General features: G+C 41.4%; 1 protein-coding gene across 3 annotated transcripts; it reads left to right on the top strand.

The window, feature by feature from the left end:
* The first annotated feature begins 15,321 nt into the window (after window positions 1-15,321).
* Window positions 15,322-69,257, top strand: LOC129771809 (dmX-like protein 2). Of its 3 annotated transcripts, XM_055775855.1 has the most exons (19): window positions 15,322-15,576; window positions 33,574-33,791; window positions 33,852-33,997; window positions 34,056-34,256; window positions 34,318-38,456; window positions 38,883-38,969; window positions 46,666-46,791; window positions 46,853-50,144; window positions 50,195-50,464; window positions 50,523-50,639; window positions 50,697-51,252; window positions 51,307-51,406; window positions 57,073-57,156; window positions 57,398-57,667; window positions 57,730-57,799; window positions 67,388-67,462; window positions 67,533-67,666; window positions 67,810-67,893; window positions 67,956-69,257. In XM_055775855.1, exons 1-19 carry the CDS (start codon window positions 15,490-15,492, stop codon window positions 68,154-68,156), a joined length of 10,257 nt encoding a protein of 3,418 aa, XP_055631830.1. In that variant the 5' UTR covers window positions 15,322-15,489; the 3' UTR covers window positions 68,157-69,257. The 3 variants fall into 3 exon arrangements, with proteins under 3 accessions (XP_055631830.1, XP_055631832.1, XP_055631831.1); XM_055775857.1 differs by lacking the exon at window positions 38,883-38,969; XM_055775856.1 differs by lacking the exon at window positions 57,073-57,156.
* Window positions 69,258-72,089: the final 2,832 nt, after the last annotated feature.

Raw genomic sequence — 72,089 nt, 5'->3', positions numbered from 1 at the left:
TTTCTCGATATCAAAGGGGCATTTGATTCAGTTTCCATGGAAATTCTCTCAGAGAAGCTTCATAATCGTGGACTTTCACCAATTCTGAATAATTTCCTGTACAATTTACTGTCAGAAAAGCACATGTTTTTCAATCATGGCAGCTTGAAATCTTCTCGATACAGTTTTATGGGCCTACCGCAAGGCTCCTACCTAAGCCCCCTCTTGTACAGTTTTTACGTCAATGATATGGATGATTGTCTCACTAGAGACTGCACGCTGAGACAACTTGCAGACGATGGAGTTATTTCCATCATGGGTACTAATCCCGTCGCTCTGCAAAAGTCGTTGCAAGATACCCTGAACAATCTGTTCACGTGGGCCCTCAAGCTGGGTATCGAATTCTCTACGGAGAAAACTGAAATGGTCGTTTTTTCTAGGAAGCACGAACCCGCCCAATTCCAGCTTTACCTATCCGGCAAAACGATCCAACACTCTATGTTTTTCAAATATATGTATATTTTGATTCTAAATGTACCTGGGGGAGACACATTGCGTATTTGAAACAGAAATGCCAGCAAAGAATCAATTTTCTCCAAACAATAACCGGAACATGGTGGGGCGCCCATCCAGGAGACCTCATTCGGTTGTACAAAACAACGATATTGTCAGTGTTAGAATATGGCAGTTTTTGCTTCCGATCAGCTGCCAGGATTCATATTCTCAAGCTGGAGAGGATACAATATCGTTGCTTGCGTATAGCCATGGGGTGTTTGCATTCGACACATACGATGAGTCTCGAAGCTTTGGCAGGAGTACCCCCGCTTACTCTTCGGTTCACAGAATTATCCTACAGATTTCTCATCCGTTGCAAGATCATGAATCCATTGGTGATTGATAACTTCGAAAATCTACTCCAACTGACTCCTCAGTCAAGTTTTATGTCTTTATACCATGAGTACCTTACCCACGACGTGCACCCTTCACCAGGCATCTCCAACCAAGTTTGCTTTCCATACTTTTGCAATTCCTCTGTCATTTTTGATCTGTCCATGTGACAAAAAATCCATGGAATACCAGATCACCTACGCTCCAATGTTATTCCGTCGATATTTTCGGCAGAATATGGGAAAGTTGGATCTGATAAAATGTTCTTTACTGACGGTTCATACATAAACGGGTCCACTGGCTTCGGCATCTTCAATGAAAATTCCAGTGCCTCTTTCAAACTCAAAGATCCTTGTTCCGTGTATGTCGCTGAAATGGGTGCGATATACTATGCTCTAGGGATCATTGAAACACTGCCCATCGACCATTATTTTATTTTTTCGGACAGTCTCAGCTCAATAGAGGCAATCCGCTCAATGAAGGTTGATAAACGCTCATCTTATTTCCTAACAAGAATAAGACATCTATTGAGTGTTTTGGTCGAAAAATTATTCAAGATTACCTTAGCATGGGTTCCCTCTCATTGCTCGATTCCGGGGAATGAGAAAGCGGACTCGCTAGCTAAGGTGGGCGCTTCAGAAGGCACACTTTTTGAAAGGCAAATTGCCTATAATGAATTTTTTCACATTCCTCGTCAGGACACACTCGTTAGTTGGCAGCGCATGTGGAGTGAAGATGAGTTCGGTCGTTAGTTACACACGATTATCCCTAAGGTCTCGACGAGTGCATGGTTCAAGGGATTGAATGTAGGTCGTGATTTCATTCGCGTGATATCTCGGCTTATGTCCAATCACTACAACCTAAACGCGCATCTCTATCGCATTGGGCTCGCAGCAAACAATCTTTGTGATTGTGGCGATGGCTACCACGACATCGAGCATGTTGTCTGGTCGTGTATCCGGTTCCATGCTGCTCGCTCTCAGCTCTCTAGAGCACTGAGAGCACAAGGCAGAAAATCGGATATCCCCGTCCGGGATATCTTAGGTAGCCGGGATCCTGATCTTCTGCTTCATCTATACCTGTTCCTCAGAAACGCCGATGTCAACGTTTAATGATGTTTCCTTCGTTGTGTCCCCGTTTCATATCCCTCCTATCCGATCGATAAACTTTTACATAGTCGCGGCAATACATACACACACTCTTTACAGATGCACGGGCCGAAGGTTGTGCAGTCCACTGATCATTCAACAAGAGCCAAAGGTTGTACCGCTCATGACAACTCTACACGAACTGATGATTGCGCCGGCTAGTAACCATTCTATCCTGGATTCCTCGAGTCGAGAAAGACGCACCACGCTAGATATGGGGTACAGACTAGGGAGCGTTGCTGATTAATGGTCAGCTGCATCCCAATAGGAAGTAGCCCGTGTCGGGCACACGTATAGAGCATCGAAGACTGCAACATACCAATTATGAGAACACTTGTAATACTAACCTCGAGCCAACCGCGAGTAATCGGTTACATATTACTAACATAGTTGTAAGACAAAAATTGTCAAAATATTGGACTCCCGGCCCCGTCAGGCTAACGCCACATGTGCCTTAATAAAAAATATATTTTGGAAAAAAAAAAAACCGGATCTTCAGGAAAATCCATGTTTACCCAACCATACAGGATAACAAGAAAATATACCTTACAAACAGGCTATTTCTAGCACACTCCAGTGGGAATTACATTACGAAGAATCTGAATCAAACAATTTTCGACAGAAATGAAATCAAAAGAGATGTATCTGAATGTGTACCAAAACTACTAAACGGTGATCAAGCCAAATGCAATTTTACATCCTACATTCCTAAACAAGAGGTTCTACATCTGGATAATAAACATATTTTGATGAACTCAATAGATAACATCCATGTGGAAACCACGTGTGGAATAACTAACAAAACCCTGAACGGATCATTCTTGATCACGTTCCACAATTGCACCGCCATACTCAATAATGTAACCTACAACGCAAACAGGATAAACCTAGGTGGAAACCCGACTTTTCTACCATTAGACAGTATCGTTGTCGAACAACAACACGAAATAGTCAACATCAGTTTGGAACATTTACATAATCTGCATTTAGAAACAAGGCAAATATTGGACCATAAACAGTTGGAGAATAAAGGCTTACACTGGAAAACAACTTCAATTCTGGGTTCATTCCCTATTGTAGTTTTTGGTATCATTATTCTGTTCTTCCGTTTTCACAGATCTGAAGTTAAAATCACAACCCAAACAAATCAACCCACAATTACTGAGAACAGCAGATACAGGGAGCCGACCATTGAAGATGTGATGGATACGGAGCATCATCACTAAGGAGGGAGGAGTTAACGATCGAGCATCGCATGGAATTTGCAGACCAGGCGAATATTATGCTGCTTGGCTGATAAACAAAACATCGGATCCGCTAGCGAAGGAATTGGAAGCGTGATCATAAAATAAACATCATCCGAGGCCCGCCCGCATGGAGCTGAGTTGTCATATTTAGGGTTTAGCTGATAAACGATCATGTTAGCATTAAGAGAAGAATAAAGTTAGTCTTAGTTTGACCGTCAAATGGAATACATCATTTTTTAAAAAGTAATCCCGTACCCGTTTATTTTAAGTCGCGTAATCAGGAATGTAGGAACTGTAAAATGCGAGGTAATTTTGAGACAGTGTGTCGTAAAGGAAAGAAACGTATTCCATTTGTTCAGAAAGATAATAAGCCATTGAAGAAAGTACGGCTTGATGAATCCACTGAAACGAAATCTCATACAGAAGTTGAAAATATTGAGCCTGATAAGACCTATTATACTTTTTACTCCGGAAACAAGTCTAATTTGATTTCGTGCTGCATTGGTGGCGTGGACCTGGACATGTTGGTGGATTCCGGAGCCGATTGCAATTTGATTACACCGGAGGCTTGGAACCTGTTGAAGGCTGCTGGTATCAAAGTTTATTCGTCAACAAAAGCTTGTGATCGGAAATTGAAAGCTTATGGAAGTGAAAATTTGTTGGGTATTTCCGGAACTTTCGTTACTGACATTTGTGTGAAACGTAAATGTGTGAAGGCAGAATTTTTCGTTGTGACTGGTGGTCAGCAATGTTTAGTAGGTGATGAAACATCGAAGCAATTAGGCATACTTAAAATTGGATTAGATGTCAATAAGATCACGGAAGATGTGAAGCCATTCTCAAAGATTTCTGGTGTACAGGTCAAAATATACACAGATCCCGACATCAAACCAGTTTTTCAACTGTTGAGGAGGGTTCCTATACCATTGGAGTCTGCTGTGAAAGCAAAGTTGGAAAAATTACTTTCAAGAGATATTATTGAGCCCAAGACAGGACCAACGAGCTGGGTATCACCGATGATGGTTGTAGGAAAACAACCGAATGGGGACGTAAGACTTTGTTTGGATTTGCGCCGAGTGAACGAAGCAATATTGAGAGAACGCCATCCAATGCCAGTGGTAGACGAGTATTTGGCTCGTCTTGGGCAAAATATGATACGGAGCAAGTTAGATGTTCGTGAAGCATTTTTGCAAGTAGAGCTGGAACCTGAATCAAGAGACATCACGACTTTCATAACAAATCTTGGACTGTTCCGTTTCAAACGGTTGCCTTTTGGTTTGGTTACTGCGCCTGAGACGTTTCAACGAACAATGGATGAAATACTGACTGGTTGTGAAGGAACATATTGGTATTTAGATGATATCATTATTGAGGGATCAACTGAAGAAGAACATGATAGACGTGTAAACGAAGTAGTTTAATTTATCAAAGTATTATTATATTGATAATAAAATAAATAAATCTGAGTTACATATGTTTTTTTAATATTTAGGTTGAAGAAACGCAATGTAGAGTTGAACTGGGAAAAATGCACGTTCAGGGTCAAAGAGCTAGAGTTTCTAGGACACATCATCACTATGGATGGTATACATCCTTCGAAAACAAAATCTAATGCTATTCTCTCATTTCGTGAGCCGAAAAATGGAGCTGAAGTACGAAGTTTTCTGGGTCTTGCTAATTACATGAATAAGTACATTCGTAATTTAGCCACCATTGATGCACCACTTTGAAAATTAACACAAAAGGGGATCTTTTTTGAGTGGAAATCGCTACATTCAAAAGCTTTTGAAGAAATTAAGAAAATAATGAGTGAAGTTGGACGACTAGGATATTACAATGTTAATGATCGCACAGCAGTAACAGTAGATGGAAGCCCGGTTGGACTGGGGGCTATTCTTGCTCAATATGATAGTCAAGGACAAGTGCGCATTATCAGTTATTCTTCAAAATCGTTAACTGATACAGAGTCGAGATACTGTCAGACAGAGAAAGAAGCTCTTGCTTTAGTCTGGGCAGTAGAAAGGTTCCAAGTGTATTTGTTGGGAAGATCGTTTGATTTAATTACAGATTGCAAAGCATTGCAATTTTTGTTTGCACCTCGATCCAAGCCATGTGCCCGAGTAGAAAGATGGATGTTACGTTTACAAGCTTTCAAGTACAATGTGGTGCATATCCCTGATGATAGCAACGCAGCTGATGCACTGTCCAGATTAGCAGTTTTGGATCCTGAGCCTTTTGACAACAGTGAAGAATTAATAATATCCTTGCAATGATTATCTCTCTTGATGTCTAATTTAAATAGAGAGGTCGGAGATATCACTGTTTTACAGTGGAATTGTCGTAGTCTTATGCCTAAATTGGATACATTCAAATTTCTAATTCATAAACTCAATTGTGATGTTTTTGCTCTATCCGAAACCTGGCTCTCTTCTCAAAATGATCTCTCTTTCCACGATTTTTATATAATACGCTTGGACCGCGATGACAGATACGGAGGGGTACTATTGGGGATCAATAAGTGTCACTCATTTTTTAGAATTGACCTTCCACCTATTGGAGGGATCGAAGCTGTTGCTTGTCATGCAAACATCAGAGGCAAAGACCTCTGTATAGTCAGCTTGTATTGGCCTCCAAGAGCTGCGGTTAGCCGCAAGCAACTTGTTGACATGTGCTCACTCCTTCCTGAGCCACGATTAATCTTGGGAGACTTCAACTCTCACGGAACTGCCTGGGGGGAACAGTACGACGACAATCGTTCATCGTTGATATATGACCTTTATAACAGCTTCAATATGACCGTTTTGAACACTGGAGAAACAACACGTGTACCTAAACCTCCTGCTAACCCAAGTGCTCTTGACCTCTCGCTTTGCTCGAATTCACTATCGTTAGATTGCAAGTGGAATGTAATCCAGGATCCCAACGGTAGTGACCACTTGCCAATCAAAATTTCTATCACCAATGGGTTGAATTCTTCTGAATCAATAAACATGGCATACGACCTCACAAGACACATTGACTGGAAAAAATATGCGGACGCGATTGCTCTAGCCATCAATTCCAGAGATGGTTTGCCTCCATTGGAGGAGTATAACTTCATTTCTCGTTTGATCTATGACAGCGCGGTTCGCGCTCAAACGAAACCCATCCCAGGTTCCACTATTCGTCGAAGGCCTCCCAATCCATTGTGGGATGGCCAGTGTTCCAAGCTTTATGGAGATAAATCGAATGCATTTAAAGCTTTTCGGAAACGTGGAACCCCTGAAAATTTTCAGACGTATTTGGACCTTGAAAATCAATTTAAAAACTTGATCAAAGGGAAAAAACGTGCTTATTGGCGAAATTTCGTGGGAGGTTTATCACGAGAAACGTCAATGAAAAAATTATGGAAAGTGGCTCGAAACATGAGAAATCGCTCTTCATCCAGTGAAAGCGAGGAATATTCACATCGATGGATTTTTAATTTTGCACGAAAGGTTTGTCCCGATTCCGCTCCAGTGCAAATAATTATTCGAGATATACCACAAGATAGGTGCGATCTTGATTCCGAGTTTTCGATGGTAGAATTCTCTCTTGCTCTCCTTTCATGTAACAATTCTGCTCCGGGATCGGATAGAATTAAGTTCAACTTGCTGAAAAATCTCCCTGATGTGGCGAAACATCGCTTGTTGAACTTATTCAATCGGTTTCTGGAGCATAATATTGTTCCAGATGATTGGAGACAAGTACGAGTTATAGCTATTCAAAAACCCGGAAAACCCGCGTCCGACTTCAATTCGTACCGCCCAATAGCAATGCTGTCTTGTATACGGAAATTGTTGGAGAAAATGATCTTGTTTCGCCTTGATCGATGGGTTGAAACGAATGGCCTACTCTCAAATACACAATATGGGTTCCGCAGGGGCAAGGGGACGAATGATTGTCTTGCGTTGCTTTCTTCAGAAATTCAAATGGCTTACGCCGAAAAAAAACAAATGGCTTCAGTATTCTTGGACATAAAGGGGGCCTTTGATTCTGTTTCAATAGAGGTTTTGTCAGACAAATTACAATCTCGGGGTCTGCCGCCTCTATTGAATAATATGTTATGTAACTTGCTTTGTGAGAAACATTTGAACTTTTCTCACGGAGATTCGGCAGTAAGTCGGGTCTCTTACATGGGACTCCCCCAGGGCTCATGTTTAAGCCCCCTTTTGTACAACTTATACGTAAGCGACATTGATAATTGTCGCTTACGTCGTAGGATCAAACGAATCCGACCTGCAAGAATCCTTACAAGATACTTTGAACAATTTTTCAACCTGGGCCATTAGGCTAGGGATCGAATTCTCCACGGAGAAAACAGAGATGGTGGTTTTTTCTAGGAAGCATAAACCAGCAAAACCAAAGCTTCAACTTTTGGGTAAACCGATCACTCATGCTATGTCATTCAAGTATCTTGGGGTCTGGTTCGACTCTAAATGTACTTGGGGGGCCCATATTAGGTATCTGAGTAAAAAATGTCAACAAAGAATAAACTTTCTCCGTACAATTACCGGCACCTGGTGGGGAGCCCATCCCGAAGATCTTATAATGTTGTATCGAACAACTATTCTCTCAGTGATGGAGTATGGCAGTTTCTGTTTTCAATCAGCTGCCAAAACACACCTCATTAAACTCGAGCGAATTCAGTATCTTTGTCTCCGTATCGCGTTGGGATGTATGCCCTCAACGCATACCATGAGTCTCGAGGTTTTGGCAGGCCTACTCCCACTAAAAGATCGCTTCAATTTATTATCTCTTCGGTTCCTCATCCGGTGTAAGGTTATGAACCCATTGGTGATCGGAAATTTTGAGCAGCTGATCGAGCTAAATTTTCATTCTGGATTCATGAGCTCATATCATGAATTCGTCTCCATGCAGGTTGATCCTTCTTCGTATATTCCCAACCGTGTTTGTTTTCCTGACTACATCAATTCCTCTGTGCATTTTGATCTGTCCATGAAGCAGGATATCCATGGAACATCAGATTATCTTCGATCGAGGATCGTTCCAACGATCTTCGATCGAGGATCGTTCCAACGATCTTCGATGCAAAGTATGGGGATATCAATTGTGATAATATGTACTTTACTGATGGGTCCTCTATGAATGAGTCCACAGGATTTGGAGTGTTCAACGAATTTTTTAGCACCTCACACAGTCTTCAGAATCCTTGCTCAGTGTATATTGCTGAATTGGCAGCGATACACTGGGCGCTGGACAGCGTCGCCTCACGACCTGTTGAACACTATTACATTGTAACGGATAGTCTGAGCTCTGTCGAAGCTATCCGTTCAGTGAGGCCGGAAGAGCACTCGCCGTACTTCCTTGAGAGAATACGAGAAATTTTGAGTGCTTTATCCAGACGCTGTTATGTCATTACCTTTGTCTGGGTCCCTTCACATTGCTCAATTCTGGGTAATGAGAGGGCTGACTCATTAGCAAAGGTAGGTGCAATTGAAGGCGATATTTATCAGCGTCAAATCGCCTTCAATGAATTTTATTCTTTAGTCCGCAAAAATACCATAGTTAACTGGCAACGCAAATGGAACGAAGATGAATTGGGCCGGTGGCTCCACTCGATTATCCCTAAGGTTAGCCTCAAACCATGGTTCAAAAGTCTGGACTTGAGTCGGGACTTTATTCGCACCTTCTCCCGACTCATGTCCAATCACTGTTCGTTAGATGCGCTACTCTTTCGTATTAATCTTGCCGACAACAATCTTTGTGTTTGTGGCCAAGGTTACCACGACATCGAGCACGTTGTTTGGTCGTGCGAGCTGTATCTTGTCGCCAGATCGAATTTAGTAGTCACCCTTCGGGCCCGAGGAAGGCAGCCCATGGTGCCGGTGAGAGACGTGTTGGCTCGGTTAGACCTTGATTACATGTCCCAAATATATGTATTCCTTAAAGCTATCGATCTTCGTGTGTGATTGTCCTTATACCCATAGTTTTTCCTTTTCCTTTTCCTTTGTGAGAGATCGGATCCCTTCTTAAGAATAAGATGAAATGTAAATACATATTAGATATAAAATAGGTTTAAGAATTGAGTGTGATGAGTGTGATTGAGAGTGTGAGTGTGATCATTGTCAACATATCCACATATCCCCTCCTTTTCCTGAAGAAAATATGTCACCCTTCTAAACTCGAGTTGACCGCGAGTAATCGGTTTCCTATATTATTAACATTAGAATTAAGGAAAAATGTATATATACTAGTAACAATACAGTAAGGAGTTCAGCTCCTTTAAACCTATGTAACTGAGCCTGTAAAAATAAACGATTTAAATAAAAAAAAAAAAGAATTAATAATCCGAGAAATAGTGACATCTGCGGCTAATGCGATGGCATTGAGTTGGGAGGAAATTAAGAAAGCGTCTATGGAGGATGAAGAAATTCAAAATGTACTGGAGTTAATCAAAGTGGATCAACATTTGGAACTTCCATTGACATATAGAATTATTGCCAAAGAACTGTGTCAAGTCGGAGATGTATTACTGCGGACTGATCGTTTAGTAATCCCATTGAAGCTGCGACAGAGAGTACTCACATTGGCGCACGAAGGACATTCAGGTAGCAGAATGATGAAGACTCATTTACGAAGCAATGTATGGTGGCCGAAGCTTGATCAAGATGTCGAAAAATTTGTGAAAGAATGTCGAGGTTGCTGTTTAGTATCTGCACCTGGAACTCCGGAACCAATGGTCAGAAAAGAAATGCCTTCAGCACCATGGGAAGATGTTGCAGTAGATTTCCTTTGCCCTCTACCAGATGGTCAGTATATACTGGTGGTAGTTGACTATTATAGTCGTTATGTTGAAGTTAAGGAGATGTCCACTACTACTGCACCAGCTGTAATTGAAGAGTTAAGCATTATTTTCGGTCGATATGGACTTCCAGTTTCATTAAGAGCAGACAATGGACCACAATTTAGTGAAACTTGTAATGAATTCAAAATATTTTGTGCAGAAAGTGGTATAAAATTAGTGAATACCATTCCATATTGGCCACAACAGAACGGCGAGGTAGAGCGACAAAATAGGACAATTCTGAAAAGATTACGGATTGCACAAGAATTGGGGAAGAATTGGAGAAATGAACTAAGTAAATATTTGCTTGTGTATCATTCAACTAATCATCCCACTACAGGTAAATCGCCATCAGAGTTGATGTTTGGAAGACGTATTCGAAGTAAACTGCCTAAAGTTCCATTATACCTGTTAAATGACGAGGAAGTTCGAGACATGGATCGATTGCAAAAAGAAAAAGGAAAGCAGTATAGTGACACGAAGCGGAAAGCTCATAATCGTAAAATCGGAATAGGGGATATAGTATTAATAAGTAGAATGAAAAAGGGCAATAAGTTGGACACCGATTACATAAACGAAGAATTTGTTGTTACACGGAGAAATGGAGGAGACTGTATTTTGTAATCTATAAAAAACGGAAGAGAATATTAGCGTAACGTTGCACATTTGAAGAAAATAGGGAGCGGAGATGAAGATAAGAACGAACAATTGGATAAAGTTGAGGATGAAGAAATAGATAATAATCCAAACAAGAGAATGTGTAGAGAACCTCATCACTTCAAGGATTATGTGCTACATTAATTTAATTTCAATAAAAACAAGGAGAGATTGTAGAGAAATGTATATAATAGCAGGCCTTGAAATATCTTAGGAACAGATGAATAAAATAGTATTCTTCCTTGGACTCTAACGAAGAACGGTTGTTCGTGTTAACGGTGTGAATATAATATCCGGAAGTAAAAGATTACTGGTTTCTATACCGACCAGAAAATCATCCACGCAAACGATCATGTAGATTTTCTTTCCATTATTGGTTGCCACGAACAAACACGGATCAGCGGAACTTGCTTGAAAATCCAATTCATTCAGAACACCAGTTAACTTCCGGTTCCAACATCGAGCGGACTGTTTCAGTCCATATATGCTCTTACGAAGGCGGCAAACGATCTCATCCTTGCCTTGAACCTCGTAGCCAGGCGGTTGACGCATATGTATCTCCTCATCGATATCTCCATAGAGATATGCAGTGTGGATGTCTAAATGCTTCAACGCCATTCCTTTCTTCTAGCTAGGAACAATAGAACTCCAAGCGTAGCATGCTTGGTTACAGGGGCGAAAACTTCGTCGTAATCGACACCATAGCACTGTGACGAAGTGTTTGAACCCCTGCGCACCGATCCTAGCTTTGTAGCGGATCACCTCGTTCGATTCATTTCGTTTAATTTTGAACACCCAGCGGCTACCTACAACCTTCTTGCCCTTCTGAAGAGGCACCAAGTCCCACATTCCGTTCTGCTTATGCGACTGGATTTCGCTATCCATTGCCGCCTTCCACAAAACTCGATCTGAACTGGACACTGCTTGCTGAAACGTCATCGGATCCTCGGTTTTTTGCGTTACAACACCTACCACATAATCCGACAAACGATTCGGTAACACGCCGCGGGTACGACGACTGTGACGATTGACACTTTGAGATTCTTCACTCACTCCATCTTCTTCGTCTTCCTCGTCTTCATCGAACGGTTCTTCGTCTTCACCTGTTACAGAAAATTCACCTTCTTCTGCTTGCTTTCTCGCAATAACCTCTGGAAGAGGCCACTCAATATCACTGCTAGGTGCTTCTTCATTAGATGTCGCTTGTGAATCCGATCTGCTAGATGATTCGTCGCCCATCTCCAAAAACTTTGCGTCGCGGCTTATTGTGATCTTGTTAGTCAACGTATCAACAAAACGTTAACCCTTATACACGTCAGAGTAACCGATGAACCGCAAATTGCTCGCCTTACGGTCAAAATTTTCTCGTTTAACGTCGGGGATATGAACATAAGCAGGACAACCATAGACTTTCAAATGACTAAGTACTGGTTGCCTCTCATACCACTTTTCATACGAAGTCTTGTCAACCGATCGTGACGGAAGACGGTTCTGCAAATAAGCAGCCGTTACTACGGCTTCACCCCAATATCGCTTGTCCAGGTCTGCACCAAGAAGCATCGTCGTCGCCATTTCCTGTAGCGATCGATTCTTCCGCTCGGCTACACCATTTTGCTGCGGTGTATACGCTGTGGAATATTGTTCCTGAATTCCCTCCTGCGAGAAGAAATCCCGCAACTCTTTGTTGGCGTACACGCCTCCACCGTCCGAGCGAATTATACGTGGCTTTCTATTGAAGACATTTTCTACGTACCGAACATACTCCTTTATCTTCTCCGATGCATCTGACTTCTTCGCGAGCAAATAAACGACTGTGAAGGGACTGAAGTCATCGATCATCGTCATCAAAAATCACTTACCACCAGGCGTCGTCATCCGCATTGGTCCACACAAGTCGGTGTGTACCAGATCCAGTACCTGCTGCTCTGACTTTTCTCTGCTGCCTTTGGAATCGGATTCCGAGTGAGTTTCCCTTCCAGACACGGCTCACAACATTCTCGGATACCACAATCGGTAACATCCATACCGATACCGAGTTTCTCGTCACGAATTCTTCCTATTACTACAGGATCCCTATGCCCGAAACGTCGGTGCCATTGATGCTGGCAATTACGGTTATGTGTCTTACTCTCAGCTTTTCTCGACAACTCCGCTAATCTCAGTTTGTACAGGCAGCCAGACCGTTCACCTACGACCGCCACCGTACCAGCACCGTCACGAATTTCACACCCATCCCCCTTGAAAACGGCAGTAAAACCTTTCGCAGTTAATTTATCCACGGATATAAGACCGCTTGTCAACGACGGCACATGCAGGACGTCAACAAGTTTCACGTCGATCACTTCACCATCTCCGTTAATTCCAAGCACTGTACCTTCACCATATCCAGGAGTTTTCGCCACATTGCCATCGGCCAGAAAAACACTAGGACCGACTTACTTCGTGAGCTTCGAGAAAACAGTTGATGAGTCTGGGCCTAAGGGCACGGACGGGATCTTGACATAGGACTGTGATTGTGTGTAGTAAATGCATTTGAATTGAGTATTTTCATTGTTCAAAATCTGTATTTTTTTCTCTTTTGATACATCAATTGGAAACTCTGAAAAAACCCGTTTCCTATATGATCTTGTATACTTTAAACGGGTGTCAACAATGTACATACAAATACCAGTAAAGCCATTACTACCCTTTTCTTCTGTTTATTCAATGAATCGAGTTTCATATGGCGGGTTTACATTAGGGAGATCTAGTAGAACTGCATCCAACTTTAGTGATTTCTCACCAGTGAGAAATTCACATGCTTTTACATATGCTGAATTTATAAAAGTTATATATATCTCGAATAAGTGTATCATATTTATTCTCATCCGTTTACACCTTTTTTCACGTGAATAAATCCATCTATAGCTATAGTTCTCCCTAATGTAAACCCGCCATTAGGAAAACATATATGGGGAGCAAAATATTAAGATCGCATTATACGCATCAACTCAAATTGTGAGCTAACGCCCTGTTCCTCACATGTATGGATTAACATGTATTTGTTTTGGAGGATGAATAAAAACACGCGGTACTTCACGGAAGAACAGATTATACTTTAATGTGTATCGATACAAAAATGGTTGTTATTTGAATTTATATTTACATATACATAGACATATACAGTGTTGCCTGAAGGGCCATTTGTCATTTGATAAACTTGGTGAGGAGTAATACATTGAATATCCCATCATGTTTCACAATCTTTCGTCATCTTTCACACAGCTTCAATATTCTATCCTCCTAGAACATGTTTGCTTCCTCGTCGAAAACTGCTGCGAGCCATACATGTGAGGAACAGGGTGCTTGGTAGTAGCTTATAATACAGAATCCATTCCAACTCCCACCAGAAACAGAGTATAGCTTCCTTCGGGCAAAGACCGGATATGTAAAAGAATTAATAAGCATAGTATAAATTCTCGCATAAGCTGAAATAGTGTTTCGCCTGATCTTCTGATCGTTTTTTTTTCGAAAACCTACAGCATCACTACAGTCAATTGCAGAGTAATCAATATTCAAATTTTCACTGAATTCATCGTCCATGCTTTGGAATGAATATTTACTCAACAAATGCATATCAGCAGTGGAACACTTGTTGAATTTTTCCTAATTTTTATGATATTTAGTACGGTTATAGATATAGTTACCCATCATTAAAGTTGATATCATTTTGAATCAGACGAACAGATTACATATAAAACCTTCTTATATTGACTGTAGATTCAAAAATTTTCTCTTGAGTAATTTTACAATTTGAAATGTATTCCTACATTAACAGCTCTGGGGACACATCTACATACACATAATCCACAATAAAGCAATGCCCTGTCAGGCTAACGCCACAGAAACTACCACTGAGAAGAAGTGTAGTAGGCTAGAAATATTGTGGCGCGGTATTGTATTCCAAAACAAAAATTAACCAGACAAACGTAACGCCCCGGGCAGACGATGTCGTCATGGTTAAAGGATCGTATCCTATGTTTCAAACTAACCGGGCAATCAGTGGATCCCAGATTTGCGTGCAAGACACCGCCGCTTCCTACGGCGGGTCGAAAGATATTATACGGGATTTTTTTTACGCACACACACAAGCGCAAACATGCGTATGTTAATTGAATAATTGACGCAACGTGACGTGACGGAACGTGAACGTGACGTGGATGTTGCATGTGAATCGCACTTAATTGTGTTTAGCAGCCGAAATTTGGGAACTGGTGGGAATTCTTAGCTAGATGTCCAATTAGAAACGAATCACTGTATTATGATGCAACCTTCCTGATGGCGAGTACAACATTATCTTTTTTATTATTTAAAAAGCTGATGATAAATTATTTACTATTTAAGTAAGATTTTTTGTGCAATTTTATTTGGATAGCTCGATCAAAGAGAAAAAAATCAACCGATGCTTTGTTTTTTGCATTAAATCCAAAGTTGGATGGAATGAATGTAACAAGATTGATAAACGCACCTCGTCAATAAGCATTTGCTAACTCCTGCGTTCAACTCTGGTTTCATTTACTGTCACTGTTGTCAAATTCATGCCCACGAAAGGTGAAAAAAATTAGTAGTAGATTATTCAGTTCATTTTCCGTGCGTGTAGAAAATCAGTTAAAAAGTGCTAATTTGTGCGTAGAAATGCGAAATCGTCTTGAAGCATTCGCATAAGGATCTGCAATTTGTGAAAAACAAAATCTGCATCGAAAACATGGATTGTCATCAGATTCTTAGTGGTGCCTGTAATGCTGGTGATCGTTGTTTTGCAGTCGGATCCGTCGAAGGAGTTCCATTCACTGTACGTCGAGCTGTCTACAGCAACACTTTTGTTTGCTTTTTATATCAACGACAACGAGAAAAAAAGACTTTTGCTTTCCTTAAGTGCTATCAAAATCGTATTATATGCGGATAAAATCTTGGAAGTATCCCAAAAGCTTCTAATATGCCAATAAGAGTGCGCAATCATCTAATCGTTAACCCAGTTTTTTTTATAACTACGATATGTCATGGAATGAGGAAAATACAACCATTGGACGTAATATTATATTGAGCTGCTGATACAAGCGCTGACAAAAACAAAGCATTGCATCTTGATTCTAACAGAGGAATCTAGTTCCATAAAACTGAAGAACATTGTGCGATAGTCACTTGACTGATAATTTTTCACTCGTTTTGATCGTTCACACAGACTAATGCAAGAGCGAAAATAATTTGGCTTCATGCTCACATGAGAGAAATATTTTCAGCAAGGATGGCAATGAATCAGCATTCGCATTAGCACTACTAATATATTTGCCTTGTCGAAAATCTTATAATTTTAATAAAGTCCCCTCCCCCCCAGTGATTCGCTTCTTCAATATTGTGTTACAGTAAATTTGAACTCTGCTGAACACGACACAAATTCTGTGTTCTGAGTTATTAGATAATTCAGATCACTTTTCACAAGTATGTCGTGAACATTCTGCAGTAGGAAGCAGATATTTCTCAATCCACCTATCATTCACAATAGTTAATGATGGTAGACTTCTGTTTTGAAATATGTATTCCATGAGTAAAATCATATCTGTTTACCAATGCATCGCCAATGTTTTTGGCCCAAAGCGCTTCTGAAGAACGTTGAATATCCACAACACCACCAAAGCAGACAACATAAATACTTCGTAATTTGTATAGAAGGACATTTTCAATGTTTATTCATTGTGCTCTTTCAATGTTTATTTCAAAATAAAATTGTTTCTCAATTATAGTGAGATAAAGAATGTAGGAAAGCTAGTTAGTATGCATTCTAGAAAGAACAATTACACAATAGCTATTCAAAATGCGATACCTGCTATTATGACTGTTATTCAATATTTCACGAAATTAGTTCCCCATAATTTCCAATAATGATTTGTTTTTCCATTGGAGTTAGCTAAATGCGTTGTGAAAAAATACAACCATCCTGAAAAATGTTAATGATTGTGCCACTTTGCTCAAGTTGTGGGATTCATCCCTCCTATCGCGATTTCCGAATAATTATGTCGTCAACGATATTGACATGAGTTTGCCAGCTCTCGTATGTACTGTTTATCATCCGAGCAGCGATATAAATGATAATAAAATATACCTGCTTATGTCATCAACGTTTATCTATATACAGCTCTGAATAAAGGTGTTGATTTCCGACACGAATAGGTCGAATACTTTCATCGCATTTCATAACATTCCAAAATAGTGTGCGATTTTTGGTTATTAGGAGGAATTCCACCATTGTTTTCCTAGCTTATTCGCATTGTTTGTATATCACAAACAATGGGCCTGATCACGAACGTTACTTCACGGTGAAAACGAAATAAACTGTATGCAATTTGCATGCATTTTATTTCGTTTTCACCGTGAAGTGACGTTCGTGATCAGGCCCAATATGTACCATTTTGACACATATTCCGAGCACTTCATTTGAAAATGTAAATTTACTGTACTTCAATATTATAAATAATTGAATAATGAAAACTCCGACATTCTTTGAGGTATACACTTTTTTATAATTTATAATTTATATAATTTATAGTAATAAGTATTTGCAATCAGTAGTAAAATGATTGTGTTAGCAGAATCCGTAAAAAAGCATCGTTTTTCAGTACTTGTAGTTGTTTTCACTATTTGATTTGCTGTTTTCAATTTAAGTGTTAGGAATGCTATACATGGATGAACAAGTGATATTTAACCCTTTGCGGTCGGAATTAATTTCCTTTGAAAAAGATTCTCTTATCATTCCACGTTAATAATCTTTTGTTTACACCGAGTACCGTTATCTATTATCCATAGAAACTACAATTAATTCATGATCAAGTTCACTAGACATTAAAATTCGTTTAGAAAAAGTGTAACCGATTACATATGGTTGTATAAAGTATTTAATGTGATTCCTTACTGTGGTGGCTGAGAGCATACATACGACGGCAAAGGGTTAATCAAGGAATCTTCATTAAAATTTGTATTAAAGTAGTGTTCGTAATATGAGTTGAATTTCGATACATGACTCAAATTCCGAACAGTAGATGTTGAATCACACTTTTCAGGCAAATAAAGAAATAGTTCATTAATTGAGCCAAAAGGACTGCCTTGTTCTGAGGCAAGAAAAAAACCTAACACTATTTGTAAACAAATATTTGTTAGCCCTCTTTTCGTCAATCGTGGGCCACACACGCAAATGAACGAGAGAAAATTTGGTTTTTATCAGGGTTTCAGCTTTAAGGGGGGACCCCTGTCAGGAAGGTTGAAAAATAATGAATTTTCGTGGATTTTTCGCCAGCCAAATCGGTCGAGTAGATATGAGATATACCAGTTGAAAAAACATGGTTTCGAGAAAAACGCGTTTTAAAATTCGTACAGCAATACTATATCCCTTGAGGTGACTTCATACTTTTGGCTGTAACTTGCCAACGAAATCAATAAAGAAAAATCATTTTAGGACAACATTTCTGAGGGTAAAAGCTTCCCAAAAATGCAAAAAACAAAAATTCATATTTTTCGATTTTCCAGACCGGGCAACCACTGTTCCAGGTAGAATGTTTTCCTTTCTTTTATTCCACTTTTGTCGTACCTGTAACTCCAAGAGGTATTCTTCAGACCAGCGCTTCCAGAATTCTCGACGCAGATGCTGGACATACTGCCATCTGGAAAGTCTATTCACCGGGATTCCATCATAACTAGGTTCCGGAATGGCAGTCAGAGGACGATCGATCATAAAATGGCCTGGGGTTAACGGCTCGAATTCCGACGGATCATCAGAAGGACCGTATAAAGGCCGAGAATTGAGTTGAGGTTCGATTTGACAGAGCAAGGTCGAAAACTCGGACATCGTCAGGAGGCTTGATTGGTACTTCTTCTTAAAAATGGTCTTGAAGCTCTTCACGCATGCCTCCCAGATCCCGCCCGGTGCATTTGGGGAAATCATTATCCATTCAATCTGCCAGGGTTGACAGAACTCGAATATCTTGAAGTCGGTATCTTGCTGCTTGAAAAGACGATACAGTTCGTTCAGTTCATTCCGCGCACCTACGAAATTTGTCCCATTATCCGAATATATCTGCTCGGGGACACCACGACGAGAAACAAATCGATGTAGGGCAGCTATAACCGCATCGGCTGACAGATCTTCTACTACCTCCAAATGAATGCCTTTATTGACCATGCAAACGAAGACGCATACGTATCCCTTGACAGGTGCTAGCCTTCTTCCAGTCTGCTTGATTAGTATAGGACCCGCGAAATCCACGCCAACCCTTATGAAAGCCGGAGCCTTATCGCACCTTGCCATGGGAAGATCTCCCATGAACTGACCAGCACACGGAGGGTTGAGTCTAAAACACTGCACGCAATTCTTTGTTACCTTGCGAACAGCTGAACGGGCTCCTAAAATCCAGAATTGACGACGAATCTGAGCCAGCAAAGCAGATGGTCCAATGTGAAGGTTCTCACGATGTGCTGTCTGAATCAAGCGTTGAACGATTTCATCCTTATTTGGTAAGATCCGCGGATGCTTAACTCCATAAGGAAGACTTGAATGTCGCAGTCGTCCGCCGACGCGAATCATACCAACGTCCAAAAAAGGATTCAATTTAGAAAACCTTTCACTGTATTCACCGGACATCATCATGGCTATCTCTTTACCAAAGTGCCGCAGCTGAATTACCTTGATTATGACTTTTAAAGACTCTCGCATTTCAAACACACTGGGAAATCGACCAGTGATTCTCCTCTTGACCACCTTCTCCATTGCATTCCGGCAGAAACGCAAGACGTATGTCAGAACTCGTTGCAGCTTTCGAAAAGACTCGAACTTATGGAACACCGGCAAATACTCCAATGACACAATCGTTGAAGCTACAGTGGCTCGCCGCATCTCAGGAACATCTTCATCAGGTAGAAGCTCTGAAACCACCATCTGATATTCCTCGCTGCGCAGGAACAATGGGCCACTCCACCAAAGATCGTTACTCTTAAGAACGTCAGCAGATTGGCCACGCGACACTACATCGGCTGGATTTTCCAGCGTATCCACATACTCCCACTTAAATTGTGAACCGGTAGAGTTTATCTCACTAACCCGATTTCGTACAAACACTTCTAAACGTTCCGGGTTTTTCTTCAGCCAAGCTAACACCACTTGATTGTCCGACCACAAACATATGTCTCGAAAGGGCAGCGTTAATACAGCTAACATTTTCTTCACCAATCTGTGTAACAAAAGCGCTGCTAAAAGCTCCTTTCTTGGAATGGTCAACACTGTTTTAGGAACGATTTTCCGTTTGGCACACAATAACTTGACCACTGCTGCTTCATCAGGTACAATTGACCTGACGTATATACAGGCACCGTAGGCCTCCAAAGTTGCATTAGCAAATCCATGCAGCTCAAATGCAACGGCTCCATTGACCACAACACGACGAGGAATTTGGAGATTACTAACTCCACTTAAAGCACTTAATAATTTATTACACTTTCCCTTCAAATCACCCGTGAGCTCATCGTCCCATCCCAATTCTTCCTTCCATATGGCTTTCATCAGAAGTTTGCCGATAAGAATCACCGGCGCAACAAGACCCAACGGGTCGAACATTCTCGACACGAGCGACAGCACTTGTCGCTTGGTTACACTGTTTTCACACACGGTTGAGACGGAAACGAACTGCATAACATCCAGAGCGGGGTTCCACATTAATCCCAACGTTTAAATCACCTCACTTGAACCATTTTCGTCAATGCTGACAAGTTCATCCTGATCGCCTTCCGGAATCCGTTTCAGCAACTCAGGATGATTAGAAGCCCATTTATGCAGATGAAATCCACCTGCCTTGAGTAAATCTATTAACTGCACTTGAGCTTCACTTGCTTCATTTAAGTAGTCAAACCCGAACAAAGCATTGTCCACGTAGAAATTGTTCTTAACGATGTTTGTAGCCACAGGATACTTAGAGCCTTCGTCGATAGCCAGTTGCAAAAGTGCTCGCGTTGCCAAAAACGGGGCGGAAGCTGTGCCATAGGTTACTGTCGTAAGTTCTAGGACACGCAGCGGATCGGAAGGACTCTTCCTCCAGAATACTCGAGATAGCGGCGTATGTCGTTGATCGACGAGGATTTGTCTGTACATCTTTGCCACGTCGGTAGCTAAAACATTTAGTGGAAAACGAAACCGAAGACATATAGACTGCAAATCACTTTGGTTGTTAGCACAAATCTTCATAACATCGTTTAGCGACCGACCAGATACCTTTGCAGACGCATCGAACACAACGCGGCACTTAGTAGTTGTATTCGAAGGTCGCAGAACCGCATGATGAGGCAAATACCATTCTATGATATCTGTAGGATCCTCACTTACATCCACTTCTTTGCAGTGGCCAAGACTCTCGTACTCATCCATAAAGTCTTGGTATTGCTTCCATACATCTGGATGCTGCGAAAGTTTTCGTTCTAGCGCATAGAATCTTCTTAATGCAAGTGGTCTGGAATCTCCCAACTCGCTTACGGACTCTTTTAAAGGCAGTTGGACGATGTATCGTCCGGAAGCGTCTCTACGATAGGTTGCCTTGAAGTGCTCTTCACATTCCTCTTCTTCGCTACCACCTTCATCAGTTCCAACGACATCCTCTATTTCCCAGAATCGTTGTATGGTATGACTTTATTCATCCTTCGTGACGGTGTGCGAGTAGACTATTCCATCAAATGCCAAACCTTCATCATACACTCCACCGACAACCCAGCCAAATTGCGTCTCAAGAAGTATGGAAAGATTATGAGCCAACGAAAACTCTCCGGGTAGTAACAACTTAAGAAACCATTCGTTACCCAGGAGCATATCCACTTTACTTGGATGGAAAAAGTTCGGATCTGCTAGCTGAAATTCAGCAGGAATTTCCAATGCACTGATGTTGATGATCGATGATGGGAGATCTGATGTCACCTTGTCAGTCACAAGACATTTTACCTTCGCTTGAAAATCCTTGTACCTCGATGAAAGATGTACAACCCCACAATTGGATGATTGAGTCTTCATACTGTTCACCCCGATTACTGTGAAGTTCGATGAATCCAGCTTCAAGCCCAACTTATTCGCTAGAGAACGTGTAATTAAATTCACTTGAGAACCACTGTCTAACAATAATCTACACGAATGCGGCTGGTAGTTTTTATCCAATACATCGACCACCGCTGTAAGCAACAGCACTTGCTGCATGCGGCTAGCCAGGCTTGAACATGTGGCAGTCGCCAGAGTCGATGTGGATGAATCTTCCCTTTCCGCTACTGGCTTCAGGGGTGACTTAATTGGTGGATTCTGTACTTGATTAGGTTTCTCCTCGGCATGAAGAAGACTATGGTGGCGACGTTTACATTTTGACGTAGGACTACGTCTTTCATTTCTATACCGGGGTGTAAAATCAAAGTTTCGAAAACGAAAGCGTTACGCCGGAGACCGAGATTTTGAGCGTTTGTTGTAGACAACAGATCGACTGGCAACTATGCTGATAACCTGTGGCTCGACCTGACAGTTCTAGCTGTGAGCGCTCCGATGTCAACAAGAGGAATAAAAAATAGAAGGGATAATTATTTTTGTTATGATGTTTTATGTAACACTGTTGTTCTTTTTAATCTGTTATTAAATGTAGTTATAATCGTTAGTTTGTGTTTCAATTCATTGTCAAGAAACACACGGCGTAACAGTGGCGACGATAATTTTAAATTGTTGTATTCGTTTCGTGATTTCGTGATATTTTTGTAAACAACATTTCGCCACCCGCGCGGAAGAAACGAAAAAGAATGGAGAACGAGGATAGTATGCGTGACGTCGAGCAGCAGCAGTTCCGTACACAGCAGCAGCAGCAGCAACAGTTCATTTCAGCACCCGCATCAGCATCCGGGCAACTGTTTGCGTCTCCCCCTCGGCCTGTTCAACAACAAGTTCCTCTCACAACAGAAGGATTACTGTTGCAAGTGATGCAGATGTTCCAACAACAGCACTTGCAGCAGCAGCAGATGATGAATCAAATCTTGCAACGGCAACAACAGAGCGAAGAACAACAGCAAGTATTCATGCAGAACGTCGTATCGTCAATCAAGGTGCAAGTACCGCCGAATCCAGAGCACATTCTCGACTCGTTGTCGAATAACATCAAGGATTTTCGCTACGATGTCGAGAACAACATAACATTTGCTGCATGGTACACCCGATACGACGATCTGTTTGAGAAAGATGCTTCACGACTGGATGATGACGCAAAAGTGCGGCTTTTGATGCGGAAGCTTGGTGTTTCAGAACATGATAGGTACGTCAGTTTCATTCTGCCCAAATTACCAAAAGATTTCTCTTTCAGTCAAACGATAGAGAAGTTGAAAATGCTGTTTGGTTGCAAAGAGTCGGTAGTGAGCAGGCGCTACAAATGCTTGCAGATTAGCAAGAATCCGACAGAAGATTTCATCACCTTTGCCTGTCGTGTGAATAAACATTGCGTCGAGTTCGAATTGGGTAAACTGACGGAGGACCAATTCAAGTGCCTTATGTTCGTCTGCGGATTGCGAGCAGAGAGTGATGTTGATATTCGAATGCGTCTTCTGTCTAAAATTGAAGAGCATTCTGACGTCACGCTGGAGATAATTTCTGAGGAATGTCAGCGTCTCCTCAATTTGAAGCATGACAATGCTATGATTGAGTCGCAACCCACACAAGTGAATACGATCAGACACCAGTATCGCAGGAAACAGTTCGCACGTCGAGAGCAATCTATACCGAAGCCAGCGAGTGGGAGTAAAGAGAAACCACAAACTCCTTGTTGGTTTTGCGGCGCGTTTCATTTCGCGCGTGATTGCGGCTTCAAAAGCCACAAATGCTCTGATTGTGGGCAGTTTGGACACCGTGAAGGGTACTGCAACAGCGCGAAGAAGGCACGGGGGAGTATGCGAAGGCGTAAGAAGCTGAATGTGTCAAGCAGGGTGGTGAAGGTGAACGAGTGTTCTGTACAGAAGCGAAGGAGATTCGTTCCCGTTTTACTTGGTGGGGTTCAAGTGCGTCTGCAGCTTGATACTGCCTCCGATATCACCATCATCAGCAAGCAGCTTTGGCGGAAGATTGGTAGTCCTGACCTGGATCCAGCAACGGTAGAGGCGAAGTCTGCTTCTGGCAGTGCATTACCATTTGAAGGTGAATTCAGTTGTGATGTTACGATTGGTGGGAGAACCCACCGACAGCTCATCCGTGTTTCTGAGAAGCAGCTACGACTCCTTGGGTCTGATGTGGTAGACAGTTTCGGACTATGGTCAGTTCCGATGGACGCTTTCTGCAACCATGTTTCGAGTTCGTGTAATTTTGGTTCTTCGTTCGAGTCTGAGTTTCCGAGCGTTTTCAGCGACAAGCTGGGTTTATGTACGAAGACTAAAGTGAAATTGGAACTGAAAGAAAATTGCAAGCCTGTTTTCCGTCCAAAACGTCCGGTCGCATATGCCATGTACGATGCTGTAGATTGTGAACTAGATCGGTTGGAGCAGTTGAAGGTTATAACACCGGTAGATTATTCGGAATGGGCTGCTCCAATCGTCGTCGTCCGTAAAGCGAATGGTACAGTTCGCATTTGTGGTGACTACTCTACGGGACTCAATGCCGCTCTCCAGTCTCACCAGTATCCTCTCCCTTTACCTGAAGACATTTTTTCGAAACTGGCTAACTGTAGAGTCTTCAGTCAAATAGATCTTTCCGATGCATTTTTACAAGTGGAAGTCGACGAAGAATTTCGAAATTTTCTTACCATCAACACACATCGCGGGTTATACCACTACAATCGTCTGCCGCCAGGTGTGAAAGTTGCCCCAGGTGCATTCCAGCAAATTATAGATGCCATGCTAGCTGGACTTGGGGGTTGTTCTGGCTACCTCGATGACGTAGTAGTAGGTGGTCAAAACGAGCAGGAACATAACCGCAATTTGAAAGCTGTTTTGCAGCGAATTCACGAGTTTGGGTTCACTATCAAGGCCGAGAAGTGTTCGTTTGGCCGGAATCAAATCCGGTATCTCGGTCATATCATCGATTCCAGTGGGTTACAACCAGATCCTGCCAAAATCGAAGCTATTGTCAAGCTGAAACCACCCACAGACGTTTCTGGTGTGCGCTCTTTTCTGGGGGCAATAAATTATTATGGGAAGTTTGTCCCGAACATGCGGAAGTTGCGATATCCCCTAGATAATCTGCTTAAGACAGAAACAAAATTTCTCTGGACACCAGAATGTCAAGCTGCATTTGATCAATTCAAAGCTTTCCTTTCATCAAACGTTTTACTCACACACTATGATCCGAGGAAAGAGATAATCGTTTCTGCTGATGCTTCATCCGTTGGTCTAGGAGCCACCATCAGTCACAGGTTCCCCGACGGCTCTATCAAAGCTATTCAACACGCTTCTAGGGCGCTGACTAAAGCAGAGCGCAACTACAGCCAACCAGATCGAGAGGGTCTGGCAATCATCTTCGCAGTAACGAAATTTCATAAGATGATCTTCGGGAGACATTTTCGTCTGCAGACTGACCATGCCCCGTTGCTAAGAATTTTTGGTTCGAAAAAAGGGATTCCGGTTTATACGGCCAACCGGTTTCAACGTTTTGCGCTCACATTACTTCTCTACGATTTTGAGATCGAATACGTTCCAACAGCCAAGTTCGGGAATGCAGATGTTCTCTCTCGATTGATAGACCAACACCACAAATCTGAAGAGGACTACGTCATTGCCAGTGTCATAATTGAGGAAGATGTGAAGTCAGTAGCATTGGATTCAATCAGTGCGTTGCCTCTCAGTTTTAACGTTGTAGCTCAGAGCACTCAAGCAGACGCAACGCTTCGCAAAGTTTGCCGATATTTGACGAACGGTTGGCCAAATGCGAAGCTCGACGATCCCGAACTCAAGCGTTTTCAGGACAGGCAGGATTCGCTCACAGTAGTGGATGGCTGCATTTTTTTTGCGGACAGGCTTGTGATTCCATCGCAACACCGGAAGCGGTGTCTTGCTCAGCTACACCAAGGTCATCCAGGCATGCAGAGGATGAAGGCCATTGCGCGTAGCTACGTCTATTGGCCCACCTTGGATATTGACATAGTTGGATACGTGAAAGCATGTCAACACTGCGCATCCGTAGCCAAATCAGCTCCACATAGTACTCCGGTTCCGTGGCCGAAAACATCAAAACCCTGGCAGCGGATTCACGTAGACTACGCAGGACCAATCGAAGGAGATTACTACCTCCTTGCCATAGATGCATTTTCTAAGTGGCCAGAAATTATAAAAACTGGTCGCATTACTTCTGCTGCAACGATTGGCATTCTCCGGGGCCTTTTTGCTCGCCTTGGAATGCCAGAAACACTGGTTACCGACAACGGAACACAGTTCACAAGTGCCGATTTCTCCAATTTTTGCACAACGAATGGCATCGAACACCTCACGACAGCTCCGTTCCATCCTCAATGAAATGGGCAAGCGGAGAGATTTGTTGACACATTCAAACGAGCCATAAAGAAGATTCGAGAGGGGAGAGGCACAATCGCAGAAGCTTTAGACGTTTTTCTGCTCACCTATCGCAGCACGCCGAATTGTTCTTTACCGGAGGACAAATCACCGTCTGAGATAATGTTCGGTCGTAAAATCCGGACGTGTTTGGATCTACTTCGTTCTCCAGTTGTTCAAGTTCCAGATCAGCTAGTGAGTAATCAGAAAGGCTTCAAGAAGAACGATACGGTGTATGCGAAAGTTTTTTCGAAGAACCGCTGGAAATGGGTTCCAGGCATCATCATCGAACGAATTGGACAGGTGATGTACAACGTTTGGGTAGAACATAGAAATATGCTGCGCTCCACCTCAATCAACTGCGTAGCCGAACCGTAGACCCACTGTCAACGAAGCGGTCAGATTCCCTTCCAGAGCAGTCTCTACCACTGAACGTGTTGCTGGAAGCATGGAATATGAAAGAACCAGCAAAACCGACACCTGAATCGACTGTATTGCAGCATGTTTCAACACAGCATTCAAGTTCTGCAACGGGACTCTTGAGTTCCGATCGAACGCTGCAAAATATACCGGCGGGGCGTGTTTCTTCAACTCCGCGGCATGATATGTCGCCTCCATTGGAGTCAAGTCCTGCACCTTTGTCCTCACCGTCGACATCATCAACGGAATCCAACGATTATGAATCGGCGATTGAGGCTCAACCGATGGTACCTCTACCTCGGCGGTCTTCAAGGATCCGAAGACCCCCGCAGTGGTTTGACCCGTACCATCTCTATTGAAGAGGGAGATGTTGTAGACAACAGATCGACTGGCAACTATGCTGATAACCTGTGGCTCGACCTGACAGTTCTAGCTGTGAGCGCTCCGATGTCAACAAGAGGAATAAAAAATAGAAGGGATAATTATTTTTGTTATGATGTTTTATGTAACACTGTTGTTCTTTTTAATCTGTTATTAAATGTAGTTATAATCGTTAGTTTGTGTTTCAATTCAATGTCAAGAAACACACGGCGTAACAGCGTTAATAGCTCCTAAACAACTGAACGAAATGGTATGATAAACACTTCATTCGAAAGATAAAATGTCTACGCGTTATATACTTGTTACTTTTTGATCCAAAAACTTGTTTCAATAGTCTTAAAATTGCTTTCAAAACAGGCTATTGAAATCACCAATCGGTATATAAGCGAGCGGCGCTCGGAAATCCACTCAGTTCTAATTGAACAGCGATTGGAGCATGTTGTCGCTGATGCGGTGAAGCTCTTTATTTATCATGAAAGCGCGGATGAACGGTGTCACCAAGAGCCTGTTTGTGCACCCTAGGCCAGAAGGGAATCTATCAGGAGGAGAGTGATGCCACAAACGGTTCCCTGGGAAGACATCGCTACACACACATACACGCGCGGCTATTAACAGGTGGTTATCGAGTTGGCATTAACCACTGGTGGGCTTCCAGTATCGAGGAAAATGTGGAAATATCTATTCGTTACTGAAAATAATCTGCCAGTTCCTTTGGGAATTTTCAAAATATATTCGTGTGAAAGAGTTTAATTGAATGTTTTCTATCCATGTAACACTGTGACCAAATATGTTTCAATCAAGTGCTATTAACAGGTGGTTATCGAGTTGGCATTAACCACTGGTGGGCTTCCAGTATCTAGGAAAATGTGGAAATATCTAATCGTTACTGAAAATAATCTGCCAGTTCCTTTGGGAATTTTCAAAATATATTCATGTGAAAGAGTTTAATTGAATGTTTTCTATCCATGTTACACTGTGACCAAATATGTTTCAATCAAGTGCTATTAACAGGTGGTTATCGAGTTGGCATTAACCACTGGTGGGCTTCCAGTATCGAGGAAAATGTGGAAATAACTAATCGTTACTGAAAATAATCTGCCAGTTCCTTTGGGAATTTTCAAAATATATTCATGTGAAAGAGTTTAATTGAATGTTTTCTATCCATGTAACACTGTGACCAAATACATTTGGTTTTGTGGTTTTTCAATCAATCGCAATTAACAGGATAGCTTCAGAAGATTATTCTTCCCCATCAGTAGGATATTTCCGTATCCAATATTGTATGCGCCCGCAATCGATTATTGCTCAGTCGCCGAAAGTTCCGAGCTCAGAGAGTTCATTCCCCTCTAGTTTGCCTTCCAAATTGCCATCGTAAACTACACCTTCTCTCGATTCAATCACACACAAAAAGCATACTTAAGCGATATTCTGGTGGTGAGACACATTCATTTTTCGTGAGGACATCGACAAGACAACATCGTTGCCTAACGTGCTGGAGGAGGTGGACGGCGAAGGATCGACACATTCACGCGCAGAACTCTTTCCGTTAGGATGCCATTCAGCATCGAGAAAGTTCCGGAAAGATCTAATCATTGCTGGAAAATAATCTGCCAGTTCCTTTGGGAATTTTCAAAATATATTCATGTGAAAGAGTTTAATTCAATGTTTTCTATCCATGTTACACTGTGACCAAATATGTTTCAATCAAGTGCTATTAACAGGTGGTTATCGAGTTGGCATTAACCACTGGTGGGCTTCCAGTATCGAGGAAAATGTGGAAATATCTAATCGTTACTGAAAATAATCTGCCAGTTCCTTTGGGAATTTTCAAAATATATTCATGTGAAAGAGTTTAATTGAATGTTTTCTATCCATGTTACACTGTGACCAAATATGTTTCAATCAAGTGCTATTAACAGATGGTTATCGAGTTAGCATTAACCACTGGTGGGCTTCCAGTATCGAGGAAAATGTGGAAATATCTAATCATTACTGAAAATAATCTGCCAGTTCCTCTGGGAATTTTAAATTACATTCATGTGAAAGAGTTTATTTTAATGTTTTCTATCCATGAAATGTATTTGGTCACAACATTTGGTTTTGTGATTTTTCAATCAATCGCAATTAACAGGATAGCTTCTGAAGATTATTCTTCCCCATCAGTAGGATATTTCCGTATCCAATATTGGATGCATAAAACCTTGTGCTTCCAACGTAACGCTCTCGTTTTCGAAGTTCTCCAAATATTCATTCATTCAGAATGAATTCAGATTCAACTTCAAACAAATGATCTCTAAATCAACGATAGTCCTACGTCACCCTTGCGGTTATACCATATATATAACCCACTTCCTGTTTTTGACAAGATTTCTCCGATGAACAATTGATACTACGATGACCCCTCCTGAGACAATTAAAGCAAACATTTCTCTCTCTTACCTTAACCAATCTCTGAGACACAGAAAGAGCCTTAAATTCTGAACACTGGTAATTAGCATGAACCTTTCCACAAAAATCGCAACTAATTTCCGATTCGCTTAATGAGACGGCAGTATGGGCTTTCTGCACTACAGGCTTGTTGACTGCAGACACGGACTTAACAAGAATCGATGACCTTTGGTTACTAGCCTCGACTCTCTCCAGGATGAAAACTTGCTCCTTCAGGAACTTAAGCATCTCGTTGTAGTCAGGTAGTTCACCGTGCTTAATTGTGGTCTCCCACGTGTGACGCACATCGTTGTGTAACGCAGCTGCCAGTAAATGTATCACGAAATCCTCTCCTACTCCATTAAAGTCTCGCTCCAGGAACTTAAGACCTTCCACATGCTTACTGCCTTCATCAACCAGACTCCGCAGCTCTACATGGCTCTTCTTTGTCATGCGCTTAAGATTCAGCAGACCGTGACTGTGAGAATCGATAGCGTGACGCTTATTCTCAAACCTCTCTTCCAAGACCTTCCACGCGTGGGCATAATTGCCTTCGTTGATTGTCATCGATTAGACCCGCTGCATTACCTACCAGAGACTTGTCCAAATGGTATAACTTAACTGCTGGCGGATCTGGACCCTTATCCACAAGATCCTTGAACATGGCCTTGAACTTTGGCCAGCTCTCATAACGGCCGTCGAATGTGGGAATAGGTATGCGAAGCGGTTGATGGATTACACCCGGCGCCTGCTGGGTTTGATGATCTTTTCTCGCGTTCATGGCCGCAGCGGCTGCCGCTACAGCTGCATTGTTCCTGGTGAGCTGATCCTCCAATAAAATAGCAACGGAATCGTGAAGGATATCGAACTCCTCGTTTTGCTGTTCGTGTTGTTCGTAGTCATCAACCGAAACCACATTCATAATTTCGTCGTGGGCATCGTTAAAATCTTTATGCGCTGCCTCCAATTTCTTCAGGTATACCCTAATCTCAGCTTCCGTCAGCTGGACTACTTCCTCTTCATTTGGGCGAATTATATTTAAAATACGAGTCACCTTACCTTTAGCTGCGCCACGACGGCGAACAACTCTTTGTATGTTCTCCATTGAGGCCAACTTTTCCATTAACTTAAGCTTCTTATTTTCCTTCTTGCTTAAGGGAGTAGAGGAACTCTGATTAGACTGCCCAAGTGCAGAACTAGTTACAGATTTTCCGGTTTGCTGCTGCTTCGAAACACTATTTTCCGACATGCTACACTATGCTCTGTGGTGGCTGGGAGCACAGCCAAGTCTATGCTCGCGCAACTGTACACTACTGGACACAGGTAACCAAACCGAAACACTGGCTTCTCAACAACGTACTTCCCTCAGAGTTTTTCCAAAATCCCACTGTGGAACTAATTTAAACCAAGCCTTATGCCTGACGTCAGTTGGGAACACAGCCAAGTCTATGCTCACGCAACTGTACACTACTGGACACAGCGGAATAATCGGAACACCAGCTTTGTGATGATCAACTTCACTTAATAGAGGGTCTTAAACCAACTTCACTTCGTTGAGCACTTAATTGCTCGAATAGTCAATTTTCTTCAATTTATGATTCACTTCTCAAAATGGCAACCGCACACCATAATTTCAACTTCACAGAAAAAAGGCTACGTCGCTTTTCTTAACTTCAATGGCGGCTATGAATGCACACACCATTACCGCATTTATTTTTTCTTAACAAATTTCCGACTATTTCGGAATTCGAAACCACTTCTTCACTTCCGATTCTTTATCCGGAACAGTCAGAGTCATTTCACTGCACTCAATCCAGTTCGATTGGACCAAAATATGTTGCTTAATTAACGAGTGGACTGTAATTTTTAACGACTTAACATTTTTCCTTAATTTATACCACGGAACTTAATACGGAATCGCACATCATGATGGAAAATAACTTTCTTTTCTAGTTTCTAAACTATATTTCTCTAAAATTACATTTGAATATTTGATTGTTTAAAATTCACGTCTATACGCATCGAAAGCACAGTGAAGAATATAAATAGGCTACTTTTTTTTCGCCTCGTGCGGCTGCAGTTTCTCGCTGTCATGATGGTACTGCGTGCAGCGATGTGTTGATAAATTCATCGGGGTGCATTTGCTGATGCACTGAGATAACTTATTCGCGGCGAACGGCTCGAACACCAATAGTGAATATATTTGTGGGAAGTTATCAGGCCGGATTCATGCCCGGTTGCTCGATGACGAACCAAATTTTTACACTGCGGCAAATCCTCCAAAACTGTTGCGAGTATCAGGTCCCTATGCACACATCTTCATTAATTTCCGCATATCTGCATTCGGCATATGATACAATCGACCGATGACAGCTATGAAGAATCATGGACGAACACAGCATTCCCCGAAAGCTGACAAGACTGATTCCAGCAACGACGAACGATGTGCGGTGCAGTGAGCGGATCTCAGGTGATCCTTCGGAATCGTTTGAGACTCACAGGGGACTTCGACAAGGCAATGAACTCACCTGTCTGCTCTTCAACGTGGCGCTAGAAGGTGTTATGTAGAGATCGCGCTTCAACACGTGGGGCACGATTTTCAACAATTCTAGTCAGTTTATCTGCTTCGCCGATGACGTGGACATAACAAGAACACATGCGACGGTAGCCGATTTGTATACTCGACTGAGACACGAAGCAGAGCTGATTGGGCTTGGGATCAATGCGTCTAAGACTAAATACATGTTAGCAGGAGGGATTGCTCGCAACAGAATTCATCTTGGTAGTAGTGTTGTGATAGACGGCGACGAGCTCGAGGTGGTAGAGGAATTTGTCTGCCTTGGCTCGTTGATAACAACTGATAACAACAACAGCCGTGAAAATCGAAAACGCCTAGTCAATGGAAGTCGTACCCACTATGGGTTCCTTAAGGTCCAACAAACTCCAATCTCGTACGAAGTGTACCATGTACAAATATTTAATTCGATCGATTGTTTTCTATGAGTACGAAGCATGGACGATGTTTGAAGAGGACTCACAAGCAGTTGGCAGTTTTCGAACGCCAAGTGCTCAGAACAATATACGGTGGTGTACAGGAAAACGGAGTATAGAAAAGGAAAATTAACCACAAACTGGCGCAACTTTACGGCGAACTCAGCATCCAAATAGTCCCCAATGCTGGAAGAGTGCGATGGGCAGAGCATGTTGCAAGATTGCCGGACAGCAGCCCTGCAAAGATGGTGTTCGCATCGAATTCTGTAGGAACAAGAATGTAAGGAGTCCAGCAAGCGAGGTGGTTGAACCAGGTGGAGCCGGACTTGGCAAGAATCGGTGCGGTCGGGAGTTGGAGAACCGCAGCCATGGATCGGGGTTATTGGCGAACAATTGTGAAGGAATCTAATGTATCAATGGGATGTAGTATCATTTTAATCAAAAAATTATTTGGTTTTCCCTTCTGTCTACAAACCTCACTCATTTCATTCAGTCACTAGACGTTTCATTTTCCAAACAATGAAAAAAGTGGCGTTTTGAAAACGGATGTGCAATGATTTCAAAACCGGATTTTGAAGCTTCAGAATCAATAGAAAATATATACCGAATACTGATCAATCCAGATCCTGTGGATTATACTATCACTGTCACAATATTCTTGCACATTGGTGCTGTTTGGAATTTGGGACAGATGTGTTCGGAATTTGAGTCAGTGACGAAAATTATGTTCGGAATTTGAGTCAAATGTGATTTGAACTATTGTTAGTTTTTTGCCATAGATAGGAATTTGCAAATCAATTTTATTGTGTTTAGGTGGAGAGAAGACTTTTGCATCCAAAAATTAAAAAACTCACGCGAAAAAGTGGCATTTTGAGTAATGCGACACTATTTAATGATCTTCAAAGCTTAGAGTTCGGAAATTGAGACAAAACGGTATCTGCAACGTATGTAATCAAATGAAGACTTTTAAGAAATAAATAAGTTTCTTGATGTAAACCATAATTTCAACATAGTTATGCAATTATATTCTAAAGTCTTTTACTATTCCAATCAGGCTTATGCAGCAGGATGTAACATTGTGGTCTTGGCCAGCAATTTTGAGCGAGTCCAGATAATACCGGGTGCAATTCACAATTACATACGTATTTCGGCGCTCGATTGTAGCACAGATACGGGAAAAATAGCAGCCGCTTATGAGGACAAAGTGTGCATATTCGAACCAACGCCTCTTATTCACAGTGACAGACCATCTCCGCACGGTTTGGAATACAAGTATGTTCTATGGTACGCTACTCGAATCAGTATTTAACAAAATTATTCCCTTATTTGTAGATGGGTTCAAACGGGTAGTTTACAAGCTACGTCGCACATAAGTTCGCTTTCGTGGAATTTAGAGGGAACACGTCTCCTCACTGGCGGAACTGTGTTACAGCTTTGGCATGAAAGATTGTCTAAAAATGAAGATGAAGAAACGTCGTGTACGTGGAATTTAAAAATGACATAAAAGCTATCAATCTTACTGTTTTTATTTTCTAGTTGTTAAATTTGAAATTGGCGGTGACCGCGACCCAAAAACGCCGACGAACGAGGAAGAAGCCGAGCAGACCTGGGATTGTGTGTGGAAATGTCATACTGCTACGTCAGTTCATCACATGGCATTCAGTCCAGATGGAACGTTATTTGCTACGTCAGGCAGAAGCGATCGCCTGGTGAAGGTGTGGTATGAGAATAAGCATAGTACGTACATTTCGTTAGATAACACTTGAATTAATATACAATGATTTGTGTTATTTTACAGTTTTATTCCCAAACAAGAGCTTCGATCAATCCCAGTCCCAGAGCTTCAGTGGAATGCCAGATATAAGTTATGGATTTGTGTATGTGGCTCATCCCCGAGCTGTGACGCATCTCTCTTGGCGCAAAACGAGCAAATATATGCCGAAGGGCTCCGTTTCTAACATGCTCGTAACGTCATGTTTGGACAACATCTGTCGTATCTGGGTCGAAACAGTTCTGCCAGACGATGGTTTAGTCAACATGAACCAATTCGACCCTCTCGCATCACAGAACCCAAAGTTTCGAACCCACAGACACAAACATCGCTTTATGCAACGATTAAAACACATGAAAACATGTTTTCACATTAGACGACATGCTAAACATGGAGCGACCGGGTTAAATGGGATGGGAGCAGGATTTGGAGGCCCTGGAGCAAGCGATAGTTTTGGAAACGCTCCGATACCAACCCTACCGTCTACGTATAGTGTGCATGATTTTCACTCGTACGGCTACCATGGAACCGGTATGACACCCGGTCTGCACTTTCACCTGGCCGCTTCAATTAATGCTGAAACCGATATACCTTTGGTGCCATCGTTGCATACCAATGATCCTTCGACGCAACCAAATTTCATCTTACACTGGTTGAATAACAAAGAAATGCATTTTTCTCTACAAGCAGAAGCTATTTTACAGGAAATGACGAGGAAGGTTATAGAAAAAGAAGATTTACTGTCTGGAGCAAACAGTGAAGGTCATTCGGAAGGGCTACATGAAGACGATTTATCGAACGATGAAAATCGCAAACGACCGAAAGTCAAATCGACATTTTCACAAGATGAGAGTAATAGTGATGAACACCCTCCATATCACTCTAATCGATCACACTCGGTAGGAGGAGCTTCGCACGCTGGACTTCCTAGTCACCATTCGCTATCAAATACGACTTCTATCAATTCCCTTGCTAATGATGGCAATATTCATGTGACAGACTCGTTAGATATGAAAATAGAGAGCCTCTTGCGAGACTGGCATCACAATCCGGATTTGCTATTCTCTATTCATCCGATTGATGGAAGTTACCTGATATGGGTAGTTGAATGGCTGGATGAGTATCATCCTGGATCGTTCCGACAAGCGCAAGTATCCTTCTCTACGAGAATTCCTTCGGCTTTCCCTTTGGGCGATGCAACTTCAATGTCCACTACTGTTGCTTTGTACAACATTGGAGGAAATCTAGGTTTTCGGGACATGATAGTACGTGGGCCGAAGTCAACCAATGGTAATTCAGGCAATCCACCTGATGTGAATAGTGATATCGTTACATCGCTTCCAAGTGTAATGGAAGAGAATGAGGTAAACGAGGATGAAGATGAAAATATTGGCAACGATGAAGATACAGCCAAAAGGATAGGAACCGAAGCCGCATACAACGAAAACAACGGAGAGCAAACCGATATCCTCACTGCTCCTCCATCTCCAACTATATCCATGGTGACCAAGCATTCAAATGGAACACTCAATCTGTGGCAACTTACGTTTGCCGATAAGAGTAAATTTTCGCAAGTGCTTAGCATTGGTCATGCTTCGCGTGCATCTGGCCATAGATTCCGGGTGAATGATATAACGTGCCATCCAGTTTTACCGCTGTTATTGACAACCTCGCATCATAACATTCCTGATATTCCGAATGCAAACAATAACTATCCTGGCAAACCAGTCAATGGCTCTAATCAGAAGCCAAACCACCCCAAAGACGTTTGTGCTCCATCGGGTTTCTGCTCGGAATTAATTCTCTGGCGTGTAGATGCTGTTGGCCCGCTGTCCCAATCAGGAGGTGTGAGTGAACTAGCTCGTATTAATTCGCCTGAAATTTCTGCATTCAGCAATGTGGCTTGGATACCTACCTTACTACCGAGTACCACTTTGGGTAATTTGAGCAATTCTCCTTCTGCGTGCTTCGTGGCTAGCGATGGTGAAAGTCTACGCGTTTATCAAGCGGTTATAGACGCGCGAACATTATTGGCAGAAATATCAAGCTCAGAAAGGCGTTGTCGTCGAATGGATTCGATGATATCACTGTCGACGGAATCGTCTTCTGATAATGTCCCAGGTGCACCATCTGTCCTGCACGACAAGATTAAAATAGTGTCACAACAGTCCACAGCAAGGCCAGGGTGTGTGATACAGTTGGATGCTATCGACGATGCAACTCATGATTGGCAAAACACACAATTTCTCCATGTGTTCCAAGAACAATTGATCACCGGAGAACGAACCGAAGAAATAGTTACAATTGATAGCGAAAGTAAACATTTCGGACTGATGGACGGTCAGATGGGAGCTATGGTTGATTTGCAAAGAAATGCTCAATTCGAAGAACCATTCTATTTGGTGGTGTTAGAACGCACCCACAATGGAACGACGATCCACATGTGGCGTATCGTGATCGCATCACAACCAGCAGCCCCTGATGAGCTTAGCAGCAGTATGTTATATGTACCTGATAGTAACCTCGTGCAGGATTTAGATGATCCGGAGTACACTCAACGCGCTTCGATGGCTGGTATTCAAGTCCAAGACGATAACAAGCCACCAATAGACCCAAGCCCACATGTTAACATCTCGACAACTAAGGTGTGCACCCAGGAACTTCCGTTGCCCGACGGAGTAGATGTGATCCATGCAGCCCCAGCTGCGGGCCATCTCAGCTCATCATCTATTTATCCGGCTTGCTTCGCACCGTATATTATTGTAACGGCGTGTTCAGACTCGACTGTTCGTTTCTGGAAGTGCAATGTGACTAAAAACAAAAATTGTGATAAATCTGGTCTAGAATATGAATGGTGCGAATGGGAGATGATTCGGAAAGATCAGGAATCCACAATTGAAGTGAATGGTCAACTGCTACACATTAGTGCTGCGTATTCGGGAAGAATTGCATGTGCATACAAGTATGGAAAATCATTCACTAGGCCAACGAAGAGCATTGATCCTGAAACGCGATACGTTAATTTGTGTGTGGCAATATACGAGTGTGAAAGCACTGGTGGAAGTGAATGGGTTTTGGAAGATACTATTCATCTGAAAAATATCCATTTGCCAAGAATACAAGTTGATCCACATTTAGATTTGAGCTACTTGTATGATAGTCGAACGCTACAGAAAAAACAAAGATTAAACCAAATGCTGCAGACACTGTCACATGATGATACTCGTACGAACAGAAATGGCGAAGTAACTCCAGAAGCGCACCCAAAAACGGGTCTGCTTGCCGTTCCAAGTTTCAGTACGCTGCAGTCGTTACGAAAAAGTATTACAGAACATGGTAACACCTGTCCGTTAACCCAGAAACATCTTGTGCAACTTGACTGGGTTTCCAAAGAAGATGGCTCGCACATCCTAACAGTCGCCGTGGGCAGCAAAATAATGCTATTCACACCTGTTTCCAGCGATTTGGCGCAATCAAACATGAAGGCGATGAAGGAATCGCAATCAACGAATCGTCCTCTCCTTAGAAAAGCCAGTTCACTTGCTCAACCTCACTTTAATGACGAAATACGATGGATGAAGCTTCGGCAAATTGAACTAAGGACTGCCGATAACTTGCCCCCACTACCAATGCAGATTTCTTGGGTTCGAGATGGTATATTCGTTGCTGGAATGGATTCTGAAATGCATGTCTATACACAGTGGAAATCACATGTCAACATTAGTCACATGGATATGGAAGATTTATACGACAATCGGTATCTGAAAGATGAGGACATTCGATCGCTTGCGCAGGAGAATACACAAAGGCGGTTGGCTAATGTTTCGTCGATGCCTGTGCTATCCCGGGTCAGTTCCATCAATCTTCAGATGTTGGCGAATGAAAGTAAAAAGAAAAAACCTGGTACATCGAGTACCGGGCAAATCAACAATGGAAGTGAAACCCAACGGCCCGTTCATGATTACATGACTGACTATGGTCTGTTCCAAGCATCTAGAATTGCTTGTCCAGTTTTGCCACAGTATCATCCGAAACAATTGATGGAACTACTCAATTCTGGTAAGATTCGTTGGGTCAAGGCGATTTTGGCACACCTAGTACGATGTATCAGTGGGTCATATAACGTACGTGGCAGCGGTAATGATGAAGAAAGTTTAAACAGACAGGTATTTATCAAACTACTAGGGTTATTTATATGGTAGTAACGCACTATTCATAGAGTTTCTTCATAGTCCAACATGTGTTTTAACATATTTCCCACTGCATCCGATGAAATTAATATTATTTTTACTATTCATCAATCTATAGTTTCCAGTTGCTTTTTGAATTGCATTGTGTTCAATCTTACAATCATTACAATCATTGTTCATCCAAGTTATAGTAAACGGTATGAATCATTAGTATATACACCATTGATCGCGGCGAAAGGCTGAGCGTATAGTGAAACAACCATTATCTAACACAAAGTTTCGAGAAAATTGTATTTCATTAGGTATACACAAAGCAAAGCACACATTAGAACAAGAGAAGCTCGTCGTCCACTTCACCTCACACCATTCATGTTCTCTCTATTTTTTGGTTACCTGTGACAGCGTGGTTGGTCTAGAACTCGCACACTTTCTGTTAGCTGTCCAGCCGGCACCATTAGTCCTCTTGAATCGAGAGGATCCACAACACAGGTGCGGATTAGTTTTAGTTCTGCATTTTCACCTCTATTTATTTGTCTTGCTTTCGCACTGTAATGAATTCTATGCCAGATAGATTCTAACCTTTTCGCTTCGTTGCTTGAACTCGCTATAAGAAAATGTCTGTTTACCTAGATGTCCGAGACATAGATATAGATATAATCATCATCAATCGATTCAACGAAATTTGACACTCATTCGTATTCTAATAATAATAATAACAACAAAAAGTCATCGTTTGATTGAGCTTCAGATTATTCTACATATAATCGATAACACTTAAAATTGGGAAAGTCTCTGTAACAAAGAAAAAACTTTAAATTTTCATTTGATGAAGTTCTAGAGCAGTTGAAAGCGATTTTACGAAATCAAAGTGAATGTATTTCATGATTGTATAAAGCATGTAATAGTATGTTCCGAAATATTGGGTCTGCAACTTAATTCGTTCCGTTCCCTCAAGAAGGTTCAAGGTGCTATAAACAGTCGATGGCGACAGCTGATTTTTGCTGAATCGTGAATGTCGACATTTGTCAATCAAATATTGTTTACAAATTTAAGAATTTTGCAAACAAGTTCAATTTTTACTCCGTCGATGTCAGCTCGTGTAGAGTTGTCCTGAGCGGTACAATCTTCGGCTCTAGTTGAATGATCAGTGGCCTGCACAACCTTTGGCCCGTGTGTAAAGGAGAGTGGGCAGCATGGAACCGGATACACGACCAGACAACATGCTCGATGTCGTGGTAGTCATCGCCACAATCACATAGATTGCTTGCGAGCCCAATGCGATAAATATGCGCAGAAAAAAAATGACAGTTCTATCAGTCGAACTCTAACCGTGATGGCGAAAACAGTGAAGCTACTCCGCTCAGAAGTGTGTGCGTTCAAAGAACGGTACCCTGTGGACATCGTGTGGCACTTTGTGGACGCCGGATACGCTCGTTCCGGCATCTACAACATCTTGGCACTATTGAACAACAATCAGTGCATCGAAAGAAATCCCGCATCCGGACGGTCGACGAGCCTGAACGATAAGAAGCTCCAAAGAATGCTGAAGAGGAAGCTCGAGTGAAAAATGGCTACATCGCTGCGGGCGCTTGGCCGGGAGGTCGGTGCAACCGGCCAAACAGTGAACGAGTACCTGGCGAACATGGCGGAGCTGCAGGCAATGACGCAGCGGCAGCGCCTGAATAAGATGGTCAAGTCGATTTTCCCGATGAATCGCGACGTGGCGATGGGGATGGACGACGAGACCTATCTCTGGATGGCAACGACTGGCAGGGCAATTCGTATTTTACTTCCTCTACTAAGGAAGTGAGCTCCGAAGTGAAGTTTATTTCACACACTAAGTTCCCCAAGAAGGTGCTGCTGGGGATGACATTCAGCGAGAAGGGGATGTCTACACCGTTCTTCTTTAGCTCCGGACTGTCCGTGAACAGGGAAATTCATAGTACGATGCCGGAAGTTGTGTCGTCCTTCAAGAAATACCATAAGGGTGAAGACGCGGTGTTCTGGCCGGATCTGGAATTTTCGTTGAAGATGCCGAAGATAGTGGACCCGTTTATGTATGATCAAAAAAGACAGAGGAATTACAAAAGTATGGGAAGCAAACTTAGTTGGAGATACCCGATGAAGGGTGCACTTCATGGGTAAGGTACTCATGGTATAAAAACACTGAGGGATCAGTTGGAGTAGATTTTCGAAGTTATTCATCACCAATATATTTGTTGTGATCATAGCAATCAGTGAATTAAGCAACGCGCCCTAGCAATGCATAGCAACCTCATTTGTTTATCGAAATAAATTTTCATTACTCTTCTGATCATCAACCTAACCAGACGTATATTATTTTACTCTGCCAAAGGTTATGGGCCCAGAAGAACTGGCTCAAATATAGATAAGTTGTATCAAGTGAATCAAGGCAATTTTCTGAAGATGACGGAGCAGCTGAACAGCGATGGTGGAAGCGGAGTTGAGTTGACCACTAGAAGCGGAGCTGGAGAACCGGCTACCAGAATCGGACTGGACTGCCGACTGCTGGGATTGAACGAATCAACACGGTCGCTATACCGATCATGGAGAAGCTGAAAGGTCGAGAAAATTATTCTACGTGGGGGTTCGCGATGAAAATGATGCTTATTCGAGAAGGTTCCTGGTATGCAATTTCACCTAGAGAAGGTCAGGTAATCGACGAGGAGGTCAGTATGCGAGCGATGGCCACTATTTGTTTGAGCCTGGAGACGATAAATTATAGTCTCGTCCAGGACGCAAAGGACGCCAAAGAGGCTTGGGAGAAGCTGAGAAATGCTTTCCAAGACGACGGGCTGACAAGAAAAATCGGGTCGCTGAGAAAGCTAACATCGATTCGTTTGGACGACTGCGGCAGCGTAGAATCGTACGTTGACGAGTTGATGTCCACGACACACAAGCTTGCTGGAATTGGTTTCAAGGTCGACGACTCATGGCTGGCTGCGTTGTTGCTGATGGGGCTCCCTGATCACTATGAGCCCATGATAATGGGACTTGAGGCATCGGGCACTGCGTTGACATCAGACGCGGTGAAGGCGAAAATTTTACAAGATGTGAAGCTGCAGAATGGACTCAAGAACAGTGGCGGAGACGGTGCATTGTACGCAAATCCGAAGGCAAAACGGCGTGGCGGCAATAACAGTTCGAAGAAGAAGGACAAAGTTTGGCAAATGACATCATCCCCAAGTGTATCGCATGTATCGAGGGTAAGCATGCACGTAATCCTTTTCCTTCCAGTTTGTCGAGAGCAGAAGGATTATTGGATTTGGTCCACTCGAACCTGGTTGGACCCATCGAAGTCGCTTCTCTCGGTGGCAGCCGGTATGTGATGACGTTCATTGATGATGTAAGCCGGAAGGTGTTTCTTTATTTCCTGGAACGGAAAAATCAAGCCCTTGAAGCCTATGAGAACTTCAAGTCCATGGCCGAGCGTCAAAGAGAGAGGAAACTGAAAGTTCCGAGAACGGACAATGGGACCGAATATGTCAATTCAGTCTTCAGGCGCAGCATGGTGAAAGATGGAGTGCGTCACGAAAAGGCTTGTCCGTACACGCCTGAGCAAAACGGTGTTGCGGAAAGGATGAACCGGACACTGATTGAGAAGGCAAGAAGCATGCTGAACGGTTCGCGCCTACCGAAGCAATTTTGGGCAGAGGCGGTTTCGACAGCAGCGTACCTCATCAACAGAAGCTCGACGAGGTCACTCGCAACAACGCCAGAAGAAGCTTGGACCGGTAAGAAGCCCGATATGCGACATTTGCGGATTTCCGGATCGCTAGCACTCGTTTACGTTCCAAAACAAAGAAGGAAGAAGCTTGACGCGAAATCCCAGAAAGCGACATTCGTGGGATACGCCGATGGTACCAAGGGGTACCGAGTGTACGATCCAGTCAAGTATGATATACGGATCAGTCGTGACATAATTGTGGTACAGGAGGGAGAACCGCAAAATCTTGTGGAACTCAGCGGGGATCAACAGCAAGTGCAGTTCATGGAATTGTATTCGGTGGAAGAGCCAAATGCTAGCGGCGAGCTACAGCCATTCGTGGAACCGGTTGTCAGCACCGGCGATGGTGCTGAAGTCCTAACTGAAGACGATTTAGGCGCAGCGAGCGGGAGCGCCGAATTCCTGGAAAGCAGTCTTCGGAATTGAACACAGTTCTGATGTGCAACACTTTTTTTTGCACCCAGTTGAACTCTCTCTGCATGCGCACACCTGCGCCCGGACGAATCAACGCACACCGAAACAAAGTTCAAATGTTCTGTTGTCAACACGGTTCGCTTTTGAGTTCGAACATCCTCACTGCACCGTATCCATACACCGGCTTATATTCCCAATTTTAAACCGAGCTCGAATCTAGTCTTTCTGCGTTGCTTTCTCTGTTGATGCGGATTGTATGAGGGTGCGCTGTTGCTTAGCTTAGAACAAGCGAAGACAAAACGGGCGCTAGAATTTTATTTGTGTGTGGGTATAGAATGAGGAGGAATTTAGTATGTGAATTCTGCACCGTGTTGATTTTGGGCTCACTTGTTTTGTGTTCGGTGCGCTTCGTGCCAAGAATGAAGTTTGTTTTCAGCGTGCGTTTTTTTTTCAGCGCACGCTGATGAAAATTGAATTATAGCGCAACACAGCGTAGGTTTTCTGAAGACTACTGGAAAGTATTCAGATTTTGTTACGTTTAGTTCGTTTTCTGGCGAAATTGTTTCCCCTCAGCCTTTACCGATGATCTCCGAAAAAACGTTCGATGATCCTCAAAGTTACGAGGAGGCGCTCAAAGGACCGGATCGCGAGCAGTGGATCGCGGCCATGCGTGAGGAGGAAGGAATCTCAAGGAATCTTGTCCTTGAGGAAACATAAAAGGTCTTTCAGCGTGTGGACGCCTTTGTAGGCTGTTTGAAAACCGTGTCTTTTCAGGCTCTCTTGAATCGCATTGGTCACTTTCGGATAGAACGGGAGGCTGATCCTATGAATGTCCTCTTTTGTGGTTGTACTATGGTTGCGTTTTCGCGGTGTTTTTTTCGTTCACGTTTTCGGAGGATCTTGTTTACGAACTTTTCGTTGCAACCACTTAAGGAGGATTGTCTTCTTTTCTTCTCCTTGCTCTCTTCTTTTCTGCTTCTCTTGCTTTTCCATTGTAATACTGAAAGAATGATGTGTTATTGAATGAAAAGCGGCTTGTTTTTGTGGTAGCAGGCTATTGTCCTCTTTTCTTGTGACTATCAGATCCAAAAAAGGGAGTTTTCCATCCTACTCTTTCTCAATTGTGAATTTGATTGAGCTATGTCGAGAGTTTATCAAATTCAGAGTTTGCGGTAGGCAGCACTCTTCCACAGCAGCAAAAATGTCATCCACAAAGTGCCACAAAACACGAGGGAAAAGCTTTTCTTTTTAAAGGTCTACTTAAAAATCGCTCATAAAACCAGTGAAGTCAAACGAAACTAGTATTTCACCCCGCCGTTGAAAACTGAAAACCGAAAACAGGAAGTTGGACTGCCGGCAATTTGCATTTCACGGGGAGAAACACGCTTTTCGCATCCCTTGGAGAGGTGGTAGCTGATGCCAGGAAGAATCGACAACATCTGGAGATGGTAGCCCTGCATCTGGAGAAGACGTACAACCGAACATGGCTTCCACTAGTTCGAAGACACTGGTAGACTGGGGAGTAGACGGCAATCTGCTGCCCTTTGTGAAAAACTTCACGACAAACCGGACCTTTGAGGTGATAGTTGAGAACACCAGTTCCATGCGCCTCCATGATGAAACTAGTGTACCTCAAGGTTCCGTTTTAGCCATCACCCTTTTCCTGATAGCAATGAACAGCTTGTTCCGGGTACTACCGAAGGGAGTATTCGTATTCACTAATGTAGACGACATCCTTTTGATAATGGTGGGGAACATGCACAGGACACCGCGCATCAAGATTCTGGTAGCTACCAATGCTGTCGGTGATCTGGTGGTGGTCTGCAGTCACAAACACCAAGGTTGCAATTCGGGAGTCAAAATTTACAACGACCGCATTCACCCCTTCAGAACGTTGAGAATCCTGGGAGTGGTGGTCGACTACAATCTGAACTTCCAGCACCATTTCGACGAGGTGAGGAAGAGCTGTGTCACCCGGTTAAACCTCTTGAAAACCATCTCCAAATCTCCCCGGAGTAACAACCGATTGATCCGTTTGCATGTGGCCAAAACCATCAACCGTCCGTCCATCAACGAGACTCCTAAAAACTCTATCACTGATTTACAACAATGCACTACGGATTATCGCTGGCCTACTACCATCAACACCAGCAGCCTCGGTATGCGCTGGAATTGGGGAACTTCCGTTTGACATTTTCCTGGACGCGGCGATAGTCTCCAGAACAGCGAGCTTTCTCGCTAAAACCAGCGGAGGTAAGGAGGCGCACCTGACTGTTTTAACGAACGAAATCTTGCAGTAGGTGACACACTCCAACCTTCCACCAATAACTAAACAGCTTTGGTTTGGAATTAACGACTGTAGGTTGCCGGTGGTCAGAGTGAATTATAAAATCAGGAACAACTTCCGAGCTAAGGTGAGCTCTGTAGGTCTGAAACAAAACTTTGTCGAACTTGTCTCAAGAAAATATTACAATTATGAAATTCACTACACGGACGGTTCCAAACGGATGCAAGGAGTTGGTTTCGGGGTAAATGGTCATAATAACTCTCTTATTTCCAGCAAGAAACTCGTCGACATTTGTCAGGTGTGCTCAGTCGAAGCTGCAACTATCCCGTCAAGCAAATCTAGACACTCATGGATATAAGCTATCAGAAGGTATCTGCCGGATACAGTCCTCATGTGGGTCCCCGGACATAGTGACATGGCAGGCAATGAAGTGGCCAACCATTTTACCGGAATCGGTCACCTTGGACAGCTTTTAACGCGTAAAGTACCGCTAGGCGACATCAGATTATGCATCGCCAACACCATCGAAACTTTCTGGGCTGAAAAATGGTCCGTTGGAGCGACGCTGTTCCTCCGGCGAATCAAAGGCTCCATAACCAGATTCGAAGTCGTCAAAGCGATGAGAGAATCCTATACAGGCTGAGAATCAGCCATTGCAACATGTCCCACAACTTCAAAAGGGGATTCTTTCATCCCCTTTGTGACCTGTGCGAGGTCCGCAATTCGATCGAACACATCGTCTGTATTTGCCCGAAGTACGAGAACCTCCGTAACTTCTACGTGATCAACAGAAGCATTCGTGATGTGCTTGGCGAAGACCCTTCACGAACTGCTGCACTGCTCTGTTTTTTTAAAGCTGCCGAGTTATATTTTAAAATCTAAACAAAAACTTCTGATCAAATCGAAGATCCTTGTTCCTTCCCCTTCGCGATGAGGGGAACAAAATCAGTCTGCATCTTCGAACGGCGCGGATTCCCCAGCAGTAGCATGGGGCCATGGTACTTGTCAAACAACCAGGGAGAAGAAATCAAAAATGTAAATGTGTGGAAACTCTCATGACGAAATTTGTTTTTTGTTTATTGTATCATTGTTATTGCTTGTCCGTATGTACATGCACACATACACACGCGAGTTAATATTCTCGGTCTCATGTTGCTGTTCGAGCTAAAAACTATTCGGAAAATAGAGGATTCTGGTTCACCCTCCTTATAGCTCAGACCTTGTCCCTTCCGACTAACTTTTTTTTTCGATCGATGCAGAACGCTTTGAGTGGAATACGCTTTACTTCAGAACAGATTATCAAAATTGGCTGGATTCATTCTTGGCTTCAAAAGATGAACGCTTCTTTCGCAACGGAATACGTAAATTGCCAGCAAGATGGGAGTACCTGATTTCCTGGTGCTAGCATGGGAGGTGCTAGCGATGGCCAATGCCTTGCATGATATATTGATTCATCGTTCAAATAAATGTGTTTTTCATGCAAAAATCGAACGAATTAAGTTGCAGGCCCAAGAAATATTATTAGCGAGAAACAATATTTCAATTCGCTTAGAGCTGCCAATTCGCGTTGAATTGGACCATCTCTATTTTGGTTTGAATCAATTTGAGCGAAATGATGCGAAATACGGTTGTTTTTTTTTCAAATTACTATGTATGAAAACAGCACGAGTTGTTTTGTTAACCAGAATGAAAAAACTGTGACAAAATGGAATAACTTATTTTCCAATTATTGTCAGATACCGGAGGAACTAACATTGGACTATGCTGAAATAACATCAATACCACCGTTACCTCTTTGGACTTTGCTAGCAGCCGATAAAGAGACGATAGGAATAAATACCCAGCAAAGTGAAGAAGTTATGGTAAATAATATAGAGTTTCATACATTACACATTTCATTTCCTAACCTACAACTTTTTTTAGGATTACAACGAGCTTTTCGAGAGTAACGCAGCTGACGAATCGCTGGATGATTTACTGGAAGAAGAACCAGATACCACGCACCACGTCGACCGAAGATCTTCACTCCCGGAGCAACATTATTTGTCGCATTTTGGCCCAAGACAGGGCCAACTCCTCTCTCGCTTACTGACGCATACCCATTTGCCCGGACTTTCATCCCTCGATCAAATGCATTTGTTGGCGCTGGCTGACACAGTTTCAACCTGTAACGCAGATTTTGCTGAGAAATTTGCCATCGATGCCGCCAAAACAGCAATCGCGAAAGAAAATCTATCCGGTGTACCAAATCCGGAGAATGTTTCAACGGATTCTTTAGACGATTGCGGTTTGAGGTTCCTGTTAGCAATGAAGCATTACAACTATCTGCTGCGCTGTTTACCGATTTCACAGAGGCAATCATTTCAAAAACAAGGAGTTGGAACATCGAACATAGTTTGGGCATTCCATTCAGAAAGTGAGGAAGAATTGCTCAACTTGATCCCGTCATATGCAAAGGGCCAACCGAAATGGCATGTCTTGAAAGAACTCGGTGTTGGCTGGTGGTTAAGAAACAATAGCATTTTAAGGCAGTGCATCGAACGTTTAGCGAAGGCATCGTTCCAAGCGAACCAAGACCCATTGGATGCGGCTTTATACTACATGGCAATGAAAAAGAAATCTTTAGTCTGGGGATTGTACAGATCTAAAAGGGATGAAAAAATGACATCCTTTTTTGCGAATAATTTCAGCGAGGATCGTTGGAGGAAAGCCGCTTTGAAGAATGCATTTGCCTTGCTAGGAAAACAAAGATTTGAACATGCTGTAGCTTTCTTCTTGCTAGCAAACTCTCTCAACGATGCATTGGAGGTTTGTTTGACTAAGTTGCAGGATATTCAGCTAGCACTTGTCATCACCCGTTTGTACGAAGGTGAGCACGACGCAACCCCTCCAAGTTTTAAGAGACTGTTATACGAAGAAATTTTGGGTTGCGATAAGAACGGAGGAAATCAGGATTTGAATCGAGCCCATCCAGATCCATTCTTGCGATCAATGGCACTTTGGATTCTGAAAGATTATGCCGGAAGTCTCAGCACACTTTTGAGCAGCAACGTTGGTACAATGCATCCACTGTACGATGATGAGAATATAGTATCACATACGGAGGGATCACACCACACCAATCCGAACGTGTTCAACTTCTACGTGTATTTGCGCACGCACCCTCTTCTCATACGTCAACATATTGCATCTTCTGCCCAAGACAAAAAACGTGCTCAAGTGGTTTTGGCTGGATTCAGTTATAGTAATGAGATAGCTTCATCAACCAAGCCAAGTTTAGTTACTGATAAGCAAATTCAACTTGAGGATTCTATTACACCACTGGAACGTCAGTTATACTTTACCACAGCGCATGCACACTTCAAAGCAGGTTGTCCTGCTCTAGCATTAGAGGTACTAAGCAAACTTCCTTCGAAAGTAATCGATCAAGACGCAAATAGTCAACTGCAAAGCCCCAATGAAAACAAATCCCATAGTGATTCAATCGCCACAGGAATTCTTGATTGGAGCAAGAATCATGGAGACTCTGGAAAAGAAACCGCAAACTCAATAGATTGGGGTGCTCCTGCCTCGTCAACTAAGCTAGATTGGAATACACCAGCAAGCAACTTTGATTGGGGAGCTCCAGTTTCTTCCCAAAGTTCGAATGGTCCTGATGAGTTCAAAATTGAATGGGATGATGATAACAAAAATGACGAAGACGACGAGTACAGTGACGAAGGAATTCAGCTGAAGAAATCTGAAGAGGACGATAAAAGCGAAATTGTAGAAAATATCGGTTCAAAGAAAAATTTCGATATCATGGCTCAGCAGTTAATATTTATAGCATGTTTGAAGATTCTGATGGAAGAACTATCCACTTTAGCGACCGGATTCGAAGTTGACGGAGGACAATTGCGTTATCAATTGTATGTTTGGTTAGAACGGGAGGTGGAAGCCTTAAAACAGCTGTGTAACTATAGTAGCGGTGACTCGGAAAATGTAGCAATCGAGGACAACAGTAATCTGGACGCAATCGATCGAGAAACTCCAGTTCTTTCAAATAAGTTCTCACACGAGAAGCCAACACTCCATGAAATTCTGATTCAAGAGAAGCAAGACTTTGAAGCTAAAGTTCAGCGAGCTGCCAAACGAAAGCGCTGGCTGAAAGCAAATGAAACTCTTTTGAGAACATTACTAAGCTACTGTTCGTTGCACGGAGCAAGTGGCGGTGGTCTCGCTTCTGTCCGCATGGAATTAGTTTTACTTTTGCAAGAGCTTCAACAGGAAAAAACTCAACAGCAATTGCTAAGCCCGCTTCCATTCCCAACAACTCTTCCACTATTGAGTGCTTGTGTAGCTGGGAATAAAACCGTAATTGCTGATCCTCTTCGCTACCTGCAATCTCATACCCATGATATGCTACAGACTATGGTGGACATGCGTAATCCACCGCACGCACAACGCGCTGCTTTTCCAAGTGGTATATTTGTGTTACGCGATCTGGCCGTTGCTCTGTCTGCTTGTATATACCAATCACTCTGTGATTCAGATACATTCAGTGTGAAGCAATTAACGGTCAGTGAAGGGTATAACAGTCCGGGGATGGAAACTATCGCTAAACTGAATGCTAGTTGTCAAAGCACTCATCTTATGGCGAATGCCACTGCACATCAAAGGCGCAGGAAATATTCCACTGACGAACCACTTTCCGTTAGCACTCCACCTTCTAAGTGGCCAGGTGTAACCAATCTACGCGCGTTGCTGGCCCGTGAGAAAGATGAAGACACTCCACGATTAAATATTCTTTTGTGTGAATCTTTTGTGGCCACCTATATGGCATTGTTTGTGTACGCGTTGACGACATGTGATTGTCACATTTTATACCGTTTAGCGGGACAGAACTTTAGTGATTACACATGGTCTACTCTGTACGGTGGAGGTGTCAAAAAGCTCCTCCGTAAAGCTACGTCGCATGTGCAAGCTGCTCAACAAATGGTGCAAGCACAAATCCAGCAAGAATGTCTGGAGAGTCCGGCGGCTGATGGAAGTGTTTGGGATACGGTCACATCACTAACGAAACAAAGAGTAAAACTTAACATGAAACTACTTGGTCATTTTGCTGGACCACAAGGACCTTCCAATATGAAGGAAGATAAACCAACCTATCGTGAGCAGTTCGTTCCGCCAGAGATGTCGATGGTTTCATATTTCCTCACAAAACCTGTATCGAAAGGTAAGAACTTTGTTTTTGTTTATATTTACTATCTAATTTATTTTGTATAGGGGACATGGACGAAGATGATTACGATTCCGCCGATTCTGCAGTATCTGATTTAGACGAGGACGAAGATGACGAGGATGTATTCAACGATCCATTGAATAATGACCCGAAAGCGCATCAGGTTTCAGCTGCTGTTCGGAAGCATCGTCGTGAAAACACAGAACACTCGAATCCTAATTCCTACTCGTGGTGCATCCTACGACAAGCACTAATCAGAGTTGCTCAAAATCATCTGCAATCATTCATTAATGTAGCAGGAATTGAAATGCAAGGTGAAAAATGAGTAAATTCAATAAGGAAAAGTCTAATATAGCGTATAACTTTATACAGAGTTACCAGTAAGCAGTCCACTGGTCCATGGTATTCTTAGAACTCTATCCGCTTGGCAAGATTTGTTGAAGGAAGAACTAGAAACTCGCGGACCGGCTTCAGTTGACTACATTCCAGGTAGAGAAGAAAACACGATATATTTGATGTTCAATATCCAATCGAAATGATTTCCAGGTTGTTTTGTCGAATCAGAAGCAAAAGGCCCCGCAATTCACAAGTATCGTTCTCTGCTGGAAAAATGTAATACTCCCTTCTCTCCGTGTCTTTCATCCGCTGCACCCGCAAGACGCCTTTGGAATTACCTGGTGCGCATCGAGCTTGTGCAGGACATTTTTATTCGAGCAGTATTTGGTAAAAAGAAACCATCACCGAATTCAAACGACGCAGCCGTCGGATCGGTGACAAATTCAGTCGTTGACTCTGGTACTCCTATTGGAAACGAATCAGCTGCTGGTGTTGGTGCACAAAGCCACCTGCAAAACATTCCAGAACCCGTTAGGATAATCCATAAAGACCAGGAGCAGATCTCAGCGTTTTGTCTCAATCTTGTGAATTCGGGTTTATTAGCATTAGCTACACCACGCGAGGTTCAAGAGATGGATATTTCACTCCTGCTAGAGTCACCGCATTGGATGGAAGACGAATGTGAAATGGACATCATGAATCTGACGAAAGATATCGAAACTTTGCCTTCGAATAACTTCCTAGTAATACAGACAACTACTGATAAGTAAGTATTTCATAGCATACTGTTTGCTGCCAGTACAAACTGTTCAAATTTTAGACACCTTATGAATCCAAGCATAAATGCCGCACAAAATTTCGGAACCCCAGCTAGCCCTCAGCCCGGTATTGCGGGACAATCTGGTCGTGGAGCTTCTGTGGTGAGAATCATGCCTTTGTTTCACTTTGCAGACCGATAGCATGCAATCGGCTATAATTGTTTTACTTACATATAATATATATGACTAATGAATGATTTGTCAACTTTATTGACGAATTCGCAATTCCGCTTCAGTATAAAATGCCATGTGATGAGCAGTGGCGAAATGTATTGCATTCTTCTGGTGCGTGTCTTCTTCAAATCATCCATCTTTGTTCTGATATTGCTTATATAGCAACGACCATCTAATAATGATTAGGGTTCAAGACAGCTGCTAGAAATGCTATGTTTTTTTTCAAAAAAAAGAGCTGCACATATTACAAGCAAAAGATTTCTGTGCATAGTGCATTATGATTTTAACTACAGAAAAGGACCACAAAACATAATGTGGTCCTGTGGCCCAAAGCCCAGTCCTGGTGGTACTCTGGACGAAAACAGCAGTATCAAGATGGTCCTTTTGCGATATAGTGGGGTTAATCACAGGCCTAGCAAGGCGCACCACCAAAACGCCAAGCAACGAACGATACACAAGACAACGACAACGACAACGGACTAACGATTGAAAACTCGGGACGTGAATTTGTCGATCTTTTCGAACTATTGACGAACCGCAAGTTTGACATCGTAGCGCTGCAGGAAGTGTGTTGGAGAGGATCTACAGTACGTACGTTTCGCGATGGTCATAGCATTTACCAGAGCTGAGGAAAACAAACGAGCTAGGTACAGTTTCCATTGTGGTGGGCAATATGCTGAAGCGTGTAATTGGGTGGTGGCCAATGATCCCACGAATAAGTAGATTGAGAATCAAGGGTCGGTACTTCAACATCATTAATGTGTGCAGTCCTCATCTTGCAAGTCCCGGTGATGACAAAGACAAATTCTACGCGCAGCTGGAATGCGAATACGAACGCTGCCCAAAACATGACATCAAGATTATCGGTAGATGTATCATGCTCAGATCGGTAGAGAGGAGAACCTGTAATTGGCGTATATAGCGCAGATCAGCTAACAAATAAAAGCGACGTAAGACTCATCGATTTTGCCACCTCTCAGAATATGACCATACGCAGTACCTTCTTCCAACACAAATTCCTCCACCAGTTCACCTGGAGGTTACCTAATCAAACAGAATCTCAGATCGACCATGTTCTGATAGCTGCTGCTCAGGAAGTTGGGTCCATCAGAACACGAGAAGTATACAAGTTACATACTAACGAAGAGCCCCAACGAAGTTAAGTTCGACGACACGGGGAGCTAATTTTTTTCGGCCTCCCAGAATCCGTGATCAGCAAACGGTACCGGTGCTTGCAAGTCACGAAGCAAGCCATCGAAGATTACAAAACGTTCGGCTGCCGGGTGAACATACTTTGTGTCGAATTCGTACTGCGGAAGCTTCCGGAGGATCAGTTCAAATGCCTCGGACTGAATGCAGAAAACGATGCGGAAGTCAGAAACAGATTGCTGAGCAGAATTGAGGAGCAAAATGACATTACGCTGGAGCAGATTTCCGACAAATGTCCAAAGTACGTAGAATAGAAGGTAGTCTCCTCCCTGCTTTGATCATGTAGTGGTAGGCAAAGAAAAAAAGCAAAAAATTGTAATAAACCATCGATTGAATTCATATAAATTCGAACATTTTTGATTTTTTTTTTAAATTGTAACAAAAGAACTGTCTCAAAATATGTTTCCAGGGGATGAAACAACAGTTAATCATTTTAAAATTAAAAACAGTGAAATTATCGCATCTGTATTATAAAAATAACGCAAGAAAACGATGAACAAATGTGTGGAGAGGTTATATCGAAGCAGTGTCGTTCCCGCAATTTGATAATATGATGAAAGATGAACACTGCTGATTTTTTTGTCTTTCATTGAAGCATCCATCATGAATCATCGCGACGCTTTCATTGGTCTCAGTTTGGAGTGTTCAGCCGTAGTGGGGCCGCTTAAGGGACCAAATTGGCGTTTCTGGAAAACGAAAAAAACATTTTCTCCATCCCGGATCATCTTCCGAAGTGATTGCAAATAAATATTTTGCACTTTCGCAAGAAGTGAATGTATAAATTTGGAATTTCGTGTGAAACCATTGAAACGGAACGTTTTGGAAGATCCAAGAAGCAAATGCATGGAACAGCTGAAAACATCTCCGATTAGTTTATCTCATCACAATTTATATAAAAAAACACACTTACCTCCAGTACGAAGACGTCTTCTTTGCTGATTATAGGTTAAAACAGTATCCCCAAAAGAATCCGGCGAAAAATGAAGCGAACAAACAAATATGTTTCGCGTATCGAACGAGCTGTTGTATTCGAAAAAGTTTAACCATTTCCGTCTCAACAATTTGTTGGTCGGAAAATGGTGGAAAGTTATCCGACTTTCTTCAAAATGTTTCTGCTCCGGCATCGCGGGACGTTGCACTTCGACATATTGCTGGAGTAAACAAACACTGTTCAGTATGAAATCGATAAAAAATCACATCAAACCTTACCTGCAGTGAAAATGCGGTACACTATCGTGATTATCGTCGGCTCGACCAACGATTTGGTCACTTTTTACGATTTTTTGAACTTTTCAAAACAAGAAATATTGCAAAAACTTCCGAACATCGAACAAATTGAGGATTGTTTATTACTATCTTCTTTGTGTGCGCGCTCCGTGTGTATACACAGGTAATATCACTTACCTTCTATTCTACGTACTTTGGATGCGCGCAACAGCATAAACAAAACAATAACAATTGTAATTTCGTCATCGTTCAATGTACACAGTATGTTTTTAGTCCGTGCAGGAAAATAGTTTTAATTTGTTTGTATTTACGTTCGTGCGTGTTTCATTTGTACATTGTGTACACGTGGAACGAAGACGACAGGACGAGTGGTTCGATGATAAGTGTCAGCAAGTGTTACACGAGAAGAAAGCTGCGCGGGAGCTAATACTGCGTCAAGCTACCAATCAAATCGTGGAATAATATAGACAGAAGCGGAGACAGCAAATCCAACTCTTCAGGGAAAAGAAGCGTCACCAGGAAGAGGAGTGCGAAGAACTCGAACAGCTGCACCGCTCTCATTAGACGCGAAAGTTCTACCGGAAACTCATACATGTATCCCGAAAAAGCTTCGTGCCAAGAGCAGAAATTTGTCGGAATAAGGATGGAAGTATCCTGACGTACCACCGTGAAGTTACCGAAAGGTGGAGGGAGCACTTCGATGAACACTTTAATGACGTACATGCAGAGGGCCAAGATATTTCATCGTTATCACGTTGATGCAATAAATAATGAAGATGCACCACCTCAACGATACGTGAAGTTAAGAATCCCATTAAACAGCTTAAATGGTATCGGAGCGGAATTTATCAAGATGGGTCCGGAAAAGTTGGTTAATTGTCTGCATCGACTGATTGTCAGATTTGCGAAACAGAACTGCTACGGGAGGAGTGAAAAGATGATCTTATTTATCCTACCTTCAAGAAAGGCGACAAGTTAGACTGTGAAAACGTGCAATCACCGTCCTGAAGGGCGCCTTCAAAGTGCTTTTCTGAATCATCTTTCGTCGTCTATCGCCACTTATGAACAAAATCGTGGGAGATTATCAGGCCGGCTTCATCGAAGGTCGGTCTATCAAGCAAGTCTTGACCTTCAGAAATGTCGTGAGTATAGACAACGCACCATCTATTCACCGACTTTAAAGCTGCATATGATAAAATAACATGAAAAGAGCTATGGAGAATCATGGACGAAAACAGCTTCCCCGGCAAGTTGACAAGACTGATTAAGGCTACGATGGACAGAATAAAGTGGTGTGTGCGAATATTGATTATCTGATTCATTCGAATTTCGCAGGGGGCTTCGCCAAGGTGATGGTATTTAACATTGCGCTAGAGGGTGTGATAGGACGAATGTCGTTTAACTTACGCGATACGATTTTTAAAAGATCAAAAAATGACAAAGCCGTTCATTCAATACTCCACCTTCACTTGTCTTAAGAAAGACAATCCATTCCCATTCGACGCTCGCTGGCAACGATGTTGCTCTGATGACCACCAAACGAGGATTGGATGAGAGAGAGAAACTCAGTTTCGGCCTAGGAATGCAGAAAAAAATGATATTTAGTGCATCTGCAGAAGCGTTTGAAGCCAGGCAAGACATCGGATCAGTTGGCTATGCTGAAGGGCAGAAACCTATCGTTTCTTAATCCGTCGAAACGAACACGTTCATCGAGAGCAGATTGATCGAAGAAATCTTTGTAGCTGATACTCTTCACACATAGGAAGAGGTAGCGACGAGAACCTTGAATGAGGATCTGAGCTGTGAGAAGAAGTCGGAATGGATGTAAGCTATGCAGGAAGCTTCGGAAGCGAGACAAACCAAATCTTTAAACATTTCGACGTGGAGACGGCTTATCTCTATGGCAAGTTAGAAGAAGAACTGTACATAAAGCAACCTATGGGTTTCATGAAGAAAGGTTCTGGATATCGGGTGCGCAGATTTAGGAGGGGGCATATACGGGTAGAAACAGTCGGCGCGATGCTGCAGTCAGCGGCTATATTCAGCGTTGATTGCCATGAACTTCGTGCAAAGTAGAACAGATCCGTGTCTTTATGCGAAGAATGTCAACGGAAGCTTTATCTATTTGTTGATATCTGTAGATGAAATTTGGGTTGAAAGTGAAAACGAAAATTACATTGACGCTACGTACAGATCACTGAAGAAGGACTTCGAGATGATAGATCTCAGGGATCTGATATTTTTTAGGACTAGTGCAAAAAAAGGAGAAGGAAGAAGGAACTCTAGGAAGCTCGAGTATGAGTTCCTTAGGAATGGGGGTGAGAGGAGGGTAAAAAAAGCAGCGAATCGATGGCAGGTACAGCGTCTCACTCGAAGGATATATCGACACGATCCATCCAGCATCCAGCGTATTCGCCCTTGTGATGAGAAAACAGTGAAAACACAGATAGACGAGGAAAAACGAAAGATACAAAGAGTGAAGCGCTACAAGATTCAACCACGTACAGAAGCCCCTTAGTAGCCCTTCTGTATGTGCAAGATCTGCAATGAGCTTATCTATACTGGGTTGTCGAGCAAATTCATAGCGGATATGACTGCAAGGGTCAGTTAAAGTGTATCAATAATCGCATCAATTAGTCAGCCCAGGATAAATTAATTATCTCCATTGTTATAACAGTCCTTTTCCAACTTGGAATACTTGAAACAATGGCATATCACGCAATGAAGGTTCATGAGTCGACGTTTCAATGTAACTCCTCATTTTTACATTTCTTCTCTCAGATTTTCGGAAAAATGTTTGATTTATTTTTTTATAGATTTTTTAGGAAAAAAATCTTTTCTCATAATGTCTCTATCATATATTGAATGTGATCGTCCTTCAAATCGGTTCGTTTTGAACTAATATATTGTAAATTAATCATTCTATTGTGTTTCATTTAGTTATTTTTTGCTACATTCACTGTTGGAAGACTGCCTATAATAACAGAACGCAACACTCGAATATCGTTGAAACGGTGGAACAATACATCATTCACAAATACGCTTTCATACTCTCTTACCCAGTAAACGCTTCCTTGTTCAAATCGTGTGTTCCAATTGTTAACATATGTGTGGTACATTTCTTGATTTCAATTCAAATCACTGTCATGCCTCATCAGATTAAAGGAGCAACGTTCCCAGGAAGTCAATGTCCACGTTTCTGCAAACTGGTTATTGAACGTTCAAAGCACTTGCTGAAACCGGTACTGTTATTCTCATATACTTGTTGAAATGTTATTAGGTTTATTATTTTGTGTTCCTGAATCATTGTACATACGATAAATATTGTTTGTTTCTTGTTGTTAGTATATATCATCCGTATCCGTACGTTTTCATCGTCATGACTCATGCAATTATCCATAAGTTAGTATTAAGTAGTTTTTTTGAATTTTCTTCAATTCATTCGCAATAATTCTAATTCGTTGTTTTTCCATCCTAATCAAGGTGCTCAAGCATAAGGTCGACAATATCAAACGCATGAGCGCCCATCCACTCATGCCGCTCTATTTGACTGGTGGTCAAGACGGATCAGTTCAAATGTGGGAATGGGGACATCAGCAGGTGGTTTGTACACCACGACCTCCTGGCACGTTTGCAAAGGTCACAAGATGTCGCTTCTCCCAGCATGGTAATAAATTCGGTATAGCAGATGGTGATGGCAACTTGAGTTTATGGCAGGTCGGGCTGGCTAGCCAGAGTAACAGGCCATTCTTCGTGAGTATTTTGTGACAAAATTTCGTACTTCTGCACATGGTATATGTATTTCCGTTTTGCAGACCTATCAATGTCACAACAAAGGGATAACGGACTTTGTGTTCCTCGGCTCGTGTAGTCTGGTTGCAACAGGTAGGATATATTCATTTAGGAGGTTTGAAGAAAAACATTCTATTCTTTGTGATAAAATGATGATCTCTTGAGTTTCTGAATGGCTATTCGAAAGCATTTTTTCTGTTTCGAGGCAATATTTCAAAGATTATCACTTTCTCATGCGTTCATACTGAGTCCTTCAAGATGCAAGAAATTTCTGGTACAAAGCATACGTTCAAGCGCATACATATTAATCTGTGTCAACAGAGCAGTCTACTTTCTAACGTCTTCAGTCCCAGTAGTTGACAACGCGTCTTGTAAGGTAGTAAATTTAAAGCACGCCGTACGAATTTCCTCTGGCTAGACTCAATCCTCAAAATCCAGTTTGCTTCGAATGGGCATCACCCAACTGCGCTAAATTCTAGTACGTATAGAACTAGCGAACAATAGAAAGATCGGAGAAAATGTGAATCACGGAATTCATCAGTTGTTTCGAAAATGAAACCTAACTGTCTGTTTCCGCTGTTTTCGCTAAAGTGCAGTCGGAAGCTGAGTGCACTATCAAGTGTCACCCCAATTTCAGGCATATGGAAGCATGAAGAAACGAAGTCGACCAAATTGGATGCGACGTACTTTTTTTTAGAAAAAAATAATGATAACATTTTGATCTGGAAGTATTGTTCACTTAGTGGTAAACATTTCATCACGATTAATACATGTGTTGAAAAGCAGTCGATAATGAAACGCGAGAAACGTGAGGAAATTCTACATATAGGCGTTGGAACCTCTTTGTGACCAGGAAGAATGATCGCCAATTCCCAAAATCGACTGTGCATACCGTACTCAAACGTTACCGGGGAACATTGCCGTTGAATCGCGCAAAGCAAACCATACGTAGCAGTGATACATATGACCAAAAAATATGAGGGAAGATCATCAGGGCAGTCCGACCTTGATTTGGCGAAATGGTTCACTGCGGGGTATAGTACTGTTCGGTGAATCTAAATCTGAATTTCGGTCGTACCATGCCAGCAAATAATTCCAACAGGGCGCTGAAACAGAATCTTGTTGTCAGAAACCGTGCGAGGAAACTGTACAATCAAGTTCTGACAAATTTCGATAAATCTCGGGTCAAAAATATTGCCTTGCTAACGTAACGGGGATACTTTCGATCAGTCTTCAGAATGCAATTCGATGCTGATGCGCAACAAGATTTTTGTACCCAGTTGAGCTCCCACTCCGTGTGCACACATGCGCTCTGGCGAATGAGCACGCAGATGAAATGTTTGGTTGTCAGTGCCGTTCTTAAGCCCAGTTTTAAGCTGAGTTGTACACTGAAATTTACGCCGTGCTTGCGCCGTATTTCTATACTGCGCGCTTGAATCTGGATTGCTCTCTCTGTAGAGATATTTTTCTTCACACAAGCGTATACGGTTCAAATGGGGGCGCGCTGTTGTTTTTAAGCTTTGCTTAGAACGAACGAAGACAAAGCGGGCGCTAGAACTTGATGTGTATGTGTGCCACCAATGGAATCCCACCAATGGAATCGTTAAGCTGCATAGAATCCATGACTATTTGCATTGCGCTTCTTTTTCGAGCGTGGGCAGCGAGGATGGCAATGATGTGATTTCGGTTGGATAGAGTGGATGGGGGGATGTGGTTTCGGATGGAATGCTGTTTGCTGCCGGGGGCGCGGAATCGTTCTTCTTGTTTTATTATTTTATTATTTTTAATGTAGATTTTTTATGTTTGTTTTATTTTATCATTATTTAAGCACTTTTAGCGTAGATTTTCGTCGCGACGGAAAATAAGTGAAGATGAAAAAATCGATTATTAAATTAATAAATTCACGAAGCTATGAATTTATGAATTCATAATTTGAATTTATTATTTTATAACTGTCATTCCCAGTCAGTCAGCACTTTCCTACCGAAAAGCTTAACGTGTTAAATAAAATTGTGGCTTTGGATGTGAAATTGTAAGCTAATTAATAATTTAAAAAAATTAGAACTTTATTGTTAACGACTGGGAAAGTATAGTGAAGATTGAAAAACCGGCTAATGAACTTCAACCGTCTGCATCTGCTGAAAAGCCGAGATGCGAAATTAGTTCCCCGAAAGCTGATGAAATGTACGACTATCTAACTGAGCTATTCTGAGGAAGTTCGGAGGACACCTCATCAACTATTATATCCACATTCCAACAACAGCTTCGCCATCTCAACATCAAAAATACTGGCACTAATTCTTTCGGATTTGAGGACAGGATTGTCAGAAGAAGCTTTTCAGGATACATTTTTGATCAAACTCAACAATGATATATTCGAGAACATCATATCCCGATTATGTATGATTGGAAAACCGCAATTACTGATAGGCATGACACTTAAGAAGAAAATTTCATTTGTTTTTTTTATCTTCGCTTGTTTTACGTCGGCATATTTCCGCCACTTTAGTGCCAATCACCGACATCAGGGAGGCGACTCCACCTGTTCCTACCTATCAGACTCAACAACTCATGAGCCGGGCCAACTTCTTTTACTTTACGCCAGCTGGGATTGAACCCAGGCCGATCGGATTGTGAGGCTGTTACGCTAACCACACAACCACTGGCGCCGTCAATTTCATTTGTTGTCAAACCACAAATAAACAGATAGGACTACCATTTGTTCTGTGTTCTTTTATTATTTTCCTATTCGTTCATGATTCATAGCAGTGCCATTTTGGAACAATTAATAATATAATTGATAATAAAAAAATAGAATAATTTGCACTAAAGAAAGTAACGTTCAAAACGCACTAGTTTTCGAACCTATGAAAAAAATGGAGGTAAACTCTTCGCACGTATAAGGAGCGCATTCTTAGCGACAACTTTTCAAAATTTCCACATTTTCCAAGATTGCTGAAGCCGCTAATTGAAAGCCTTGAATGCAATTAAGCAACTGGATTTCGGGATTTAAGAATTTTTGCATTTATTCGATTACTGTGAAACCGCCACTAACGAGCATCTCACACGTTCCATGTTCACCAGAAAAAAAGGAATTCCTCAATTCAAAATGAGAGATATTTGATGAGGGCTTCAAACGAAAGCGACAAAAGAAGTTTGATATTCCTCTAGGAAACAGCATCACGGCTGAAGACATCGTCGACGGCAGAATTAATAAAAAAAATCAAATATAATAATTTTCATCGCACTTCTAAGGGGATTGACACTATTTTCGTAACTGAAATAATTATTCAAAAGACTTACGTGTTATCAAATTATCCTCAACTTATTGAAAAATTGATTTCTAAACATAATTCTCAAAAGAAAACGGGCCTGATTCTCGAATAAACTTCACAGTGGAAACGAAATAAACGGCACGCCATTGAACTACGTTTTACGAGTTAGTGAAGTGTCGAAGATAATAATGAGTTTTCAGGCAGAATGAGCACTTTTCAAATAAAAAATTATTAATGAAAATTAACTTCTTCGTATCAAACTGGTATTTAATGTGAATGGAAAACTTTTTTTTCTTCATGTGATATAATAATCTCATACAAAAATTTCATCTGAAGATAATTTGATATTATAATGATAAGTTTAGTGGGAAACTAATCTCGTATCCAGATGTCGACACCGTACCGTTGTCATCGCGAATACGTTCCATTCCGTATCATAGCTCGAAATTCGGATGTCTGATTAAAAACTGATGCATGAGAAAATTGTTGGAAAATCGACGCACTGTTTAGTAAAAATAATATTTTAAATACAGGGAAACTTCGATATAACGTACCCTCGTTATAACGTACCCTCGATATAACGTCACTCGATATAACGTACATTTTACCTTGATATAACGTACACATTTCCAAAGTGTAAAGGAAAAGTTTTTTCAATATTTTTTTTCTGATAAAACAATGAATTACCTGTATTGTGATGCTAAAACAAGTTTTGTACCTTCAATAAATCCCGAAATACAGCTGGTTTTGTGATTCCGGATTCTAAATGAATCAATCTTTAATCAACAGTACGAAGGAAACATCATGAGAAAGGCTGGCTTCGTCTTCTGATTGAAGTTATTCATTAACTTTACTAAAACAGCAACACAATAATGTATTATAGACTACGTTTGTGAGTATGAGTACTTTATTATGCTTCGATATAACGTACAATTCGATACAACGTACATTTTTGAAAGTGAAATGTACGTTATATCGAAGTTTACCTGTAGATCGTTTAATTAATTTTATTCAAAAATTTAAATAATTATTTAAAATGTTTATAACTCAAAACATGGTCCCTTCGATATTTTCTAAAACATTTCTATTTAAAAAAAATTTCAATTTAACAAAGTTTAACGTATAGTGATGCCATGTCCAACTCACCAAAATGGAAATATGAATTTTTAAAAATTTATGGAATTTCAATACTTTGCAAAATCTTAACCGTTTAGGAAAAGTAATGAAAAAAAATAAAATCAACATGCGATTTTACATCAAAAACTATGTATAACATTTTATCCTAGGTTCTATCCTAACAGTTCTCGAAATATAATAGCTATATAACTTTTCGTCATACGACATGGAAAGAACGAAGATTTCGAATGTGTTTTCCTCGTCCATTTTTTTACCAAGCCGCTTCATAGAATTGTTGCGTCGCCCCGGCACATTTGCTCGGGGAAGATAATTTTGTCTCAGTCGGCTGCGGCCTCGTCATAACTTCTCCATTGCGTGAGGAAGTGTTTTGTGCTGCGCGTTATAGAAGTTGCGCTGGGCGAGGATGAAGAAATCGTTGCCCGTCGTTGCTGTGCTTTTTATTGCTGTGAGGATGACTTGTCTGCACTGCTTGCGGTAGGGAAACAGAGCATCATTGATGATAATTTCGAAAACATTCAAACAGGTGCAAAGTAATGTGATTCCTCGGTAGTTTGCTATGTTCAGTTTTTCTTCTCACGTACTGGGAACATTACTGACTGCTTTCTTAGCGAAAGAAACGTACTCTGCTGTAGAGAGTTGTCGAATGAAACCGATAAAGGTTAGCCAAGACTTGAGGCACATTTTTTTGCCTCAGATTGGTCTCTGTGCAGCCCTCCACGCTGGCACACAATCAGCGATAAGTCAGGATACCAGTAAACTTGGCAACGACTGTACTCATGTTCTCGATATACTCCAGAATTTCCCAGTCAACCTGAAATATTGCTTGATACACTCTGTCCAACTTCTATAAGACCACCCTGATTATATTTCATTGCAACACAAACCGTTAGAATTTCAACAAGATACATTCATACATTGTTGAATGCTTAGAATAAAGTATATTTAATGTCAATTTCGTTCAAAACAGTTGTTTGTTCATTTATTGTGTTTAAATATGATAATTTTAGCAGTCCAGTTTCTATAAGACCATTTCAAAATAGCGACTTTGAACTCTTTGAGCTTTGAGTGAGCCGATCAGTCCAAAACATTAGGTTTTTGGTCCTTAATCCATTGCTTAGTTTCCTTGTTGATATGAGTAGTAGCATTATTTCGCTGGAATGTGATTTTTTGTGACGATATCCGCGCAAAAACGCCAGGAGAGAGGATTCCAGAACATGAATGATATGAAAGCTGTTTTGAGCTTTCCGGTTGCACAGAATCCCGCCCAAACCATGAACGAGCCTCTACCAAAATTCCTGTCTGAAAAATACTGTTCCTTCCTCCGTAAATCACACCAGTACCCATTGAAACCATCAAGACCATCCTAATTGAACTTTTATTCATCAGTGAAGACTATACATATACTATACCTATACATTCGTAAACTTTTCGTATGTATACTATACCTATACATTCGTAAACTTTTCGCAAAATGTATTCTTTTGGAAACATTCTTTGTCACAACATACCATGTCCCACTGTCGGTTCATGTGAGCTTTGGCAAAACTCAGACATCTTCCGATGTGAGATGGTGTAAGATGAGGAGTTTTAACCTTTTGTAACTGGTCTTATAGAAACTTTACACTTTGAAAATACAAAACCTTTGGTTTACGCTCAACGGTTGCACACACACATATGAAAATCATGCAGTGTATGGTAGTCACCAATACCAACACACTAGAATATAAGTTGAAGCATTGTTTATTTATAATGGCACAAAGTAGCAAGATCATCACCTGGTCTTATAGAAGTTGAACAGAGTGTATAATGTAGCCTAGTCAAATTTCTGGAAATTGAGACAACTCAGCTCTGGTATATCTTCCAATTCAATTGGCGACGGTAGAATGATGTCAACTTCAAGGGCTGGATTATCGGTGTGGAGAGAGATTCCTGTTGAGCACTGGATTGATCTAACGATCCATGGAAACAGAAGCCATCGAGTAAAGCCAAGGAAGAAAACGAAAGACGCGATCGGGAGTAATCAATAGAAAGAGAAGCGTTCGGCGGAGTATTCTACATTATAGCAAATATATATATATATATATATTTGCTATAATGCTTCTTCGTAATGCTTTCGCATGTATCACAAAAATAATTAGTTTGGCGTCTCTCGTCTTCTATCTTTCTGTTTGAACATACAGAACAATATTTTGCCGCAATACACAGGGTTTTCCATTAATCCTTTCGTCAAGCATGAGAGACGAGTGAACTCTCAGAGTTGAAAGTCTCTTTAATTCAAAACCTAACCTAACCTCCTCAAGCATGGATGACAACTTTTGTTTATACTGAATACCGTTATTTATTATTCATATCAACACGGTTTGATTCGTGAATAAATTCCCAAGACCTGAGTTCCAAGAATTCGTTTGGAAAAAGTGTGAACTGCTACAATGCTGCATAAATTATGATATAAGTAAACTTCTTTGCTATGGTTGCTGAGAGCAGACAAACGACCGCAAGAGAGCCGATACAAATTTTCTGAGAAAATCTCAGATAATAAGATGTTTTAAGATCAAAAACATAGATTTTATTATGGCAACCCTGATCGGGACACTCATTTTCCAGACTGAACAACAATCTGGCTATTTATCAACAGTTCGTCATATACTCTGGTTATTATTCGGTAACAGGTTCACCTCTCCCATACCTTACGACTGTAAGTAAGGTCTTTCGGCCCAAATAAAAATACGAACTCGAATACTACTCTCAGTCTAGTCCGGTTCATATATATTATTACTAGTAATCATGATTGGATAAAGCCATTAATACATGAACCTGTCTGTATATTCTACGTCTCATTTTTCTACAGTAAGAACAACTAAAAACGAAAGATAGCAAAATTTTGTAAAAAATACGAACTAAAAGGAAAAAAAAATCAGGATCGCCCAGAAGGTCGCGTCAGACAGTGGAAAGAACAAAAAACTAATCCACTTCGTTAACAAAAAGAGAGAACTATGTGAATGAATTAGACGATGGTAGCGTAGTGCGGGGCAAAGGTGCGCACGGGGCAAATGTGCGCATTGGCTTTTTCGAAGCAAACGAGCATAAAATTTCGACAACAGTGTATTCGTTTGATACACTATTACACCAGCAGCTCAAACATATAAACAGGATATATTTCATGAAAGTGACAAAAAGCTATGAGGTAAAAAGAGTTTTGCGATGTTTTGATCAATTTTTTTCAGTTTTGGAGATGACGATTAACTTGCCTAAAATAACTGGAAAGTTCGAAACTACACTGACAAAGAAAACCTTCATTCTATAGTAGATGATAGTGCGTATTTGTTTTTGTGAACAAGTTCAAAGGCTTTTTTTAAAAAATTCGATTAGTTCAAAAATTGCTTGATGAGCAAAGGTGCGCAGTGGCTGTGAGGTAAAAGTTCGCACTACCGTTTTGTATTAAAAAAAATTTTAAAATGTTTTCAACAAAATGTTTAACGGGACCCACAAGAAGGAAACTGATTTGAAGAAATACACTCCAGAAATGCTCAAATAACCCGACAGAGGCTTCGGGAGGGAGTCTCGAAGCGTCGGATTGCGGCAGACCTCGGTATTTCTGTATCAGCTCTTAGGAAGAGGCTCATCAGTAAGTGATTTATGATTTGAATCTTCTTTTATTGACATTTCTACTTCTGCTGGTGTGTGCCAGCGAGCACCTAGGGCGATTCAGACAAGTATTTACGAGTGAGCAGTCTGAGGATCTGGCGGACTACTGCAGACCAATGGACAATGCTTTCTATGGTATGACTCTCAAAAATTTACGTCGTCTGGCGTTTGATTTTGCGGAAGACAACAACCTTCAGCACGAATTCAACCAAGTTGCAAAACTGGCAGGAAGAGATTGGAATTCTAGCTTCATGTGGAACCATCTTCTGTCTCTTCGAATCCCACAACAGCGCAACGAAGCAACAGCGCTCCGAGGGAAAGCGTCGAAATCCTCAGAACCGAAATCCAAGATGAAGAAGAAAAATAAACAATCGCTTAAAAATAATTCAAAATGAATCTCAAATGAAAAATGTTTTTATTTTCACCGTGCATTCAATTCAATAACGGTTATGTTTCATTTATGAAATAATAAATATTGTTTTTTTTTTTTCAACAATGAGTTTCAAATAAATCAAGTGAAGGTAACTATGTATTTATAAACTTGATCTATATTAATAAAAATGATTTGGTGTCCGTTCCTCACAATTTAACTCAAAAACGGAGCAAAGAATTTAAACAGTCAGTATCAGGGTTGATGCATCTTACGGTGGGTTTAGACTAGTGATATATTCATGTGAAGAAATATGATGAGATTTATAGAAATCGCATCAACCGTTTACACTAGTGCGAACTTATATAATGAATATATTCATATTTTCGGTGAATTTATTCACCTGAAGTAGAACTGCATCCAACTTTAGTGATTTCTCGCCAGTGAGAAATTCACAAGCGTTTACATATGCCTGAATTTATTCTAATCATAGTGGTTATATATAGCTCGAAGAAGTGTATCATATATATTCTGACCCGTTTACATCTATTTCCGAGTGAATATATCCATCTATAGCTATAGATCTCTCTAATGTAAACCCGCCATTAGTCTGCATCAGGTTTATATGTCAAAAATAAATTATATACCGCGAGTATAGATTATGTACATAAAAATAATTTCTGTGAGAACTTGAGTGTTCGAAATGGTTGATATCAATATATCAATTGTGGGTGGGACGATTTCACTGGGTCAGCTAGTTTGTTAATTCTGTTTCGAAAGTTGGACATTTTCAAATATCTTATATTGTCAGTCTCCTCCCTCCCAAAAATTTCAACGTGGTATGTTCGACCATAACACCCACTTATCTCCACTCATAAAACATCATACAGCACCTCCCTCCTCCCCACTATATGGTGCCTGCACACTCTGGTATTGATAAAGCATTTATTTTTGTTACAAGTTACCTCAGAAGTACGATTCAATAAGTGCGCACTTTTGCCCCGTAGAGTGCGCACCTTTGCCCCCACTATGTGGCAAAAGTACGCATTTGCCATTTTGTATTCAAAAAGGTTTTTGTCTAACTAATCCTAACCGTACTACTCTATAGATTTTCGCAGAATAGTAACATCTTTATAATTTTCAATGAAAAAAAATATATTTCGCTTGGAATAGCAATACCGAAACAAAGAAATCCATCATGTTCGTATTACAAATTTATCTTGTTATCTTACTCATATACTATTCCATCTTCAGCTGGCCATAGCTCCGAAAGTAAGAATGTTGCCATATGGGACACCCTTCTGCCTCAGAAAAAAGCACTTGTGGCGGGTGAGTTTACTAATATTCAGTTTGTTTCATTTTGTGTTGCTGATTTTTTTAAAATTATTTTTATATACAGCTTTCACATGTCATGATCAAGGATCATCTAGTCTTGCCTATGCACCCCAACACCAACTCCTAATATCTGCTGGCAAAAAAGGCGATGTGTGTATATTTGATGTTCGCCAGCGTGTACTTAGACATCGTTTTCAGGTATACTATTGATTATATTTACCCTATGTAATTGTAACGGTTTTGTTTGCGCTTTTTTGTGGTATTCACGATCGCTGATAGTTGGTGCTTTACTATATTTTGACTTAGAAGTTTATTTAATTCTTGACTGTTTGAACTTTTAGGCTCATGAAAATCCTATCAAATGTATATCAATTGACCCTCACGAGGAACACTTTGTAACAGGTTCGGCCGATGGAGATATCAAGGTATGCCGAAACATCGAACATATTAGTTCACCCACAATCAAATGGTTTAAAAAATATTCCAGATCTGGGGTTTAACCGTCCACACACTTCTGTACAGCTTTATGGGCGAACATGCGCGCAGCAGCTTCTTCAAACACATTGGCCAAGGCGTAACGCAACTGCAGATTGACCAAGGCGGACGGCTGTTTTCTTGTGGTGCTGATGGTTCTATGAAAGTTCGGCAACTTCCAGATCGGGAGTCGATTGTTCATTCGCTGTATTGAAGTCCAGACTCTGTTATCATTGAAGGTATAAGAAGATCAATATTATTTCCAATTCTGCGATATAGTTTACGAGTAACAATATATTCTATTCAAAGATAAAAAAAAGTCTTACATAGCTCTTTTGTAACTGTTATCGCAAGTTGATTAATAATGGCAATAACAACATACACGCAACTATTGCAAATTTAAATAATAGTTAAAAATACTTCCAGAAGTCTTTAATATCTAATTATTATGGAGCTTCTATACACACAAACAAAATACATATACACACTTACAACATACACTGTTAGGACTCACGTCTACTATACTACTCTAAACAAATACACCATCATTCGAACCTAAGTAAGATACCAATTCAAATCAGAGAAACTATTCTTATTGCTGACAATACCCATGTTCTGATGTATTCCTCTAAAATTTAAAGAAAATACCAAAAAGATATATTGAAACATAATACTATACACAAAAACGAATTAAACTGTAGAATAGTCAGATGTATATGGAAAATATTAATTCAGGCAGAATGTAATAATCAAATAATAATTATACATCAAATTATATTTCATGAATAGGTCAATGTTCTCAAAGACGAATGAATAATAATTTTAAAAGGATATTAATATTAAAATGTTATCGCCTATCAATGTTGTGTTATCCTTCGCTTGGAAATATTTGTATTATGAAATAATAGTTCTAGTAGTCCGTATTATTTCCTTCAACGGTAATATATTTGTTTGCTATAAACCGCTTACATTTGCTTGCACACTTCTGTATACATAGAACGATCGTGAACATGGAAGATGAAAAGTAGATCTAGTTGACGATAGTTCCGCTGTTCTATCGTAATGTTATACACCCTACTCCTGAAATCCGAAAGAAAAAGGGAAGGATGTAATAAAAACTGTTACGTGAAGAATCCACCTATTTACAATACAACTAACGATTAATGTAACATTACCAAGAGCATTATTTAGGAAAATAAATAAATCATTAGAAATTGTACAGTACGTAGGAAAAGTAGCGAAAGTTGCATATGGAGGAAGCGAACATTGCACATAGCAAAGTTTTATTTATTTATGAATAAATGTTCATCGTTTATATGACTGTTGTTATTACCGCAGCCTATTATCACTAAAGATGTGCCATCCGCTCATGATCTGTTCATCTTACTCGCTTAAACATAGTGAGCGGATTCGGATCGGCTCGCAATAAAAAAAACCTAGCTCTTCTGCTCACATCGGAGCTGCTGAGCTGATTTTTATGTTTTCACTTAGGTCACTACTTTAATTCGGATTTGGAAATAATAATAAATATACGTCCGGTAGCTTTGATTTCACAGAATTTCACGTTTATTCTTTTTCATTTCAAAAGTCTATTTCCTCGATCGTCCGTATAACGGAAAGATTTATTCATTTTACCGAACATTATTATTTTTATTGTACACTACACTGATGAGTTGTTGAGCTGTGGAGGTGCAGAGTTCCAGAGAGTGAGAGTTGTGGGATGCGATAGAACTATCTGTCTCCCGTTCTTCGTGATATGACGTCAGTTTGTTTTCATTTGTCCCTCTCCGTTCTTAAACTATAGCGGAAGTGCCGGATAGAAAAGGATTTTAATTTAAAGATATTAAATCGCTCGTTTTTTAATTATATTTTCCATACAAGATAAAAATCATTATTATATCAATAACATGACTGTTGAAAAACATGAATTTATTTCCCCGTGCTGAATAAAAACAATTAAAAAATCACCAGGAATTAATGCTGATGATTGATTGTTAATGAATTGATAATGGTAATGGGCTTCTATGCAGAACTGACTGACTTTTAGAATGAAATAAATACTACTATCTTTTTTTTATTAATCCGTTTATTTTTACAGGCTCTGTTACATAAGTTTAAAGGAGCCATACTCCTGACTATAGTTCTACTAGCATATATTAACATGTTTCCCTAATTCTACGGTTAATAAAATAGGAAACCGATTACTCGCGGTCGACTCGAGTTTAGAAGGGTGACACATTTTCATTAGGAAAAGGATGGGATGTAAGGAGATGTGTTAACACTCACACTTACATTCACATTCACATTCACATTCTCATTCACACTGACACTTCACACTCAATTCTTAAAACTATCCTTACATCTAATATGTATTTACAATTTAACTTATTCTAATGTTAGTAGGATGGGAGCCGATAGCTCGTGAAGGACAAAAAGGAGGGGAAAAGGATGTATGAACACTCACACTCGAAGATCGATAGCTTTAAGGAAAACATATATTTGGGACATGTAATCAAGGTCTAACCGAGCCAACACATCTCTCACCGGCACATTGAGCTGCTTTCCTCGAGCCCGAAGGGAGTTTCCTAAATTCGATCTGGCGACAAGATATAACTCGCACGACCGAACAACGTGTTCGATGTCGTGGTAACCGTGGCCACAAACGCAGAGATTGCTGTTGGCAAGATTAAAACGAAAAAGTAGCCCGTCTAACGAACAGTGATTAGACATGAGTCGGGAGAAGGTACGAATAAAGTCCCGACTCAAGTCCAGACTTTTGAACCACGGCTTGAGGCTAACCTTAGGGATAATTGAGTGAAACCACCGGCCCAATTCATCTTCGTTCCATCTGCGTTGCCAGTTAGCGATGGTATTTTTACGGACTAAAGAATAAAATTCATTGAAGGCGATTTGACGCTGATAAATGTCGCCTTCAATCGCACCCACCTTTGCTAATGAGTCAGCCCTCTCATTACCCGGAATCGAGCAATGTGAAGGGACCTAGACAAAGGTGATGACATAACAGCGTCTGGATAAGGCACTCAAAATTTCTCGTATTCTCTCAAGGAAGTACGGCGGGTGCTTTTCCGGCCTCACTGAACGGATAGCTTCGACAGAGCTAAGACTATCCGTTACAATGTAATAGTGTTCAACAGGTCGTGAGGTGACGCTGTCCAGCGCCCAGTGTATTGCTGCCAATTCAGCAATATACACTGAGCAAGGATTCTGAAGACTGTGGGAGGTGCTGAAAAATTCGTTGAACACTCCAAATCCTGTGGACTCATTCATAGAGGACCCATCAGTAAAGTACATATTATCACAATTGATACGCCCATACTTTGCATTGAAGATCGTAGGAACGATCCCCGATTGATGATAATCTGGAATTCCATGGATGTTCTCCTTCATGAACAGATCAAACAAACACGGTTGGGAGTATACGAAGAAGGATCAACCTGCATGGAGACGAATTCATGATATGAGCTCATGAATCCAGAATGAAAATTTAGCTCGATAAGCTGCTCAAAATTTCCGATCACCAATGGGTTCATAACCTTACACCGGATGAGCCGAAGAGATAATAAATTGAAGCGATCTTTTAGTGGGAGTACGCCTGCCAAAAGCTCGAGGCTCATGGTATGCGTTGAGGGCATACATCCCAACGCAATACGGAGACAAAGATACTGAATTCGCTCGAGTTTAATGAGGTGTGTTTTGGCAGCTGATTGAAAACAGAAACTGCCATACTCCATCACTGAGAGAATAGTTGTTCGATACAATATTATAAGATCTTCGGGATGGGTTCACCACCAGGTGCCGGTAATTGTACGGAGAAAGTTTATTCTTTGTTGACATTTTTTACTCAGATACCTAATATGGGCCCCCCAAGTACATTTGGAGTCGAACCAGACCCCAAGATACTTGAATGACATAGCATGAGTGATCGGTTTACCCAAAAGTTGAAGCTTTGGTTTTGCTGGTCTATGCTTCCTAGAAAAAAACACCATCTCTGTTTTCTCCGTGGAGAATTCGATCCCTAGCCCAATGGCCCAGGTTGAAAAATTGTTCAAAGTATCTTGTGAGGGTCCTTGCAGGTCGGATTCGTTTGATCCTAAGACAGACACCACTCAATCATCTGCAAGTTGTC

The sequence above is a fragment of the Toxorhynchites rutilus genome, chromosome 2 (genome assembly GCF_029784135.1).
Source record: "Toxorhynchites rutilus septentrionalis strain SRP chromosome 2, ASM2978413v1, whole genome shotgun sequence".
Taxonomy (NCBI): Eukaryota; Metazoa; Arthropoda; class Insecta; order Diptera; family Culicidae; genus Toxorhynchites; species Toxorhynchites rutilus.
The sequence above is the reverse complement of the archived record's forward strand: the minus strand, read 5'-3'. Positions and strand labels throughout refer to the sequence as shown.

Excerpts from the sequence above, each read along its gene's own strand:
- LOC129771809 (XM_055775855.1), top strand. The coding sequence starts at position 15,490 with ATGGATTGTCATCAGATTCTTAGTGGTGCCTGTAATGCTGGTGATCGT. Across the intron at positions 38,970-46,665 it reads CGAGAGGATCCACAACACAG|ATACCGGAGGAACTAACATT; the intron begins GTGCGGATTAGT and ends AATTATTGTCAG. Across the intron at positions 67,463-67,532 it reads GAAAAAAGCACTTGTGGCGG|CTTTCACATGTCATGATCAA; the intron begins GTGAGTTTACTA and ends TTTTATATACAG.